Raw genomic sequence first — 72089 nt, forward strand, 5'->3', positions numbered from 1 at the left:
TCCCTATCCAGGCAGGAAACGTGTAAGGTTGAGGCTGTGAACACATAATCATGTCCTCATTAACTATCCTTTGGCTGACTTCAATGGACGAATCCGAAAGTTCCTGGCTGAGGAGCCGTGCACGGGTAATGTATGATATTATACTTTCTTCAAATGAAATTACATATTTAGGGTGAACATTAATATAATCAATATTAATATAAAGGTAGAAATTACATTCTTATTTCCACAAAGAGGACATTATTGCACCTTATACATTTGCATACGAACATTATTTTTTTACATTTTTTCCAACATTTTCGTAAAAAAAAAAAAAATCCATGAACAAAAACTTTAAAAATCTTGTGTAAAAACCTATGGGAAAAAAACAATTCTAATGGTTCTTCATGCACATTTTTACACGTATTTTTCCTATTTGTATTCAATATAGCCTTGGTATCGACGTTTGGGCAACACACTGCACCACGGCAGAAGAGATGTAAAAAGTGATAAAGGAAACCAACCACAACCAGATCATGGTTAACGGCAAATTTTGGAGAGCGTTTGGCGAATGGATAGAAGTGAGTTCCTGAAATTTTCCAACCTACTTTGTTATCCCATCCCTAACTAACCTTTAGCGTCAGTAAAATAGCATCAGACAAGACTAGATATTATTGCTAAATTGAAACAAATTTAAAGTGAAATAGGTCAAAACATCACAAAGTATAACAAAATGTGACGAAGTATGATGAAGTAAACGATAAACTGACCAGCTTGTATTGATTCAATTGGATTATTTCGATGATCGCAATATTATTTGTTTCTAATCCCACTTACTTAAGTCCCATTTTCTGTGTCTCATATTTCTTCAGGGAGTCATCAGGACCGAAGGAGAAGTCAACTATGTCAAATTCACCCTAATAGAACATGGAATGCGATGAAGTGAGGACGAGTTCAGCCATTTCAAGGAATTTATACTGCCACGTTGTCTTGATACCTTGAAGTGCACGCCGGAATCGACCTGACGATGACAGAGGGACGGATAATCTTAAATAGCGAGTAACGAAACACCCTTCATAAACAAGGAAGGGTGTTCCAACCGATTGCGTACATGCTAGGAGTTACTGCAATCCTGAAGGTGGCGGCAGATGGGTCCATCATTGACATAGTGAGTATAATATTCACATGTAATTATTGTTTCTAAAGTTGAAATAAAAAGCGCAGGTATTCATATATCATTTTGTTGAATAGCAGATGGAAGATATAAAAGATTTTTTTCATATATTTTTTGTAGAAAACGTTCCAAATTGTCCACAACGTGTAAAAACACGTCTAAGGAAATTTTTTCAAATAGGTTTTGTACACAATTTTTTCAAAGACAGCTGTAAACAAGACTAAAGGGATTTACACCTCGGAATTTACATATGTTGGAACTTCTACCCCATTAATTATTTTTTGAAAGTATGAGTGCATAACTGTCATTACTCTGCCTTCCAGCCGCTTTCAAATATTGTATGTATACTGTATAGAACAATTTTGAAGGCGGCTGGAGACAAGAATAAAAAAACTTTCGCTCTGAAAATCACATATCTCGAAACTTGGACAAGCCCAATTATTCTTATGAAATTTCCAGACGTTTTCATATATTTCTATGTACAAACATATGGTAACTTAAAAACGGCTGGAGTAAAGACTACTTGAAGTTAGACTTTGAAACTTATATATTTTGGACTTTGTTCATAACTTAAGTTTTTTCTCAAGTATGAGTGCTTAACTCAGTTTAGTCTTCCCTCCAGGCGCCTTCAAATATTGTATATATAGTATATAGGAAAATTTTCAAAGACACCTTGAGAGAAGACTAATTGGAGTTACAATTTCAAATTCCAATATCTTTGACCTGCCATCGGTCTTAACATATTTGTCAAGTATGAGTCCTTCAATACAATTAGTTCTCCTTCCAGACCCTTTCAAATATTTCTATGTACAAACATACGGTAATTTGAAAGACGGCTGGAGCAAAGACTACTTCAAGTTAGACTTTGAAACTTATATATTTTGGACTTTGTTCCCAACTTAAGTTTTTTTCTCAAGTATGAGTGCCTAACTTAGTTTAGTCTTCCCTCCAGGCGCTTTCAAATATTGTATATATAGTACTAAGGAAAATTTTCAAAGACGCCTGGAGAGAAGACTAATTGGACTTACAATTTCAAAGTCCGATATGTTTGACCTGCCACCGGAATCAACATATTTGTCAAGTATCAGTCCTTCAATACAATTAGTTCTCTTTCCAGACCCGTTCAAGTATTTCTATGTACAAACATACGGTAACTTAAAAAAACGGCTGGAGTAAAGACTACTTCAAGTTGGACTTTGAAAATTATATATTTTGGACTTTGTACCGAACTAAAGTTTTTTCTCAAGTATGAGTGCTTGACTAAGTTTAGTCTCCCTTACATGCCCTTTCAAATATTGTACATATTGTATATATCAAAAAATTCAAAGTCGCCTGGAGCAAAGACTAAATACACTTCATCTTTCAAAATTCAATATGTTAAACCTTCCACTAGACTTAACATTTTACTAAAGTATGAATCCTTAACTATAATTAGTTTTTCTTCCAGACGCTTTTGAATTTCTTTATGTACAAAACAAATGGTAAATTTAAAAACGGCTGGAGCAAAAACTACTGGGAGTTAAGATCTGAAATTTTTGAATTATGTTAGTCTGAATGAGACCTCTATACACTATTAATTTCAACTCTTAACTAAATACTTCGTATAGTGCGGAATACCTGTAACTCTAACCCTAACCCTAACCCTAACCCTAACCCTAACCCTAACCCTAACCCTAACCCTAACCCTAACCCTAACCCTAACCCTAACCCTAACCCTAAACCCTAACCCTAACCCTAACCCTAACCCCTAACCCTAACCCTAACCCTAACCCTAACCCTAACCCTAACCCTAACCCTAACCCTAACCCTAGACCTATCTACACTATTAATTTTAACTCTAAACTAAATACTTCGTATACTGCGGAATACCTGTAACTCTAACCCTAACCCTAACCCTAACCCTATCTCTAACCCTAACCCTAACCCTAACCCCCTAACCCTAAACCCTAACCCTAACCCTAACCCCCTAACCCTAACCCTAACCCTAACCCTAAACCCTAACCCCCTAACCCTAATCCTAACCCTAACCCTCACCCTAAACCCTAACCCTAACCCTAACCCTATCCCTAACCCTAACCCCTAACCCCTAACCCTAACCCTAACCCTAACCCTTACCCTAACCCAACCCTAACCCTAACCCTAACCCTAACCCCTAGCAAACCCTAACCCTAACCCTAACCATAACCCTAAACCCTAACCCTAACCAAACCCTAACCCTAACCAAACCCTAACCCTAACCCTAACCCTAACCCTAACCCTAAACCCTAACCCTATCCCTAACCCTAAACCCTAAACCCTAAACCCTAAACCCTAACCCTAACCCTAACCAACCCTAAACCCTAAACCCTAACCCTAACCCTAACCCTAACCCCTATCCCCTAAACCCTAACCCTAAACCCTAACCCTAACCCTAACCCCTAACCCTAACTCTAACCTTACACAGTAACCCCTAGTCCTTACCCTAACTCTAACCTTTAACAGTAACCCCTAGTCCTAACCCTAACCACTAACCCTAACTCGAGCCCCAACCAAAACCCCAACCCCAACCCCAACCCTAACCCTAACCTAGCTTCCCTTTTTAACAGTTATCACGAAATTCAAATTAATTCACAAGTCGTAGCTGTGCTACTTATACGTACACGTATTGAAATTTCCCAGCCAGACTCAGGATATGTATGGAAATTCCCTAGCCACAGTCAATCAATTTGGCGCGAAATTTAAATATCAACAGTTGGTGCTACATTCAAATTCAATCACAGCAATTCTTAGCTGTGCTGCTTACATGGCCAATATATACACGTATGGAAAGTCCCCAGCAACACTCAGCACATGTTTGGAAATTCCCCAGCCACAGTCAGCCAGTTTCCCGCCTTAACGGTTGGCGCGAAATTCAAATATTCAGAATTGGTGCTACATTCAAATTAAATCACAACAAGTCCTAGCTGTGTTTCTTACATAGCCAATATATACACGTATGGAAATTCCCCAGGCAGACTCAGCACATGTATAGAAATTCTCCAGCAACAGTCAGCCAGTCTAACCCTAAATCTCTTCCTGATTGAAAGTAGTTTAATTGGAATTCAAATTGTATTTCAGATTGTTTCAAACCAACATAGCGGGAATACACATCAACAGGGATGTCGATAATGCCATCCTGATTTGAAATCACAATGTTCTGCGTGCCGGGTTTAAGCAGAAGTATTTTTGTGGGACAGAGATCATCATCAGGGCATCCAACAAAGGAGTCACGGGCAATTTCGAGCATGGCCTCCCTATCCAGGCAGGAAACGTGTAAGGTTGAGGCTGTGAACACATAATCATGTCCTCATTAACTATCCTTTGGCTGACTTCAATGGACGAATCCGAAAGTTCCTGGCTGAGGAGCCGTGCACGGGTAATGTATGATATTATACTTTCTTCAAATGAAATTACATATTTAGGGTGAACATTAATATAATCAATATTAATATAAAGGTAGAAATTACATTCTTATTTCCACAAAGAGGACATTATTGCACCTTATACATTTGCATACGAACATTATTTTTTTACATTTTTTCCAACATTTTCGTAAAAAAAAAAAAATCCATGAACAAAAACTTTAAAAATCTTGTGTAAAAACCTATGGGAAAAAAACAATTCTAATGGTTCTTCATGCACATTTTTACACGTATTTTTCCTATTTGTATTCAATATAGCCTTGGTATCGACGTTTGGGCAACACACTGCACCACGGCAGAAGAGATGTAAAAAGTGATAAAGGAAACCAACCACAACCAGATCATGGTTAACGGCAAATTTTGGAGAGCGTTTGGCGAATGGATAGAAGTGAGTTCCTGAAATTTTCCAACCTACTTTGTTATCCCATCCCTAACTAACCTTTAGCGTCAGTAAAATAGCATCAGACAAGACTAGATATTATTGCTAAATTGAAACAAATTTAAAGTGAAATAGGTCAAAACATCACAAAGTATAACAAAATGTGACGAAGTATGATGAAGTAAACGATAAACTGACCAGCTTGTATTGATTCAATTGGATTATTTCGATGATCGCAATATTATTTGTTTCTAATCCCACTTACTTAAGTCCCATTTTCTGTGTCTCATATTTCTTCAGGGAGTCATCAGGACCGAAGGAGAAGTCAACTATGTCAAATTCACCCTAATAGAACATGGGATGCGATGAAGTGAGGACGAGTTCAGCCATTTCAAGGAATTTATACTGCCACGTTGTCTTGATACCTTGAAGTGCACGCCGGAATCGACCTGACGATGACAGAGGGACGGATAATCTTAAATAGCGAGTAACGAAACACCCTTCATAAACAAGGAAGGGTGTTCCAACCGATTGCGTACATGCTAGGAGTTACTGCAATCCTGAAGGTGGCGGCAGATGGGTCCATCATTGACATAGTGAGTATAATATTCACATGTAATTATTGTTTCTAAAGTTGAAATAAAAAGCGCAGGTATTCATATATCATTTTGTTGAATAGCAGATGGAAGATATAAAAGATTTTTTTCATATATTTTTTGTAGAAAACGTTCCAAATTGTCCACAACGTGTAAAAACACGTCTAAGGAAATTTTTTCAAATAGGTTTTGTACACAATTTTTTCAAAGACAGCTGTAAACAAGACTAAAGGGATTTACACCTCGGAATTTACATATGTTGGAACTTCTACCCCATTAATTATTTTTTGAAAGTATGAGTGCATAACTGTCATTACTCTGCCTTCCAGCCGCTTTCAAATATTGTATGTATACTGTATAGAACAATTTTGAAGGCGGCTGGAGACAAGAATAAAAAAACTTTCGCTCTGAAAATCACATATCTCGAAACTTGGACAAGCCCAATTATTCTTATGAAATTTCCAGACGTTTTCATATATTTCTATGTACAAACATATGGTAACTTAAAAACGGCTGGAGTAAAGACTACTTGAAGTTAGACTTTGAAACTTATATATTTTGGACTTTGTTCATAACTTAAGTTTTTTCTCAAGTATGAGTGCTTAACTCAGTTTAGTCTTCCCTCCAGGCGCCTTCAAATATTGTATATATAGTATATAGGAAAATTTTCAAAGACACCTTGAGAGAAGACTAATTGGAGTTACAATTTCAAATTCCAATATCTTTGACCTGCCATCGGTCTTAACATATTTGTCAAGTATGAGTCCTTCAATACAATTAGTTCTCCTTCCAGACCCTTTCAAATATTTCTATGTACAAACATACGGTAATTTGAAAGACGGCTGGAGCAAAGACTACTTCAAGTTAGACTTTGAAACTTATATATTTTGGACTTTGTTCCCAACTTAAGTTTTTTTCTCAAGTATGAGTGCCTAACTTAGTTTAGTCTTCCCTCCAGGCGCTTTCAAATATTGTATATATAGTACTAAGGAAAATTTTCAAAGACGCCTGGAGAGAAGACTAATTGGACTTACAATTTCAAAGTCCGATATGTTTGACCTGCCACCGGAATCAACATATTTGTCAAGTATCAGTCCTTCAATACAATTAGTTCTCTTTCCAGACCCGTTCAAGTATTTCTATGTACAAACATACGGTAACTTAAAAAAAACGGCTGGAGTAAAGACTACTTCAAGTTGGACTTTGAAAATTATAAATTTTGGACTTTGTACCGAACTAAAGTTTTTTCTCAAGTATGAGTGCTTGACTAAGTTTAGTCTCCCTTACATGCCCTTTCAAATATTGTACATATTGTATATATCAAAAAATTCAAAGTCGCCTGGAGCAAAGACTAAATACACTTCATCTTTCAAAATTCAATATGTTAAACCTTCCACTAGACTTAACATTTTACTAAAGTATGAATCCTTAACTATAATTAGTTTTTCTTCCAGACGCTTTTGAATTTCTTTATGTACAAAACAAATGGTAAATTTAAAAACGGCTGGAGCAAAAACTACTGGGAGTTAAGATCTGAAATTTTTGAATTATGTTAGTCTGAATGAGACCTCTATACACTATTAATTTCAACTCTTAACTAAATACTTCGTATAGTGCGGAATACCTGTAACTCTAACCCTAACCCTAACCCTAACCCTAACCCTAACCCTAACCCTAACCCTAACCCTAACCCTAACCCTAACCCTAACCCTAACCCTAAACCCTAAACCCTAAACCCTAACCCTAACCCTAACCCTAACCCTAACCCTAACCCTAACCCTAACCCTAACCCTAGCGTTCTTAACTAGCACTTTTCATCCTTGGCAAATGCCCTAACTCTAACCCTAACCCTAACCCTAACCCTAACCCTAACCCTAACCCTAACCCAAACCCTAACCCTAACCCTAACCCTAACCCTAACCCTAACCCTAACCCTAACCCTAACCCCTAACCCCTAACCCTAACCCTAACCCTAACCCTAACCCTAACCCCTAACCCTAACCCTAACCCTAACCCTAACCCTAACCCTAACCCTAGACCTATCTACACTATTAATTTTAACTCTAAACTAAATACTTCGTATACTGCGGAATACCTGTAACTCTAACCCTAACCCTAACCCTAACCCTATCTCTAACCCTAACCCTAACCCTAACCCCCTAACCCTAAACCCTAACCCTAACCCTAACCCCCTAACCCCCTAACCCTAACCCTAACCCTAAACCCTAACCCCCTAACCCTAATCCTAACCCTAACCCTCACCCTAAACCCTAACCCTAACCCTAACCCTATCCCTAACCCTAACCCCTAACCCCTAACCCTAACCCTAACCCTAACCCTTACCCTAACCCAACCCTAACCCTAACCCTAACCCTAACCCCTAGCAAACCCTAACCCTAACCCTAACCATAACCCTAAACCCTAACCCTAACCAAACCCTAACCCTAACCAAACCCTAACCCTAACCCTAACCCTAACCCTAACCCTAAACCCTAACCCTAACCCTAACCCTAAACCCTAAACCCTAAACCCTAAACCCTAACCCTAACCCTAACCAACCCTAAACCCTAAACCCTAACCCTAACCCTAACCCTAACCCCTATCCCCTAAACCCTAACCCTAAACCCTAACCCTAACCCTAACCCCTAACCCTAACTCTAACCTTACACAGTAACCCCTAGTCCTTACCCTAACTCTAACCTTTAACAGTAACCCCTAGTCCTAACCCTAACCACTAACCCTAACTCGAGCCCCAACCAAAACCCCAACCCCAACCCCAACCCTAACCCTAACCTAGCTTCCCTTTTTAACAGTTATCACGAAATTCAAATTAATTCACAAGTCGTAGCTGTGCTACTTATACGTACACGTATTGAAATTTCCCAGCCAGACTCAGGATATGTATGGAAATTCCCTAGCCACAGTCAATCAATTTGGCGCGAAATTTAAATATCAACAGTTGGTGCTACATTCAAATTCAATCACAGCAATTCTTAGCTGTGCTGCTTACATGGCCAATATATACACGTATGGAAAGTCCCCAGCAACACTCAGCACATGTTTGGAAATTCCCCAGCCACAGTCAGCCAGTTTCCCGCCTTAACGGTTGGCGCGAAATTCAAATATTCAGAATTGGTGCTACATTCAAATTAAATCACAACAAGTCCTAGCTGTGTTTCTTACATAGCCAATATATACACGTATGGAAATTCCCCAGGCAGACTCAGCACATGTATAGAAATTCTCCAGCAACAGTCAGCCAGTCTAACCCTAAATCTCTTCCTGATTGAAAGTAGTTTAATTGGAATTCAAATTGTATTTCAGATTGTTTCAAACCAACATAGCGGGAATACACATCAACAGGGATGTCGATAATGCCATCCTGATTTGAAATCACAATGTTCTGCGTGCCGGGTTTAAGCAGAAGTATTTTTGTGGGACAGAGATCATCATCAGGGCATCCAACAAAGGAGTCACGGGCAATTTCGAGCATGGCCTCCCTATCCAGGCAGGAAACGTGTAAGGTTGAGGCTGTGAACACATAATCATGTCCTCATTAACTATCCTTTGGCTGACTTCAATGGACGAATCCGAAAGTTCCTGGCTGAGGAGCCGTGCACGGGTAATGTATGATATTATACTTTCTTCAAATGAAATTACATATTTAGGGTGAACATTAATATAATCAATATTAATATAAAGGTAGAAATTACATTCTTATTTCCACAAAGAGGACATTATTGCACCTTATACATTTGCATACGAACATTATTTTTTTACATTTTTTCCAACATTTTCGTAAAAAAAAAAAAAATCCATGAACAAAAACTTTAAAAATCTTGTGTAAAAACCTATGGGAAAAAAACAATTCTAATGGTTCTTCATGCACATTTTTACACGTATTTTTCCTATTTGTATTCAATATAGCCTTGGTATCGACGTTTGGGCAACACACTGCACCACGGCAGAAGAGATGTAAAAAGTGATAAAGGAAACCAACCACAACCAGATCATGGTTAACGGCAAATTTTGGAGAGCGTTTGGCGAATGGATAGAAGTGAGTTCCTGAAATTTTCCAACCTACTTTGTTATCCCATCCCTAACTAACCTTTAGCGTCAGTAAAATAGCATCAGACAAGACTAGATATTATTGCTAAATTGAAACAAATTTAAAGTGAAATAGGTCAAAACATCACAAAGTATAACAAAATGTGACGAAGTATGATGAAGTAAACGATAAACTGACCAGCTTGTATTGATTCAATTGGATTATTTCGATGATCGCAATATTATTTGTTTCTAATCCCACTTACTTAAGTCCCATTTTCTGTGTCTCATATTTCTTCAGGGAGTCATCAGGACCGAAGGAGAAGTCAACTATGTCAAATTCACCCTAATAGAACATGGAATGCGATGAAGTGAGGACGAGTTCAGCCATTTCAAGGAATTTATACTGCCACGTTGTCTTGATACCTTGAAGTGCACGCCGGAATCGACCTGACGATGACAGAGGGACGGATAATCTTAAATAGCGAGTAACGAAACACCCTTCATAAACAAGGAAGGGTGTTCCAACCGATTGCGTACATGCTAGGAGTTACTGCAATCCTGAAGGTGGCGGCAGATGGGTCCATCATTGACATAGTGAGTATAATATTCACATGTAATTATTGTTTCTAAAGTTGAAATAAAAAGCGCAGGTATTCATATATCATTTTGTTGAATAGCAGATGGAAGATATAAAAGATTTTTTTCATATATTTTTTGTAGAAAACGTTCCAAATTGTCCACAACGTGTAAAAACACGTCTAAGGAAATTTTTTCAAATAGGTTTTGTACACAATTTTTTCAAAGACAGCTGTAAACAAGACTAAAGGGATTTACACCTCGGAATTTACATATGTTGGAACTTCTACCCCATTAATTATTTTTTGAAAGTATGAGTGCATAACTGTCATTACTCTGCCTTCCAGCCGCTTTCAAATATTGTATGTATACTGTATAGAACAATTTTGAAGGCGGCTGGAGACAAGAATAAAAAAACTTTCGCTCTGAAAATCACATATCTCGAAACTTGGACAAGCCCAATTATTCTTATGAAATTTCCAGACGTTTTCATATATTTCTATGTACAAACATATGGTAACTTAAAAACGGCTGGAGTAAAGACTACTTGAAGTTAGACTTTGAAACTTATATATTTTGGACTTTGTTCATAACTTAAGTTTTTTCTCAAGTATGAGTGCTTAACTCAGTTTAGTCTTCCCTCCAGGCGCCTTCAAATATTGTATATATAGTATATAGGAAAATTTTCAAAGACACCTTGAGAGAAGACTAATTGGAGTTACAATTTCAAATTCCAATATCTTTGACCTGCCATCGGTCTTAACATATTTGTCAAGTATGAGTCCTTCAATACAATTAGTTCTCCTTCCAGACCCTTTCAAATATTTCTATGTACAAACATACGGTAATTTGAAAGACGGCTGGAGCAAAGACTACTTCAAGTTAGACTTTGAAACTTATATATTTTGGACTTTGTTCCCAACTTAAGTTTTTTTCTCAAGTATGAGTGCCTAACTTAGTTTAGTCTTCCCTCCAGGCGCTTTCAAATATTGTATATATAGTACTAAGGAAAATTTTCAAAGACGCCTGGAGAGAAGACTAATTGGACTTACAATTTCAAAGTCCGATATGTTTGACCTGCCACCGGAATCAACATATTTGTCAAGTATCAGTCCTTCAATACAATTAGTTCTCTTTCCAGACCCGTTCAAGTATTTCTATGTACAAACATACGGTAACTTAAAAAAACGGCTGGAGTAAAGACTACTTCAAGTTGGACTTTGAAAATTATATATTTTGGACTTTGTACCGAACTAAAGTTTTTTCTCAAGTATGAGTGCTTGACTAAGTTTAGTCTCCCTTACATGCCCTTTCAAATATTGTACATATTGTATATATCAAAAAATTCAAAGTCGCCTGGAGCAAAGACTAAATACACTTCATCTTTCAAAATTGAAATATGTTAAACCTTCCACTAGACTTAACATTTTACTAAAGTATGAATCCTTAACTATAATTAGTTTTTCTTCCAGACGCTTTTGAATTTCTTTATGTACAAAACAAATGGTAAATTTAAAAACGGCTGGAGCAAAAACTACTGGGAGTTAAGATCTGAAATTTTTGAATTATGTTAGTCTGAATGAGACCTCTATACACTATTAATTTCAACTCTTAACTAAATACTTCGTATAGTGCGGAATACCTGTAACTCTAACCCTAACCCTAACCCTAACCCTAACCCTAACCCTAACCCTAACCCTAACCCTAACCCTAAACCCTAACCCTAACCCTAACCCTAACCCTAACCCTAACCCCTAACCCTAACCCTAACCCTAACCCTAACCCTAACCCTAACCCTAACCCTAACCCTAACCCTAGACCTATCTACACTATTAATTTTAACTCTAAACTAAATACTTCGTATACTGCGGAATACCTGTAACTCTAACCCTAACCCTAACCCTAACCCTATCTCTAACCCTAACCCTAACCCTAACCCCCTAACCCTAAACCCTAACCCTAACCCTAACCCTAACCCCCTAACCCTAACCCTAACCCTAACCCTAAACCCTAACCCCCTAACCCTAATCCTAACCCTAACCCTCACCCTAAACCCTAACCCTAACCCTAACCCTATCCCTAACCCTAACCCCTAACCCCTAACCCTAACCCTAACCCTAACCCTTACCCTAACCCAACCCTAACCCTAACCCTAACCCTAACCCCTAGCAAACCCTAACCCTAACCCTAACCATAACCCTAAACCCTAACCCTAACCAAACCCTAACCCTAACCAAACCCTAACCCTAACCCTAACCCTAACCCTAAACCCTAACCCTAACCCTAACCCTAAACCCTAAACCCTAAACCCTAAACCCTAACCCTAACCCTAACCAACCCTAAACCCTAAACCCTAACCCTAACCCTAACCCTAACCCCTATCCCCTAAACCCTAACCCTAAACCCTAACCCTAACCCTAACCCCTAACCCTAACTCTAACCTTACACAGTAACCCCTAGTCCTTACCCTAACTCTAACCTTTAACAGTAACCCCTAGTCCTAACCCTAACCACTAACCCTAACTCGAGCCCCAACCAAAACCCCAACCCCAACCCCAACCCTAACCCTAACCTAGCTTCCCTTTTTAACAGTTATCACGAAATTCAAATTAATTCACAAGTCGTAGCTGTGCTACTTATACGTACACGTATTGAAATTTCCCAGCCAGACTCAGGATATGTATGGAAATTCCCTAGCCACAGTCAATCAATTTGGCGCGAAATTTAAATATCAACAGTTGGTGCTACATTCAAATTCAATCACAGCAATTCTTAGCTGTGCTGCTTACATGGCCAATATATACACGTATGGAAAGTCCCCAGCAACACTCAGCACATGTTTGGAAATTCCCCAGCCACAGTCAGCCAGTTTCCCGCCTTAACGGTTGGCGCGAAATTCAAATATTCAGAATTGGTGCTACATTCAAATTAAATCACAACAAGTCCTAGCTGTGTTTCTTACATAGCCAATATATACACGTATGGAAATTCCCCAGGCAGACTCAGCACATGTATAGAAATTCTCCAGCAACAGTCAGCCAGTCTAACCCTAAATCTCTTCCTGATTGAAAGTAGTTTAATTGGAATTCAAATTGTATTTCAGATTGTTTCAAACCAACATAGCGGGAATACACATCAACAGGGATGTCGATAATGCCATCCTGATTTGAAATCACAATGTTCTGCGTGCCGGGTTTAAGCAGAAGTATTTTTGTGGGACAGAGATCATCATCAGGGCATCCAACAAAGGAGTCACGGGCAATTTCGAGCATGGCCTCCCTATCCAGGCAGGAAACGTGTAAGGTTGAGGCTGTGAACACATAATCATGTCCTCATTAACTATCCTTTGGCTGACTTCAATGGACGAATCCGAAAGTTCCTGGCTGAGGAGCCGTGCACGGGTAATGTATGATATTATACTTTCTTCAAATGAAATTACATATTTAGGGTGAACATTAATATAATCAATATTAATATAAAGGTAGAAATTACATTCTTATTTCCACAAAGAGGACATTATTGCACCTTATACATTTGCATACGAACATTATTTTTTTACATTTTTTCCAACATTTTCGTAAAAAAAAAAAAAATCCATGAACAAAAACTTTAAAAATCTTGTGTAAAAACCTATGGGAAAAAAACAATTCTAATGGTTCTTCATGCACATTTTTACACGTATTTTTCCTATTTGTATTCAATATAGCCTTGGTATCGACGTTTGGGCAACACACTGCACCACGGCAGAAGAGATGTAAAAAGTGATAAAGGAAACCAACCACAACCAGATCATGGTTAACGGCAAATTTTGGAGAGCGTTTGGCGAATGGATAGAAGTGAGTTCCTGAAATTTTCCAACCTACTTTGTTATCCCATCCCTAACTAACCTTTAGCGTCAGTAAAATAGCATCAGACAAGACTAGATATTATTGCTAAATTGAAACAAATTTAAAGTGAAATAGGTCAAAACATCACAAAGTATAACAAAATGTGACGAAGTATGATGAAGTAAACGATAAACTGACCAGCTTGTATTGATTCAATTGGATTATTTCGATGATCGCAATATTATTTGTTTCTAATCCCACTTACTTAAGTCCCATTTTCTGTGTCTCATATTTCTTCAGGGAGTCATCAGGACCGAAGGAGAAGTCAACTATGTCAAATTCACCCTAATAGAACATGGGATGCGATGAAGTGAGGACGAGTTCAGCCATTTCAAGGAATTTATACTGCCACGTTGTCTTGATACCTTGAAGTGCACGCCGGAATCGACCTGACGATGACAGAGGGACGGATAATCTTAAATAGCGAGTAACGAAACACCCTTCATAAACAAGGAAGGGTGTTCCAACCGATTGCGTACATGCTAGGAGTTACTGCAATCCTGAAGGTGGCGGCAGATGGGTCCATCATTGACATAGTGAGTATAATATTCACATGTAATTATTGTTTCTAAAGTTGAAATAAAAAGCGCAGGTATTCATATATCATTTTGTTGAATAGCAGATGGAAGATATAAAAGATTTTTTTCATATATTTTTTGTAGAAAACGTTCCAAATTGTCCACAACGTGTAAAAACACGTCTAAGGAAATTTTTTCAAATAGGTTTTGTACACAATTTTTTCAAAGACAGCTGTAAACAAGACTAAAGGGATTTACACCTCGGAATTTACATATGTTGGAACTTCTACCCCATTAATTATTTTTTGAAAGTATGAGTGCATAACTGTCATTACTCTGCCTTCCAGCCGCTTTCAAATATTGTATGTATACTGTATAGAACAATTTTGAAGGCGGCTGGAGACAAGAATAAAAAAACTTTCGCTCTGAAAATCACATATCTCGAAACTTGGACAAGCCCAATTATTCTTATGAAATTTCCAGACGTTTTCATATATTTCTATGTACAAACATATGGTAACTTAAAAACGGCTGGAGTAAAGACTACTTGAAGTTAGACTTTGAAACTTACATATTTTGGACTTTGTTCATAACTTAAGTTTTTTCTCAAGTATGAGTGCTTAACTCAGTTTAGTCTTCCCTCCAGGCGCCTTCAAATATTGTATATATAGTATATAGGAAAATTTTCAAAGACACCTTGAGAGAAGACTAATTGGAGTTACAATTTCAAATTCCAATATCTTTGACCTGCCATCGGTCTTAACATATTTGTCAAGTATGAGTCCTTCAATACAATTAGTTCTCCTTCCAGACCCTTTCAAATATTTCTATGTACAAACATACGGTAATTTGAAAGACGGCTGGAGCAAAGACTACTTCAAGTTAGACTTTGAAACTTATATATTTTGGACTTTGTTCCCAACTTAAGTTTTTTTCTCAAGTATGAGTGCCTAACTTAGTTTAGTCTTCCCTCCAGGCGCTTTCAAATATTGTATATATAGTACTAAGGAAAATTTTCAAAGACGCCTGGAGAGAAGACTAATTGGACTTACAATTTCAAAGTCCGATATGTTTGACCTGCCACCGGAATCAACATATTTGTCAAGTATCAGTCCTTCAATACAATTAGTTCTCTTTCCAGACCCGTTCAAGTATTTCTATGTACAAACATACGGTAACTTAAAAAAACGGCTGGAGTAAAGACTACTTCAAGTTGGACTTTGAAAATTATAAATTTTGGACTTTGTACCGAACTAAAGTTTTTTCTCAAGTATGAGTGCTTGACTAAGTTTAGTCTCCCTTACATGCCCTTTCAAATATTGTACATATTGTATATATCAAAAAATTCAAAGTCGCCTGGAGCAAAGACTAAATACACTTCATCTTTCAAAATTCAATATGTTAAACCTTCCACTAGACTTAACATTTTACTAAAGTATGAATCCTTAACTATAATTAGTTTTTCTTCCAGACGCTTTTGAATTTCTTTATGTACAAAACAAATGGTAAATTTAAAAACGGCTGGAGCAAAAACTACTGGGAGTTAAGATCTGAAATTTTTGAATTATGTTAGTCTGAATGAGACCTCTATACACTATTAATTTCAACTCTTAACTAAATACTTCGTATAGTGCGGAATACCTGTAACTCTAACCCTAACCCTAACCCTAACCCTAACCCTAACCCTAACCCTAACCCTAACCCTAACCCCTAACCCTAACCCTAACCCTAACCCTAACCCTAACCCTAGACCTATCTACTATATAAATTTCAACTCTTAACTATATACTTCGTATACTGCGGAATACCTGTAACCCTAACCCTAACCCTAACCCTAAACCTTAACCATAAACCCTAACCCTAAACCCTAACCCTAACCCTAAACCCTAAACCCTTAACCCTAACCCTAACCCTAACCCTAACCCAACCCTAACCCTAACCCTAACCCCCCTAACCCTAACCCTAACCCTAACCTAATCCTAACCCTAACCCTAACCCAAACCCTAACCCTAACCCCCCAACCCTAACCCTAACCCCTAACCCTTACCCTAAATCCTAAACCCTAACCCTAACCCTAAACCCTAACCCTAACCCCTAACCCTAACCCTAACCCAACCCTAAACCCTAACCCTAGCAAACCCTAACCCTAACCCTAACCCCAACCCTAACCCTAGTAAACCCTAACCCTTAACCCTAACCCGAACCCCTAACCCAAACCATAACCTTAACCCTCACCCTTATCCTTACCCTAATCATAATCCTAATCCTAACCCTAATCATAATCCTAACCCTACTCCTAATCCTAATCATAACCCCAACCCATCCCCTAACCCTAACCATAACCCAACCCAAACCCTAACCCTAACCTAACCCTAGCCCTTAACCCTAACCCTTATCCTAACCCTAATCCTAATCCTAACCCCAACCAAACCCTAACCCTGACCTAACCCTAATCCTAACCCTAACCCTATCCTTAACCCAAACCCTAACCCTAATCCTAAACCCTAACCCCCTAACCCCTCTTGTACCTTCTTATATATTTAAGGGATCGACTTACTTTGAGGTCTAACCATACAGTGAATATGGGACCTTTACTCAAAGGATTCATTCTTGATATTTTCTCTAACCCAAAACCCTAACCCTTCTTGTACCTTGATATATTTTAGGGATCTACTTACTTGGAGGTCTACTGTACATACACCAAATATGGGACCTTAACTCAAAAGATCCATTCTTGACATTTTCCCTAACCCTAACTCTTAACCCTAAACCCTAACCCTAACCTTAACCCTAACCCTATGGGGGTAGAAGTGAAATTTGGAGAATTTGACTTTGACCTTTGACCTTAAGTATGTGCACCAAAAAGTTGATAAGAACGACTTTGTCTACTCTATACATACGCCTAAGTTTTAACACTGTCTACAAAATTGATTAACGGAATGACAACCCGGTGGCGGTGACGCCTTGTGGCGGAGGAAGAAAAACGAAAGGATATAGATTATTTCACAATATTCTTGAATGATTTTCATTCAAAACATGCTACTATGGCAACACATTGTTTGACAATGAAGGAAGATGAAGTTTGCATACCTGCATATTACAGTGGTCACATGTACCAAATTTTAAGTCAAAGGCTTCACGAAACTGAGGTAATTAGATCAATCCACTTTTTTAATGATTTGTGTAAAAACTACTGCTGCATGGCAACAGATTTGTTAACATTCACGAAAAAGATGTCTTGCACAACTACCAAGCTGAGGGTAGGTCCTACCAAGGAGGTTCAAGAGAATGGAGTCACAACTGTCTTATTTCCTTTGCTAGATGTTTGATGCCGCCGCTCAAACATATTTGAAGCATGCGCCAAACAGGATCTGCCACGCAGACAGGAAGACAATTGACTTGTGTCTCATTGCATAATCACCAGCCACTTTCTATGGAAGATATGTCTTTGTGATGTAATTACTTTTTGCTATCCCTTCTTATAAAAGGTAGGTGGCAGAGACACAAGGATGTGCGAACAGAAATTGCACAAAAAATGCTGAAATAAAGATGAAAATTACTCAACTGGGCATACCTGGGCATTAATCTGATATATCTATCAATAAAGAATTATATTTCAAGATTATTCCATGTTAGTTTTATTTGTCGGAATCAAGCGGAAAAGTGATAAAACCGGCTTTCCAGGATGGTACAGTTATACACATTTTCACATGATACAGCTATGATTTACACTTTTGCACAAATTTCTGCACGGGATTGACTTTTGTTTTACATGCTTTATCATTAAGTGAAATTTCGTTTCATTTGATAAATAAATAAGCAAAATATGGCCAATATTATGTTAACGTTCAAAATGAATCTTCAGATTGCTCAGCAAAGACGGCAAATTCGAACATCAATCATCAAAGGTACAAACGCACCTGTGAAATTCTTTTGTACATCAATAGAAATCTGACAACTGTTTGAATAATTACAGCCAGTTGGAACTCCAACTCTTAACCCGTTGAGGACGATTTGATTTTGCTACAACACGCATTTCTCATAGACACCTGCCCGAGTATACTCGGGACTCGTCCTCAACGGGTGAACCTCCTTGGTCCTACACACTGATTGATAACATGGGCTAAAGTCCAACCACATTGCTTTAAAACTAAGTATCTCGACATAAATTTTGTGTAATTCTTGTGAAAATTTGCTGTTTCCATGCTAGTGTTAAACTCGATACTGAAGGAAAAGGTGTCTTGCATGTCCAATAAGTGGTCATTCATGCCAAATTTTTGGTCAATGGCTTCAAAAATGAGAAGTTTTATCCACAAGATTTTGCAGCAGACCACCAAACAACTGCCCTATCACCCCCACAAATAGGCCCTACAAATAGGCCCTAGTATCACCCAAGCACAGAGTGCTACACACATGCACTCCATACACCGTAGGGCCTATTTGTGGGGGTATAATAACACATCACTATTGCACTTTCACGACCATGATGATCACACTAGGAGATATTTTATAAATTATTTTCACGGCAATTTTCATGTTTCTCACAAATGTTGTAAACAGCACAGCAAACACTTTTTGCACATTCCAGGCAGTATGATTTTATTCCAAAAATATGACACCTAATAGTAACTAACATGCAAGACAAATCCAAGCAAGATAAAAGCTTATACATCAACAGTAACCCATACAATCAGCTTCCCAAAACAAACTCTGACAGAGTTATCTGTTAAAATGATCAAACAGTCACTTGTTAAAACATAAGTCAAAAGCTTGTTTTAAAAATACAAGAATCAAACATCACAGAGTGGCAGTTCCTCTTGTTACTCTACAGTATTACAGGCAGTTGATTTACATAATATCATGACAAAGTGACAAGGAGAGCTCTGAGATTTGTATTTTGCAATTTGCACAATGCAGTTCAAAGATTTTGCTGATTCGAGACTAAAGCTTGCCACTTCAATCTTAAAAAAAAAAAAAAAAATGTAGTACATGATATCTGTGCTTTATGGTATTAAACTGTACCAAAAAGACCAGAGAAACACAGCTGCATTGGGTAGCAAGTGATGAAGAGTAGTTTTATTACCTTTATTTCACAAATTCATGTTATACTCATGGTGTAATTTCTTCAATTCACAAGTATATACAACAGCCATAGCACATTCCAGATGAAACGTAAAGAAGCACATGCTGCGACATCAAACACACACCCGTACATACACGCAGACACACATACCTACTAATACACTAAATCTTCATCTGAACAACATTGAGAATACTTCTTCTTCACATAGTGACTTCTCAATAAAACTGAATTTTACAGCCTGACACAAAATACTAACATTTTTGAGAAATGCAATGTATACTGAAGAATTAAAATCACACATTATTCTCAACCGACAGCCTCAATGTGTCTGTCAAAATCCTGCCATTGGTTAAATTCAAATGTAAAACTTTTGTTGACAGTTTTACTAGCAGCCTCATATTACATTTGACAGAGAAAATGCAGAAACACTTAATTCTAGCATTACATATTGTAACGGGTTCACTCTCGCTCACAACCACTCCTCCAAATAGGCCCGGTACAGTAACTCACTCTCTCAACATGACAGCTGATCTCACAATTTCCTTTAAAATTACAAAATGACCGAAGCCTTTATTGAAAGGTGAAACTGACTTACTTCAACAATTGGCGTTCACAATATTATACGCCGGACTGCATTTGGCTACTTCTATAAACTGCGCCTAGCCACGCCTTCTTCAAATCTCCTGACCCCCCGCTTCTCCCCCAAACAATCTGCCCTGCTCACTTGCCCCCCTCCCTTTTATACACAGAGCCCATGCTGTGCTCGTGCCCTACGGGCGTGCGTCAATTGTGGCGCACGCACATTTACATTAACTTCTATTTGAATGATTCTCGAATAGTCTTATATCCCATTCCATGACAATATGCAAGAATTTTTTTTTTTTAATCAAAAAAAGAGAACTAGCTTTAATTCCACCCTAGTTATGATATGCATCCATCACCCTGAAGAGACAACATGGCACAAGATTTACCCACTGGTCTATTATGTCAACTGTAAAAGTAAAAAAAAAAAAACAACCAACAACTGACATACATACAAGCACATGCATACAGAAAAGCCTATGGCTTGTAGAACCAAATAGGGAGAGTTTGTGCATGATGTATTGTCTACTGCTTCAGTGAACACATTGATTTTCTGGCATTAGACATTCCTGATATTGGAGTAAATCTGAAAGATTACATAATGTAATCAGTAATTGCCTCTTTGCAATAGGGCCAGGTAAATTGTACATCGATGGAAATTATTCTATACAATTTGTTAAAAAGTGTTGGCCGAGGAGTTCTGCAAATAGTCAGTCTGAAAGAGAGGTGGTATTCACTTGAAAATTAATGTCACTGAACAAACATCTCACCAAACAGTTACAGCATCTGCTTATTTTCTGATCCCAAGACTGGTGCACGATCACTGGAGTTCATCTTCTTGATACATGGTAGCAAACTTCATCAGTGTGCCAAACCTCAGGAAAACCACTGAAAAACGTCTTACAACAAATCTTGGGCTGAGACTCTCACTGGAGCACTCCCTGACATTCAGTGGCAAACTCTACATCCTAAACACTGGGGTGGGGGAGTGTCACTTTTGATGGCTTACCTCATGCCAAAATATCAAATCAAAAGGCTGTCAACTGGTGCAGCTATGAAGTATTACTTTTTCCTTCTTTACTGTAATTTCAGGGAGAGAACCAACATGGGTAATGTTACTCTCCAGGTGGGAGTTTCATTCAGACACAACTCCGTCACCAAGACATAATATTCCTGACTGTGGATCAAAGAAGAAAGTGTGATTTCATGCATACTAAACTTAACCAAATGGTAATACTGGAATGGCTGCCAAATTCAATTCTTATCAAACAAGTACTGCAGACTGAATTAAAATTCTCCTACGAGAAAGAATTGGTTCATCTCATTACTACATGCACAACGTATATGCACACCTATTTACACTTCTGCTTCATTTCTGCATGAAACAAATGCTTCAGTTGCAATATCTATTCAAAGGTAATTATGAATCCCTTTACAACTGTGCATAGCAAGACTGGGCAGATGGGAAGAACACATGTTTAAAGCATATTTCACATTGTTGTACATACATTGACTTCATGACACTGACTACCACTAATAAGATTACAGAAAGTTACCGAGGTCAAATTTGATATTGTGATTCCTTATACATGATGCTGGATGAAAAGACTATCAGAACTGAGAAAAATCTATCATGCCAGATAAAACTAGACACTATGTCACAATTCTGACAAGCAAACATCAGCCTCCTCAAAATTGCAGCACTATCATTTCCATCAGTAAAATCTTGAACAATTAGCTGGAGGGTGATAATTTTCAAAGGTTTCAAGAAACTTCCTTAACTATTGTGACTCTTGTTGTTAAAGGGCAGGCAGTCCTTATAAGAAAAAGAAAGTAAATATCAATGGGGCTAAATACTTTCCCCATGCAGTATTACATTGTGAAAGTTACCAGGACAATGAAACACAAAAAGTACCTACACTATGAGGTGTCTCTCTCATATTGGTGTCATATTGTATCATCCTGTTGTTATCATCATGATGCAAATTCTGCAACTCTCAAGAATGGATCTGTACATCAAGCCATAAGAATACCTTCAGCTGTACTGTATCTCTTACTGCTGTGATGATGTGAAACAGTATAACAATCCACAAGATTTATAATTTAACCTTGGAGACAAAAAAGGGAAAACCCCTAACATGCACACACTTGAGAAAACTGAAATTTACATGATTTTGAAGAATTAGTGCTCCATGTCCAAAACCTTGACTACATATGAATTGTCTGCAACCTTGTTACAGGAAATCATGAAAATAGGCTCAACTTCAGAATATATGTATATATTTTATATGCTCATTTCTAACACACATGCAGTTTGTAAACCAGAGCCAGTTGTTTACTACTAAAGTGGATATTTTTGCATGTTTTCAATTCTATGGAATCGAGACATTGACTACAGTGACATACATGTATTAATAAGCAATGTTTTTAATTCTGCAGGATTGAGACATCAACTACTGGGACATATTAACAAGCAAAAATATTTGTGTTTTTATTTTTGCATTAGTTTCTGCTTGCGCAAAATGCACAAAAATTTCAACTTTAACAGTATATGAGAACACAAGATGAACTCAGGACATCTGCAAGACACAGTAAAATCCACATCACATCTTTTCCTACTTTTCAAGAAGAGAGCATGAATGACATCTCCATTCACCTACTAAGCACACAAGTACAGTGTATAAAGCATTGTATCTCTGACGTTCATGAAAATTTCAAATGTCATCCAGTAGTTGTGTGTACTATGTGTCTGTGTTATAGACTACGTATACTACAGATTTGAGTCTTTTAGTTTTCATGACTGTTTTCATGATTAAGCACTGTGTAATATGTTATACACACATGTTTTTCAGTTTAAGAATCATAATTAAGCAATGCTAGGGTCTTAGAACATATCATGCTGCAAACTTATTCTTAATAAGACAGGTGTGCTACATTAATTAAAAGGGTCTTCACATTTGCGTTATTTAGAAGAAATTCTATATTATTTTGTATAATTATTCTAATAGACAAAGAGAACAGAAACAACACCACTTTGTTACAATGACTAATTTGCGCTCAGGATTGCTGTATTCTATTAGGAGTAGGTTTGTCACCATCTGTAATGAGTATGATCAGTTTGCTTTACCTCTCAATCAAAGAGAGGCATATGGCAATAAAATAATGGAAAGTTTGTTGTTGATAACAAAAATAAGTCATCTTTGCATGTTCCAATTCTGCAGATATATAGTGCTGAAAGCATTAATTACAAATTGAATTTGGGATTTAATTCTGTATACTGAATGAAAGAATGCACAAATATGACACACAGTAACTCCAGTTGTATCATACTCCTGGTTAGAGAAATGAAGAGCATCAGCTTGTGTTCCTCAGGTGCACAGTAACACAATGCCATAATGGTGGCCAAATGTTGGCAATTGGCAATAACAATCCCAATGCCAATTCATCCCTGTTATGATTTACATGTCAACAGTAATTACAATGATGATAATTATCTTTTACAATTCTTTTCAAAGCATTTTTATGATTTTGTACAATTACGAAAGAAATCAAAATAATCCACAAACTCGGCCCATGATAACTGATTTTTATTTGTGGACTGGTAATGCAGCAGTGCAGTAGTACTGGTGCTAAGCTACACATGCATGCACAACATAGATATTCCGCCATGACAGCAGCTGCAGGGCATTAGCGTTACCTTGTTTGGTTTAAAAAAAAAAAAAAAATCTAAACAAATCAAATGAAAGGATTTTCTTTCTCTCTCTCTGTATCAGGAGTCATTTTTTTTTTTTTGTATTTATATCATTAATATGAAAAAAATTTCTACATAAGGGGTAAGAATTATTTTCACCCATTTTGGGAAATAGAGGTTGCGGCACTACAAAATAAGAACAACAATGATAATAATAATGATAATAATAATAATAATGATAGTGAGGATTCACCAAAATGGTTAATTTTTAGTTGGTACCCAAAAGTACCAAATACTCCATCACATTCGCTTTTGAATCAGTTATTTAAAAAAAGAAGTCAAAGAAATTGTACAGATGGGGTAATCTCCCAGAGAAGTACATTAATTCACACAACCAGAATAAATACCTGCATGGATAAATAGTTACTGTTTCATACTTACATAGACAGAGAGACATATATACAAACACAAAAAATGTCATGATAAGAAATGAAGTTAACGGGCTATTTACAAACACTTCACACAATTCATCATAGTGATAACACACAAGATAGAACATGAACAGTACCACTCATGTACTGTAAAAGTGGTTTCTTTTGCGTACAGAAACTTTTGCGGTTTCCATCGGTGCCGACTTTTTCGCGTGTGTTTAAATTCGCGGTCCGTAATGATAGCATTGTCACAACCGACGAGTTCAAAACATTTTCACGTGATGTTAAATTCGCGGTTCAACCACAAAGCGCGAAAATAAAACCATTGCGAAAGAAACCACTTTTACAGTATTCAGTTACCTATCAAAGCACTTCCTTAATTGTGCATCTTTCAGTATATATTGTTAGAGTTCGAATGCGTAGTACAATTGAGTGTAAAGTTTCTGTCAAACAGCCAACATATTTCCTTGCATTGAGCAGCTCTTGTGCCAGTGAGCCTGTAGCGTAACAGTCCATTAGTCCAGTAGTCACATTTTAATTCAAATCTGCTTTAAGTACAAACACCAGGAGAGTGGTGAAGCCTTGATGTTGGATGTTTGCAACCTTTGCTCATATCAATGTGGTATTGCTGGAAACCGTTTTCCACAACCATACACAATCCCATTCACACCGAAGATGTCACCAGTCTTTCTATGTCACAGCTACTACTATGCAGTACAAGGTGTTTGATGCTCCTGCAGTTAGTTTCTCATTCATTTTTTAATGCTGAAACAAAGTGAGGCTCATTACAATGTCATTATCATCCTAAGATATTCTCCATCAACGTCATCATAAAATTAGTCGAGGCTGACAATGTAAGGGCGTTATCTCCATTAATGTCATCCTAAGAAGATTAGTAAAGGCCAACAGTGTGAGGGTGTCCTCTCCATCATTGTCATCCTCAAAGAACTTGTCAAGGCTCACAGTGTGAGGGCATCCTTTCCATCAATGTCATCCTAACAAGATTGGTCAAGGCTGACAGTGTGAGGGCCTCCGTTACACCAATGTCCATGACTTTCTCTCATCCTTTGAAATCACTTAACACTGGTTGTGGCCAACACTGCTCATCTCTTCTTGGCCAAATCCACACAATTAAGAGCCATGGACTTAATAAAAATGTGGAGGAAAGAATCTCAAGATGGCAATAATGAAGTTAGACTTACAAATAATAATGATAAAACACAAATGCCACAGATGGATTTGTATATTAAATTAAAGCCACTAAATCAATCAAAAATTGACTGCAGAATGGCTTTGGAAGGACATAAATCCTTCCTACTTTGTGGCACAAAGACAATTACATTGTATAACATGTGCACAGTTTGCGCTTGTGATAAAAGGACTAGAAAAGAACTTCTTCTCAGACAGATTCTCCAATGGGTGCATTCATGAGTCCTCTGGCTGGTATTTGGTTAGGATTCATGCCATTTGCAAGATGCATGTGTAAACCATTGGCTGCAGGGTCAGGTGGTCTGCGAGGCATCATAGCTACTCCATTGGGCAGGTGACCATTGGGAATATGTCCATTGACCATGGGGGAACTAGGAGTGCTCAATGTGCGTGGGGAGCCTGGAATCTCACTTTTTGGTCCTGAGTTTAATGAGAAATGTTGAAAAATTTTATCATACAGTGCTAACATGGAAGACATACTGTCATTATATAGTACTGTTCCAACATTTAGATTACCAAAGTCTTTATGAATTGCAAACACTGAAATATGAAAAAACAAGAGACCCGGGGGTCACACTCTCACCTGAGTATCGCAATTTCATCTTCCATGCATTCTCGCACACTCTTACCTGAGAACATTGGAAACTTAGGTCTGCATATACAGATGTAGGCAGCCCTGGATCTGCAATGAACAAACTTGGAACTAAACTCATCAATGTACAAACTCATGGTATTAACTTTGCTTTATCATTTCTGGTTCTAGAGTAGAAGATTTTAAATATTCCTTAATGTGGGGGGAGTGGTGGGCCCCCTAGGGGCCCCCCAAGAGGGACATGGTGCCCATTTAAAGGAATTGAGATTCTATCCCCCTAGGGATGATACCTGCTAAGTTTGGTCAAAATTCACCATGAGGTTTTCAAAAAGAAGATGAACATGTACAATTCAGGCCCATTAGGACCCATCCCCATCCCCTCTCCTGGGTCCCAAGGGGGGGGGGGGGGGGGCACCCCTGATTCCGCCAATTCCATGAACAAACTCATGTACCAACTCATAGTATTATCTTTATAGCCCTATCACTTCTGGTTGTAGAGAAGATTTTAAAGATTCCTTAATTTTAGGGGGTTTGGGCCCTCTTGGGGGCCCCCAGGTGGGCTATGGTGCCTATTTGAACAAATTGAGATCCTATCCCCTTCAGGATGCTAGCTACCAAGTTTGGTGAAAATCAGACATGGGGATCTCAAAGTGAAGATGAAAATGTACAATTTAGGCCCCATTACGACCCCTCCCCACCCCCCTCCCCTGGGTACCAAGGGGGGCACCCCTGATTCCCCCATGAACAAACTTGAAACTACAGTCATCAATGTACTAACTCATAGTATTAGAGCCCTATCACTTCTGGTTCTAGAGAAGAAGATTTTTAAAGATTCATTAATCTTAGGGGGTTTGGGCCCCCCTGGGCCCCCCAGGTGGGCCATGGTGCCCATTTGAACAAATTGAAATCCAATCCCCCTAGGGATGCTACCTGCCAAGTTTGGTGAAAGTCGGTCACTGGGTTCTCAAGAAGAAGATGAAAATGTAAAAAGATTACACACGACGCACGACGCACAACGCACAACGGACGCCGCAAGAAGAGCGATCGCAATAGCTCACTAGAGCCTTCAGCTAAGGTGAGCTAAAAAAATGAAATCCTAAAAAGGGTAACTCATTTGGGAAAGGGATTGGAACTAGTTAGATTATTGAGTGAATTCATGATGTTCAAATTTTGTGCATAAATTAATGCAAGAGTTGTGAAGTGATGGCACCAAACTTCACGAATGTGGTTGCAGTCAATACCACTGTTTGTGAAAACATGACAAACTTAAATGGGTCACTAGTCACCTCTTTAAGAAGCAAGACTGGCCTTCAAGATTTTGTATTCCTCTACTGGTGTTTGGATATTATGCTGATGTGTGATAAGGAAAGCATTTGGTGAAAAAAAAAAACAATTAAAAAAAGGTACTCAAGTTTAGGGGTAAAAATGTTGCTCATAATGTCAAAGCTTGATTAAAGATATCATTCAACCTTGGTAAAATTGCCATGTTTCATCAAACTAATGCTATGAACAGATTTTTTCAAGAGTACGACTAGAATATGAAATTCCCCTGCGCAGACTTCCACAAACTAGATGTGTAAGTGGAAAAGGTAATCTGCAAAGCTCTCAAGATATTCATACTTTTATCTGGGTTTTACGCACATAATATTGACATATAAAGGAAAAACAAGACACTCCATACATTAACCCTATTAAACTAGGCTGGGCTATTATAGGTAGATCATAGAGCCGGGGGGGGGGCCTCCCAGGCCCCCCCCCCCCCCCCCTCCAGATCTCGGCCGTCGACCTAATTGCTAATTAATGCATAATGATGTATGAAATCAGACAATTTGGTATAAATCACTAAATAAAGCTCAAAATGGGCACATTTTTTGTGTAAATATTCTTTTGAGTGTCCTGAGCAAATATAAGACAAAAAAATTGCGGCATCAGAAAAAATTTCGGAAGTATTTTATTGTTTTTTTGAATTTCTTATGTATTTCTTTGTTTTTTCGACTTTATGTTTTTCATTGTTTTTTCGATAAAACTTGTCAGCAACATTGTTCCAAACAAGAAAATATGCTATTAATTGATTTTAATCAATAAAACCCCCAAATAATCATGCTTTTATGAAATTTGCCTGTAAGCACAGTTTGCATTGAAATTGTACACAAATTCACGTTTTTGAGCAATTTTTGGTCTGACATGCACGTACATATTTATGTGAAACTTTGGAACAGCGCGCCCGGGCATCGCAAATTTGGTGTCAAAAGATGCGGGAGACTCAAAAGAAAAAAGTCGTGAAACGTCGCGGCAATAGCTTTTCGCGTTAGCGATACATCGCGCGGAACGTCGAGGAGGAGGCCCCCCCCCCCCCGCCTAGTTAGGGTTAACTTGGAAAGGTAGACTCAGATATACAAATCTTAACCCTAAGTAAAAAAGAATGGGTTATTTTGGAGGTTTTCGGCATGCACCTAGTTTATGACATTCCCTACTAGAATGCATAGTTAATTTTACAAAAATTACCATGATTTCTTAATTAAAGCTAGTCAATTATGCATAAATTTGTATGTATTTTTTATTTTATTTTGTGCCAATATGCTTGTCTAGTGATCCCTTAATTGTGAAATATGTGAAGTTGTTTAATATCTATTTGTAAGAAAACTGATTGTCTAAGACCAAAAATTAGGAAATTAATTAACCCTAACAAGGCCGTGGGGGGGGGGGGGGGGGGTTTGAATCAACCCCCCCTTGACATTCTTCACAACTATTCCGCCGCGCGAAATTATTTGACTGTGCCGTTCGCTGACTTTTTACTTTCAAGTCTTGCACATGTTTTGACATTATTTTTGTGAAAATCGTGTATACCCCTACGACGCTGCAAGACCTTTTATACATTCTTGTCAGACCGAAAATGGCTCAAAAACGTGATTTTGTGTATAAAGTCTATGTAAATGGAGTTTTCTCACCTTATTCATAAAGACATGAATATTTTCACTTTCATTGGCTGAAATCAATTAATTTCAGCATAATTATGCTTGAAATAGATTGTCATAAATTTTGTGAAAAAAATGATACAACAAAAGGTCGAAAAACAAAGAAATACATAAGAATTCATAAAACAATAAAATACAAAAAAATAATTTTTATACCAGAATTTGTTTTCGAGTATATTATTAGGAATGCTACAAAGAATGTTAGAACCAAAAATTAGGATTCTAGAAGCTTTACTTTCTGATTTAGAGCAAAATGTATGATTTTATGCATATATTAGCATAATTAATCAATATAATGAACATTTCTATTTCTTTTTGTGTAGCTTGGTAGATTACACCACAGGTAATACATGTGCCAATTTTCATGGCGATTGTAACATCGACGGCTGAGATCTCGGGAGGGGTTGAATCAACCCTCCCCTGGCCACAGGGTTAGGGTTAAACAATTATATCAAACTCGGGTATCCCGGTATTTTTTACATTAATTATTGTCTTTATTTCTCATGTTTTCTCCTGTTTGATGTTTTTTTATATTCAGAACAATCAATTTCAACTTCATATCAGATTTAAACCCTAACCAGGCCGGGCCTTATGGGCTGTTCTGTGGCCGGGGAGGGTTGAATCAAATCCCGCCCCCCGAGATCTTGGCTGTCGATCGTGCAATCGCCATGAAAATATACCAATAATATACCAATAATATACCAAACTACAAAACAAGAAATTGAAATGTTCATTATATTAATCAATTATGCTAATATATGCATAAAATCATACATCTTGCTCTAAATCATAAAAAAAAGCTCCTAGAATCCTAATTTTTGGTGAGAAAATTCTTTGTAGCATTCTCAACAATGTACTTGAAAAAAAAAATCTTGTTTTCAGAATGTCATACTTAAAAATACAATTTGTACATTAACATCTGAATTTCTTTACCATATCCATATACTTTTTTGGGAGGGGAATGGCGTTCTCAGGGACCCACAGTGATAATCTATGACCTTTTAATGGCTGATTCGAATTAAAGCCTGAGAGAACCGTGAAAATCTGAAAATCTATACTGTTGTTTACAAAGCATTCCATGTGTACCATACATCAACCTACCTGTATGAGTGTGAATGAACCAGAGACAAGCCGTCAGGAGGACTCCCATAGTGAAAGCTGCAAAGGCAATGGCAGCAGCAGATCCTGCTCCAAGACCTGAGACTGGTGGGGGAAGCAATGAGGTCATACCCAAATATAGTGACAATCAAGGAAACCAGCACTGCTACAAGATATATTTATATCAAATGCATCAGTACTGCCGTTTGACTCTCTACAGACTATGACAACCATATAACTGTTTCACAGATACATGTATGGCATTTCACAGCACAGATATATCATGACAGATACATGTGTAAATGTCATTGACTGCTCAGGTTCTCCTGCACATGTAATTATGAACTGAGAGGTGTTGTGCCCGAGTGGACAACAGCACTTGTCTATGAATCACATGAGCATGGTTTGGGTTCGAGGGTTCAAGGCCCACAAAGCCGACATGTTTGCCCTTCAGCAAGGTGCTTTGTCCACATTGCTGCTCTCCAGCCAGGAGTACTGTAAAACATGTTATATTCGCGGCAGTATATTTTCGCGAATTGGAGCCGATGGCCTTTTTCATGGCATGAAATTTTCGCAAATTGCCTCTGGCGTTCAATGCATATAGTGTAGACAAGAACTTTCGCGGGCATTTTAATTTCGCGAATCTTGGCGCTCGCGAAATTCGCGAAATTAAAATGCACGTGAACATTCCTCGTTTTACAGTATTCATGCCGTGAAAAAGGCCGTAGGCTCCAATTTGGAAAAATTTCATACTGCAAAAATATCTTGCTTTACAGTAATTGACTGCATGTCAGGATTTTAACATGGATATCCTGGGGGGTGTTTCATCAACGTTTGTCAGCGCTGACAATTTCAGCAAAATCCTTGGTTTTGATTGGATGAGATGCTCTGGTCACTGACTGTTACTATGGTGATTCAAGTTGTCAGCGCTGACAAACGTTGATAAAACACCCCCCAGGTGTCTCCACTGATAAATACTGCAATATCAGGGACACTTGCTACATGAAACCTTTGCGAATTCGAGCCGACGGCCTTTTCTGTGGCATGGAACTTTTGCAAATTTGGCATGCAATGCAATGTGTAGAAGAAAACTTTCACATGCATTTTACTTTCGCAAATCTTGGCTCCTTGCAAAATTTGTGAAAGTTTCATGCACACAAAAATTTCTTGTTCCACAGAAATTGCTTGTGAAAAATCTGCATACTGATATACAGTATGTGGGACTATGTTGGCATGGGACTCCTCCAGTGCTCACAACAGACCAAGATTTGTGACATCGCATCACAACATTATTAGACTAAAAGCTGCCATACCAGATTACTTGTTGAGAACAAACTCCAAAAAAGGAGATGCTCAGCTTTAAATGATATGCAGTGTACTCATATTATAAAACATGGTTATAACAAAATTCTCATTACAACAAAGAACACATACAGGTCCAACAATTATCATCTTAGTGTACCCCTTTACATACTATACCATTTGGCTATAATGAAATTTCGCTATAACGAAAGAAAACTGTCCATACCAAGGACTTTGCTATATCGCCTGTGTGTATATCTCATCAAATTGAGCATCCCCAACCCCATTAAAAATGACTGAAAATTAAACAGACATGTATGTCAATACTACTGTGAGGAAAAGGACCTTAAAATCTTTCAGGTTCAGTGAGTCACCTTTTATTTTAGTAGTGTGGATCAAACTTGGGATTTAAAATCTACCTTTGAAGGGATTAACCTGAGATTTGGCATACTAATTAGCAATTTAACGGTCAATTCATGGCTTAAGTCAAAATAGTGCAACTCCTCATGACTGCATTTGCAGTTCCAGTCATTTTTTTTTTTTTCTAATCATACTTTTCAAATATCAAATAAAACACACAGAAAATCAAGTTGGGACCAATACAATGGGTCTTTGGAAACTCTAACAACAATTTTTCACTGAATTTCATGCTTCGAAACTATAAACTGAACAAAGAGGAACAACATTAAACTCTGTGAAAAATGAGACAAACCAGAGAAGCCAGGCAAGAAATCATTCAAGGTAATCTCATCAAACTGTTTACAGACAATAAATGCTACAATCATTCTAGGTAATCTCATCAAACTGTGTACAGACAAAAAAAAATGCTACTAGGCAATTTATAGATCTCAGATCTTGAGCAATCTACCATGTCATGATAACTACAGGACAAAAATGAAGCACAAGACAATCCAGCTTTTTTTTTTCTTTCTTTTTTGTGGGCTTTATTTTTGTGTACTTAATTTTTTTGGGTTAAAGGGCCTTAGTGTGAAAAATATATAGAGATATATTTCAATTTGATAGATTTCAAGACAGAAAATTTCAGCTTGCTAGTAAATAACAATTATTTATGAAGCTTTTGCTTTCTAGATAATTATGTCTATCTATCTGGCTTTTTTTCCCCTCCTGATTTTGAATAAAGGAATATCTGTATACATCCCAAAATTTACTCAGATAAAGGTGTTAAAAATAATTGGCAGGAAAGCATTTCTCCAGATGCACCCTTGTGCCAAATTAATTAATATACAGGAGGGTGCTTAAAAACTACACAGGACGTATCTCAAGATATACAAATCTGTGAAATTAATCAATTCACAGGCAGAGTGCTTGAAAACTGGGCATGTGGCCATATCTATGTATCAACCATCTGTCAAATTAATGTCGTATCAAACAAATCAAAAATACTAAAAATAAATGTCAAAAATTTGAGTCAAGAAACATTTTGGATAATAAGATAGGGAATATACAGAACTTTCTAGAAGAAACCTGACTGCTAAGCAATAGTTTTATGACTCCTACAGTCAAGGAAAATACCAAAGCTTCAGGGCCAATTTCCTCTGCTTTTTAGATATTATAGTAAAGCAGAGATAGGCCCTTTTTCCAAAACATGGTTGCATTTCAGGATGTACAAGGCCAACATCGGGATGTCAAAATTTGTTTTCTGTTTTTTTCTTTGAAAACACTCACCTGTCCGAACATGGTCCCCTCTGTCACAGTCTGGGTCTTCTATCGCTACTGAAAATAAGCACAATCACAGTCTTGTACTTCATAAATAGACTGCTTTTTTGCTACCAGTACAATGTAACCTATCAGGACAATATCCTGGAGATAATGTCTTTTTGTGTGCATGAAAGTTTGCTGTTACCATTCATACTATAAACTGTTACCATTTAACCCTAAAAAGACTGGGGGGGGGGGGGGGGGGCTAAAAGGCCCCCCCCCTCGACATTTCGCGCAATTACTCTGCAACACGCAATGCTCTCGCCGCGATGCTCTATGACTTTTTTCTTTCGAGTTTCCCGCACATTTTGACACCAAATTTGTGACGCCCGGGGATACGGTTCTGAAGTTACATAACTTTTTGTACATGCACGTGAGGCCGAAAATGGCTCAAAAATGTGATTTTGTGTACAAAGTCAATGCAAATTTAGTTTTTTCACATGGTTCATATAAATATGCTTATTTTTACTCTAAATGGCTAAAATTAATTTGTTTTAGGAGTATTATGCTTCAAAAAGTGTCTGCCACAAATTTTGTAAAAATAACCAAAAAAAACAAAAGGTCGAAAAAACAAAGAAATACATAAGAAATTCATAAAACAATAAAATGAATAAGAAATTAATTTTGATACCAAATTTTTTTTCAAGTACATTTGCTAAGAATGCCACAAAGAATAATTAGACCAAAAATGAGCACTTTTGGAGCTTTATTTACTGATTTAGGTTAAAAGAGTCTGATTTCTCGCATAAATTAGCATAATTAATCAAAATAAAATAATAAAAAGACTATTTTGGAAAATTTGAATGTGCGATCGTGTAGATTACATCGCACACTACCATTGTGCAAATTTCCACGGCGATCGCGCGATCCATGGCCGAGATCTTAAGGGGGGGGGGGGCCCTTTAGGCCCCCCCCCCCCAGTCTTTCGAGCTACCAAAATAGCCCAGTCTATTTAGGGTTAAACTATACACTGTTACCATTTATACTATACACTGTTACCATCTATACTATAATCTGATACCATTTATATTATAAGCTGTTACCATTTATAATATAAACTGTTACCACTATACTAACTGCTCCAATCTATATATGAATAAAGGCATTCCAACTGGATAACTAGAAATATCACTGAAGGTGATTAATACCCCCGCCCCGTGACGACAGTCTTACCCAAGGAATGATCTTTCCTTGATCTTCTGCCATTTAAATGCCGTTACCATGGCAACGCAGCTTCCGACACGTCCGAAAAATATGTCTTGCACATCTTCCCACCAAGACTATTGTGTGTGCCACATTTCATAAGCTTTTGTCAAAAACTGAGGAAGTAGTTCAATCCACAAGATCTTTCCTTGATCTTCCGCCATTAATATGCCGTTACCATGGCAACGCAGCTTCCGACACGTCCAAAAAATATGTCTTGCACATCTTCCCACCAAGACCAATGTGTGTGCCACATTTCATGAGCTTCAGTCGAATACAGAGGAAGTAGTTCAATCCGCAAGATCTTTCCTTGATCTTCTGCCATTTATATGCTGTTACCATGGCAACGCAGCTTCCGACACGTCCGAAAAATATGTCTTCCACATCTTCCCACCAAGATCAAGGTGTGTGCCACATTTCATAAGCTTTGGTCAAAAAACTGAGGAAGTAGTTAAATCCGCAAGATCTTTCCTTGATCTTCTGCCATTAATATGCCGTTACCATGGCAACGTACTTTCGGGTACTGTCAAAAAATGCGTCTTGCACATCTACAACCAAAGGCACACATCTGTACCAAGTTTCATGGAAATTGGGCAAAAACTGAGGAAGTAGTTTGCAACACAAAATTTTCCATCATTTTGGCTCATAATATGTGAGCTGTTACCATGGCAACATACTTTTTGTCACTGTCAAGAAATGTGTCATGCTGACCTATATCCTAAGACAAACATTCAATATGAATTCCATGAGAATTGGAAGAACACTGATGAAGCAGTTTTGCCATGAAGCATTTTGCCCTATATTTTACCAATAACATGCCGTTACCATGGCAACGCACTTTTTGCCACTGCGGAAATATGTGTCTTGCACATTAACATATTCAGATGAACATCTGTACCTAATTTCATAAAAATTGATCAAAAACTGTGGGAGGAGTTCGCAACGCAAGATTTGAACCCATTTTTGCCCATAATATGCCGTTACCATGGCAACATACTTTTGGGTACTGTCAAAAAATACGTCTTGCACATCTACAACCCAAGGCACACATCTGTGCCAAGTTTTATGGGAATCGGTTGAAAACTGAGGAAGTAGTTCGCGACGCAAGATTTGCAACGGACCGACCGCCCGACCGCCCGCCCGACCGACCGCCCGACCGACCGCCCGACCGACCGCCCGACCGTCCGCTGATTCCTATATACCCCCTTCAAACTTCGTTTGGCGGGGGTATAATTACAACAACAACAAAAGAAGCACCTAACTTTTTGCTTTTCGGACACTGTACTGCTGGGTGTCATTTTGATTCCTTTGGCCCGATACCCTACAATACATTACAGGTTGAGAAGCAATTGGTCAGACTACTGACTTTAGTGGGTGAACCCTACACAAATATATTCTATCCTGCTTCAACTTCCCAATCTTTTTTTAAAAGTCAGGTTTTAAATGGTCTGCCCTCTTATGCCAGACGTTGTGACAATTGATTTTGCTGGATCACATGGCTCAACATATCACAATGCTTTAATAGGGCAAGACTGGGATGTGTTACCTTGACACATAAGTTGCAAACTGGCACATAGATAATTTGGCAAAACAGCATAAGTCCACATAGATCATTTTGCCAAATCATTTGGATGAAATGGGGCTATTGCTAAAAATCACATGCATTTTTCTTCCAATTAGTCAGTTTGCAAAGTGGAATTTTGACAGATGAAAAAGAATGCCACAATGTATCCAAAAAGCTAACGAGGTAAACATCAAGCAATGTCTAGCCTGCATATTGCAATTTGAGATTAGTGTTTTTCATTGTAAGTTCATTGACCTTTTGGCATTTGATCTTGTATTAAAGACTTCATCAATATTCAAACTTGATCAGCCTCTTTAGGTGATGTACCTCTAGTGTGAGTTGTTTGGTCATAACTCAAAGCCATGGAGAGCTATTGAGAGCAAACAACAATGAATGGTGCTTATCAGGGAAAGTTAATTGACATTTTGACCTTTGAACTTGTCGGACTTCATCAAATGTTCAAACTTAACCAACATCTTTAGGAGATGTACCAATAGTGTGAATGTGGTCATAGCTCAAACCTGTGGAAAGTTATTGAGGGTACACTATAATATTGTGAGTATAGTGCTTATCAGGGAAAGTTCATCAACCTTTTGACCTTTGACTTTGCTGGACTTCACCTACGTGTACATTCACACTTACAATTGTAACCAGCATCTTTAGGTTTAATTTGGGTGTGAGTTTGGTGGTCATAGCTGTGGAAAGTTATAGAGGTTACATCAAATTGTTGACGACACCAATGACAGAAAGTGATGCCCTGAGTGTTTCCACTACGCAGGCTTGACAAAGACCTTGTATAAGGTTGGGTCAGAGAATGGCATAATGTATTGTTTGGTGAAATTAAGGCTTGCTGACTTCTGCCTAAACGCATGTCATTCAGTCACAAGTGATTTCTAAAGACACGGAAGTGTTGAAAAGAATGGCTAACATATAATACATGTATGGCAACATGACATTATGTGGTACATACTAACGTTTACCTAGTATAAATCTGATTTCCACCCATACTGTTGACCTCCATTTTGCTAAATTTCTAACGGTACTATCTTCAACTCTGCCATTTCCTCTTTACCTAGTTATCACTGCAGGATCTTCATGTAATACTTTACCTGCATTATCAATATCTTGGTTGGCTGCAGGGACTGAGACTGTACTGTCCTGTAGAGGGCCCACTTCTACTGTCTTACTTGGACCTGTTGTAGGAGGCTGGCCCACTCTGACTCCAGGGTTCCCTGAACATGCTTGCTGCTGATCTTCCAAGTATGAACACTATTTAGAGGGAATAAAACAATGCTGTGTATTGCATCTTACATCATGACTTCATTTTTTTCTATTGGATATAGGGCCACATGATAAAAATTGGCAAATATAGCTTTTATGACATTAACTCAATCTTTATGTAAATAATACTATCTATACATTTTTTTTTTCATTTTTTTTTCTACCTGTACACTTGTCCAAGGGCTAAATGACAACAGCGTTACGTAAACCATCTCAGTTCATCAAGGGTATAGTATACACAAATGGGTTGAGGGTTTAGTAAAGGGAACCTCCGGGATAAGAGAGATTATATGTAAACCCCTCAAAAAAGTCCTGCAATTCCAATTTGATGTATCATATTTCTCTTAAAACTACATCATTCCATTCAAATGTGACATCATAAGAAAGCCTGATTAATATTCTTTACAATGACAACTCACTTGTTTACATTATGCATTCCTGAAATGCACAGCATGACTGAGTATGAGGAAAGGTCAAATGTGAAATGTTGCAAAATAGAGCAAATGTGTTATGCCAAACAGTATAATTCATATTTGCTTTGTTGTTTCAGGGAAGGAATGTGCTTGAAAAGAATGCATTGTGAGTTTATCATTAGATTCCAGGCTTCATCCATGAATTAAAAACTGCAGTTAGAATCTGCAGATTAAAATTAAACGTAAAGGTTGACCAAACAGTCATCTTAATGTCCAGGAAATGGGAGTATTTTGAAAGTGCTCTCATTTCAGCATTGCTTATTCCAGTGGTCATTTTTCATCCAAACTGAACATTATCAATAGCAAAATTGTTGCAACTTTTCACTTTTGATCTGTCCCTATACTCAGTTGTTTTGCACATTCCAAGAACACCTAATCATAGCAAGTGAGGTGTCATTCTAAAGATAATTAATCAGGCTTTCTCATGATGTCATATTTAATGAAGATAATGTGGGTATTTGATTGCAGAACTTATTTTGAGGAGTTTAGTTCATCCGTTTTTGCTCTAAAAACACATGGCATATAGTTGTATCTACAGCTTGACTTTATTTCTGCACAGAGAAAAACCCAGAAATAATTGATCATGCTTTTAGAATTCACTGAGTATCTGTAAGTTCTTAGTGTTGGTCTATCGGTGTGTATAAAATGGTACTCATATATTCAATGCTAATTGCTTCTGAATTATTGGGCCCTCTGTATCAGTAGTGTTTAGAAGGCTTTCTCTTCAGGACTGAGGCACTGCAGGATAAAGAGTTTCGCAGCCACGTTCATACAACCTACTAGCTCATCTCCTAGTGCTACGTTCATACAACCTACTAGCTCATCTCCTAGTGCTACGTTCATACAACCTACTAGCTCATCTCCTAGTGCTACGTTCATACAATCTACTAGCTCATCTCCTAGTGCTACGTTCATACAACCTACTAGCTCATCTCCTAGTGCTTCACACTGACGCCAGACATGAAACGTAGAAAAACTGTTTGATCTTATTCCCCTGACCTCGCACTTATTATCTTTTCAATTGTACATATTGTGGTTATATGCGAACTGATAAGAGAGGTAAGCCATTTTTGCAGGTCATGTACCATGTAACTTGTTGATTTAGATGATTAAGTAATTGTGTCACTTGTGAAAAACAGAAATAGAATACATGCAGACAAAAAGAAATTCCATGGCCACACACAGTTGACTGGGATGCCTAGGTTTCCTTTTCTTTCAATTACTACACTCCAACAAAATGATAGCCTTTTGCCTGTACAGCAATGTATCTAGACAAATTTCATTGATCTCAAAGACAGTGAGAATCAACCTTTTAACTGTTTCTCCATGAACCAGACACTTCTATTTTACAAACCAACTTACAATCCCATTGGATTTCCCTAGCTTGAGTTTTAGCTAAAAATTACATTTTTACTTAAGGAACAGTGCAGAGTGACATCACATTTCACTCCACCGTTTCATGTCAATGATAATGCCTATACTTTACCAAATACTGCATCACATTTCTTGCTGAAGCTACATGTAAATGTATACCTGGATGGGTTTTAACCTACAACGCTTTTGAACAGTTTGGACTAAGGCTCCAGAAAAGAGCAATATCCAACCAACACCATTTCACATTTTAAGGACAACATTCCAATACAGCACTTGTGCAATAATTGGGAACCACTTTGCAGGTACACTGCTTAATATGCAACAAAATCAAATGTAACAAACTGTTAGCATGTTACTTTCACTGCTTAATCTGAACCACAAACCACTTTATAAGGACATATTTTGGCTATAATCTGCCCCCTAATTTGCAATGTCCGCGCGTACCATGACTAAGCCACGCCCATTTTCATAACGGCATGTCACCCTAAAACAGGCACAATTATGTGATTTTGTGTAGTAATATACATTTCCAGTGGAAAACAGTGCTCTGTCATGAACTCATAAAAACACGACTATTTTTACTATTCATCGATCAGTTTGATTCATCAGTTTTTAAGCTAATTATGGTAAAAAAGTGGTCCATGAAAATTACTACTGATAAAAAACAAATGTAAAAAACAAGGAAATACATAGGAAATTCCACAAACAATAAAACACAAAATGACTTTTGGAAGTTTTTATGATTTAGAAGTTCTACAATATTATTGTTAAATGTGTTAAAACAGAAACCAAAAAATAGACTCTCATTGCTTTTGATTAGTGTTCAACAGGCTAAAATAAGATGTTGAGTTTAATTTGCATAATCAATTAATCAAAACAAGAAATTGATAATCAAAAAAAAATCTTTTAGGATTCTAATAGGGTTAAGAGGAAGCAAAACATCTACTTTAATAAGAAATGCTTGTCCCCTGACACTTACAATTATACTGGGACCACAGTATCTACCCTGCGCACTCATGTACCACATGGTCCATTTACAATTTTGTAGAACCAAAACAGTCATGATAAATAAAACCAATGTAATCAGAAATGAGCATGGTATAATGGGTCACATAAATTGCAGTATACTGCAGAAGATGGTTATTATGAAAGAAAAAGAAACTTACAACTGGGATGCCTTTTTCATCGTCAGTAGCGCTGTACTCATTTGCACACAAACTCAGCTTACAGCTGACCATAGTAGGCATGCTGAAAGTTTCCTGTGTCCAAAAAACCTCAAAGCTGAAACGCTTTACATTCCCCTCTGCATGAGGGTCCAAGCTGACATAGTTTGGGTTGATTTCATGGAAGATCAGAGTTTTGTCAACTGGACAACTGATGGAAGAAAAACAAAGTAATACTCACATGTCAATAACTGAATGCTTTCAATACTCTTATTATGGACATATCTATGGGAGTCTGGACATGTTTGGACTCATTTAGTCTCTACTGAAAGCTGAGGAAGACATTAACAGTGCATGTGCGCAATATACTGTAAAACTAGAAATATTCACGACTAAAATTTTCTAAAATTGGAGCTGACTGCATTTTTCACAGCATGAAATTTTCATGATTTTCCACTGGCATTTAATGCATCGTGTAGACAAGAACTTTCGCATGCATCTTAATTTCACAAATCTTGGCTCCTCACAAGCCAAAAATTCTGGTTTTACGGTAACTTAAATAACTAATATACATTCTTGACATACTGGACGAACTAAATATATTAACTGTGACTGAAACATGGTGATAACAACTGGTATCATGATAACTAAATAGAGAAGTAATCATGCAACATCTAAAGGCAATCTAGGTATCTGATTGGTCTATTTCTCATCACATGACATGCAGTTAAGAGTACCATTGCATGCTATCACTGGTGAGCAATGCAATTTTGTTGTTACAGAAAAAATAGGTACCACAAGGCTAATAACACCAAATTACATTGACCCCGTTATCAACTTGTAGTTTTTTTTTTCCATTGCACGCCTCTGATGTCACAATAAATAAATTTTTGTAGCATGCACTAAACAGTTACAAGCCCATTCAGTCACTGCATTCACTTTACTATCAACAACTTCAAGTGATTGCTTTCACATATGACCTATTGTACTAAGGGGTAGACCCAGGAATTGCGTAAAGGGGAGGCGCCTTTATAGAAATTAAAGGGGGCACACGCGTTCCCCCTTCCCCATTTTTTCTTTTTCTTTTTGTTTTGATAAAAAATACATAGGGGGAGCACGCCCGGTGCCCCCCGCCCCGATCCACCACTGGTACTAGCCCACTCATGCGCCTTAACAAAAAAAAAAAAAATGGTTGCCATTTCTGTTCTTCATTTTTAAATTTTTGTGTTTCCTTTATATTTTGGGCCACTACATTTCTTTGGGGAACCAAAATTTCAGATGAAGTTGTTCGGAACAGGCCAACACAGAAAAACAAGGCAAGTGCAAATAGTGTCTCGCCCATTCGCGTAAAAGAAATTAATATTTTTATTGACCTGCTTACGACCTTTGACCTTGTGGTGACCTTCAACACCCCAAGATATTCACCATCCAAGTTTAGTCACAAACGGACAAAGGGGACAAAAGTTATGAGCCATAATCGAAACGCGCCATAAAAAAAAGACAAGTCCACCTTCATATACATAAGGATTGAGAGAATGCAGCAATATTAGTAGAACACATCAGTGAAAGTTTGAGGAAAATTGGACAATCTGTCAAAAGTTACGAAAATTTTAAGTATCTGCGCAGTCATTGCTGGAAGAGAAGACTACTGCAGTGTATGATGTCACATGCGTACAACTATATAAAGAGAATAAAAAGAGAATTTCACAAAACTTCACTTTTTGAATAAAGTGCACATTTCTTCGACTTGCTACTGACATATTATGTTAAGGGTAATATTATTCCCCCTGCCTTCTGAAAGAGAGAAGTCGAGTGTTCTTTTGTCATGCGAGAAAAATGGAAATATGTTGAATTTTCTTTATTCTTCCTTTATATCGTTGTACTCATGTGACATCACAAGCTATAGTAGTCTTTTCATCCAGCCGTGACTGAGCAGAAACTTCAAAAATTCATAACTTTTTAACAGATTGTCCGATTTTGCGCAAACTCTCACTGATGTGTTCTACTAATATTGCTGCATTCACTCAACCCACATGTCTATGAAGGTGAACTTGTCCCTTAACATTGGGCAATAAAAATTTGTTGACCACTTTCTGTGACCTTTGACCTTGTGATGACCTTTAAATCCCCAAGGGATATCTACCATCCAAGTTTGGTCACAAACAGACATAGGGATCAAAAAGTTATGAGCCACAATGGAAACGCGCCCTTAAAACATAACATTGGGCCCTAAGTTTGTTGACCCCTGTCTGTGACCTTTGACCTTGTGATAGCCTTCACCTCCCCAAGGGACATCTACCGTCCAAGTTTGGTCACAAACGAACATAGGGATCAAAAGTTATGAGCCACAATCGAAACGCGCCCTAAAAACACAACATTGGGCCCTAAAAGTTTGTTGACCCCTGTCTGTGACCTTTGACCTTGTGATGACCTTCACCTCCCCAAGGGACATGTTCCATCTAAGTTTGGTCACAAACGGACAAAGGGATCAAAAGTTATGAGCCACAAACGAAACGCGCCCTAAAAACTTAACATCGGGCCCTAAGATTTCGTTGACCCCTGTCTGTGACCTTTGACCTTGTGGTAACCTTCAACTTTCCAAGAGACATCTACTGACTAAGTTTGGTCACAAACGGACAGATACATCAAAAGTTATGAGCCATAAATGAAACGCGTCCTAAAAACTTAACATTGGGCCCTAAAGTTCATTGACCTCTGCCTGTGACCTTTGACCTCGAGGTGCCCTTCATGTTTAGTAAAATGTGTAACTTTGTATAACCACTCTTCCCTCCAAGTTTGATTGAAATTGAAATCCTGAGTAGAGAGTTATTCAAGTTTTTGTAGCGTTACGGACAGACTACGGACGGACAGACGCTGCAGGCGATCCCTTAGTCTCCCCACACCTCCGGTGGGCTCGACAAAAAAGTGAGTTTCGAGCCCTGCTCTATCGTTCACCTATAACAAAATCTGAAAACTTTGCAAAGTTTGTCATGTGACCACATCCACCACCTGTTTGTGGCATCAATAGATGGTTTGAGGGCAGTACAGCTTGTACCTTATTGGGATGTACATATGTGCATTGTTACATCACAATCATTAGCTGGCAGATGGCACACTCTTTCTTCTTTGTTGCGCATGTGGACCAGTAATGCTAACTTCAAGAAGTTAAGCTGCAAGCGGGGACAAACTTTGCAAAGACTTTTTGAAGATGAACTTTTAAGATGTTTTGCCAGTGTAACTGCAGCTACTGATTTATATCCATCCATCTTTGCATCTATACACATAATGTGGACATCAATCTGAAGTACTTGGGTGTAACCATCACTTCTGATTTGAAGTGGACCCAACACATCAACAATACTGTAAATAAAGCCAATAACGTGCTTGCATTTCTAAAACGCAATCTTCGCATAAAATCTTCTGATGTTAAAGCCACCGCTTACAAAACGTTGGTTCGACCAATTGTTGAGTATGCTTCCACAGTTTGGGACCCATCTACCAAGAACCTAATCCACCAAGTGGAAATGGTCCAGAGAAGAGCTTTTTAAAGATTCACTTTAAATCGCTACCATAACACCTCGAGTGTCACCAAAATGCTACAAGAACTTAATTGGACCACTCTGGAACAGCGCAGAGAAAATGACAGGCTAATTATGATGTACAAAATACACAATAATCTCACTCCTCTTTCAGCACAGGACTATATCATCAAACAGGCTACTCAGTTAACGAGAGCCTCGCAACCTCACTCCCATCAGGTACCATATTCGAGAACTGAGTCGCATCGCCATTCGTTCTTCCCAAGAACTGTAAGGAACTGGAATTCCCTGTCGTCAGAAATTGTTTCAGCGCCATCTGTGGGATCATTTCGAAACCGTCTAACGGTTGATCACAGTGGCTAGTATTTTCGTCAAATTTTCTATGTGCTTGTAAATATCTGTAAATAAATTGTATTATAATGTAAATAGCACCAGTCTGCAAGAATCTTCAGTCTATTGAAGGAGGCAGACTTAATCAGAAGAAGAAGAATCTGATCAGTAGATGTAAGATCTCGATATAAATGACACTTCCTCATCAATGCATACCTGAAGTCAATGAGATGTCGTAGAATGACCCCTGCCACCTGAATCCAACACTGATTGATAACCACGTCATATCGCTGCTGGCCCCCACTCACCCCAACCTGAAAGTACAGTCTTGAGTGGTCTTCTAGTGGGGCAGGAAAATCTACAACCTTTTTCTGGTAGACTGGTGTCTCAAACATATCAAGATGTAGAGTAACATGTGTGTCTGTTGGATCCAGTTGGTTTCTTGATCCATGATTATATGGTAGAGTACATTCAACAGCCCAGGCTGCAAAGGGATCTGAAGAATCTGCTTCATCGTCTGATGGTATCATCCCTGAGCCGTTTTCTGGCTCCATCCCACTTTCACTTTCCCTAACACCTGGAGAGCCACTGAAAAAAAGGACCTGTATTGAAAGAAATTAAATGAACAGATGAGGATGTATGACAAACTGAACCAAAATTCTTCATAATAATAATCATACAAAAGATTCATAGTTATCATTATGTAAGTTTCTCAAATACAATTTGTTGGTTTACTGTAAGTTTTGAAGGACTTCATATTAGAAGCATTGTAGGTATGGATAGATAATCTGTTCTGCAGTTTTGTGCTGAATTGAATGTGAACACACTCAGTGAGTTTTTCTCCGGTTTCCTCTCTCTCTCTCTCTCTCTTTCTCTTGTCCTCTTCCTACTTTGATAATGCACTCCCTATTTCTTTCTTTTTATTTGTCTCTCTACATTTACGTATCAACGTGTAGACATATTGTGTCTGTGTTATGATCACATGCATAAAATCTCAAAGTTTTGGGGGACTCAAATAACCACAGGTCTCACTTTTGCATTTCATCAAATGAATAGGGTTTTTTCATACTGGATGATCTAATGAATATTTTTTCACAACTTTTTCTCACCCTATTGTGATAAATCATCTTATTTTGTCTCTGCTCTGCAGTAGTTCCACACTCATCTAACTGTGTGTGTAACATGAATCCAAGATCCTGGTAGTCTACAGACGTGCAGGCACGGTCCTCTAAAGTTACATCCTCTGGACTTAGATTGTAGTGTTCTGCAACATTGGTAGGAACCAGTGCCCGAATCCCTTGATCAAGGCATTCCACAAGGACATGTGGTCCATCAATAGGAGCATAGACAGGCTGGTCCTCATCCTGTAATGGTTGCTGTCTTGAGATGTCTGGGATGAGAAAAATATCAAAGAGAAGAGGGTCATTTCCAACAAAAAACCAGAATCAGCAAAGAAACCTTTCACAGAAAATCAGCTTGCATTGAACATTCCCGATCCAGGTAAAAACCTTGAAATGGGTTGATACAAAATTAAAACAGGAAGAAACACAATAACAATCAAAAGCCACAAAAGATAAGACATACATAAATTAATGCCATACCTTTAAGTTTAGATGCTGCACATTTTAGTGGACTTTCGCCTTCTGTTTCATGAAATTTGCCCTGCTCTTTCTTTTTACTTCCCCCTTGCTGTGACATTTAAAAAAAAAAAAATTAATTTCTTCCCCCCTAAAATGTCACAATTGCTTGGAATGATTGATGATATCATTACAGAAATATCCAAATAATCAGGAAGTGTCAGGCAAAGTATTTCTTCCCTTTTTAGATAAAGAGGTCTCTAGACACATCCAAAAGTTGTATTTACCTGTGACAGTTTCAACATTTGAGAAAGATGACCGCCCTAGTCGAAATTGTCACAGGTAAATACAACTTTTGGATGTGTCTAGAGAACACTTCAGCTATATTTATCAACCATCCTTTTTACAAACTTATTTCGCTATTTCCTCCCTTCTTCAGCAGTGTACCTAATTTACTTGATGACATTTTTCAGTCACGTCTTAGATATCTTAGATACCACACTAATAACACAACTATCTGTATCACATCCACAGCACAAAGTAATATACAGCCACAGCTTGTCAGTCTGACACAATTAAAGACTGAAGTCACAACTAATAGCCTTCACAGAAATACCAATTTCCCACGCACAAGAGTTATTGTCTGCGGCATTTTGTAAACAATCTGCATATCACTCTAACACTGTGTAAACCAAGCCTTCATCAAACCACATGCCTGCACTACAAAACATGTGTAATGTGAGAACATTCTTTTTAAATCACTGGTCCCAATGGTGAACAATACCTTTATAGTCTATGTATGACCATGCATCACAAAACCAACAAAAAAATCACATGCACTGATTTCTAGTGGGGACTCCATATAGGTGAAACGATTCAACCTAATCAATCTTGAGTTTTTGATATTTTCGGAAAGGGCAATTTTTCTTCTTCATTATTCTAAAGTCTGGGATCATACAGCAAAGGGGAAGTTGGATTTTTAACAGTTTTTCTACAAAACTTTTTGAGTAGAATAGTGTGCTGAGAGTCCACTTTTATTTCTTTAAAACCCTTTCAATAGACACTCTTCACTTTCAACTCTAATACTTTCGGAAAAGATTATGCTACTACTTTGAAAGTTGGCATTAGCCATGGATAAAATGTGTTAACAGACCTTGATCAATTTCAGCTTTATCTGATAATCCCTTTTAATGTTGCTATGAAGTTTTATATCTTGTTTTTTTTGTCCCACTTACTTGCACAGAGCACGGCTCCATCAGATTAAGAGCTTGAATAGGGCCTGGCCTTCTGCTTTAAAGCCTCTTTTCTCAAAACACACTTTTCTAGAGTGTGTGCTTTCTTTCCAGTATTTAGATAGGTTGGGATAGTCTCTTTAAATGGAGTTATACATTGTACATCATTTTGAATATCTAACCCACTGAAGACTAGTCCTGAGTACGTGTATAGCGGTCACAAACCCAAATGGACAGTAGCTGAGCTGATAATTCAGCGTGTTTTCCTGCTTTGTAGCTGTGCCAGTCAATGCACTAGTGTAAAGCTTTCTTTATGACTGTACACATGTTACTGAGCAACAACTTGATAAACATTGTTAAATGCACGAAACATATGTGTGCATACGTATACACAGTACATGTAAGTACTTACAGATGTATACAATGATGATACATGTACATACAGGTAATGCACACACAAGTCGGATAACCTGTCAAGAACAGCCACCTGTCTATAATGGCCACTCTTTTTGTTTCCCTTGGGTGGCTGCTATAGACAGGTTTGACTATGGATATCATTCATTTGACTTCTAAAACTGACTCTCACTAGCAAATGACCAAGAAAAATCACAAACTTTTGTCTTGAAGAGTGAAATAGACAACTACAGTCACGTGTCTTCACAATTTGTACAATGCTGTACGTACAATGTTATGAAAATCAAAGTGACAGGTACAAAGATTTTTAATCACATGAATTTCTTTGACTTACTTGCTTTTCCAATGGTGATGTCAAACCTGTTGACAAGGATGGCTTCTGTGAATGAGACGACTGCACCATACTTCTCTTGAGCCCATCTAAGAAGAGAGTCACCTGTTGCTGGGATGTTTTCTCTCACAATTGAATATCTGGGAAAAGTTACCCCATCTGTATTGACATCATGAGGACTCTACAGGGAAAACAATGCCACAAATCTCAGCATAAAGAACACATTTTGTGACAAGCGCTCTATGAAAGTACATTAAAAAAAGTTGATTGAGATAATGCACAATAAAAGTGTGACACTCTACAGGGAGCAAACACACAGACAAACTGAAAGTAGACTGAAACTAGAGAAGCACTCTGAGAGCGCAGACCTCCGCCAAGCATGAAGCTCACTTCCACCATTGATCTTGTTCTTCCATAGAGATACATGTATCATTGATTTCCACCCATAAAATATTATAAACTGTTATAGCACTGTGTGCTGAAAGTCGCCCGATTTCCCAATATAGAAGCTTTTGTTACGTCATAAACCCTCAGCTACACAGAGCGCCTCGCCCTAGCAGAAACTAGAGCACGCACTTTTGTGCACGCATGTAAACCTCAGTACGCGCAGCCTGAACTCCCAAGTTCATTGACCCTACCTGCCAAAATGTAAAAAAATCCTTCATAAATTCTCCCAAAATTCTCGGATCACTACCAAAAGTTAATCGTTTGTTATTTGTGTCATTCTCATCCTTTCCTGCAAGTTTCATCACATTCCGTTATCTACTTTTTGAGTTATTTTGCCCACGGACAAACGAACTAACGAACAAACCAACGGTAACGAAAACATAACCTCCTCCCATGGCAGAGGTAAACTAGGGTGCTCTTTACAGGCAGCCTACACACATCACTCTACAACCCCCCCCCCCCCCCCAAAAAAAAAAAAAAAAAAATCTTAAATTTTGCCCTTACATAATACCAGCAGATGGGTAATACCTAAAGATTTTATTTCTTTGTTTGCTTTTTTGAGTGGGGACATATTTCTTGTACCTGCCTGACAATCAACTGTTGCATAACTTTGGTGATCCCTCATCAGTGCTAGTACAAATACTTTCACAGAAGTTCAATAACCCTTTTCTTTTGACCCTTGCCAGATTTGACTGATAATGACACTTGACCTACACTTTGAACATGGAAACCTAATAAAACAAGCTGCTTGCAACAACTGATATGTCCTCACTATATCAAGGATAAAAAGAAGAGAATTTAAAAGAAATAGGACATCAACATTTATCTCGTTACATTATGGATCTCTCTATTGTCGACCATTTATAATGAGGTTCCATTGTACATGTATGAGTTGTGAGTTGGTTGTTCTTTCAACATTGCAAGAATTATAAGTTTAGTACTTTCCATTAACCCTTAGACAGGTCACTTTGGTATGAATAAACCCACATTTGAACCTGACCTACAGTGTGTATGTCATCAGGAGGTGCACATCTAGTAAGTTTCACCTAAGGAAGAATTTATTGCAAAGTACTGTCACAGTGTGAGATTTTTCTTGCTGCTGTTGTGTTGTTTTTATTTTGTTGTTGTTTTTTTTAATTAAATGCCTTTGGATCTTTACCCCTTTATCTCAACTAACTCATATTTAGGGTTAGGCCTGACCTGCACCTTGCCATTTATGATTAAACTTGGCAAGGAAAACTGACAAGAACCCAGAACAAAGTAAATGTACCTTAATATGACATCATCACTGTCACTGTCATCTTATCACAGTTCGTGAAACCTTTCAGGCTTTACATTACTGTATGCAATATATATTTGGCGAGTCTAAATTTTTGTGAATCGGATTTCCCAACGATTTCGCGAGTGGTTAAATTCACGATCGTGGAGTACTGTACTGAACGGAGTAATGTTACACGTGCGTCACATTCATATCGGGATCACAGTCATTATTTTCATGTGTCTTTAATTTCGCTAATAGCACCTGATGCGAAATTCACGAAAATAAAAACCTTGCAGAATATTTGGCATATACTGTAATACACTGTGCTAAGAGCAAGACATGTTAACAGAATGAAAAAAAAACCTCTTGTTTTCATTCCCATATTTGAAATGACAAAGAGTACCATGATTGTGAGATGTCCAATATCAGCTTCACTGACAACATTCCATGGGACCGCTGCAGCCGCTTGCAGTATGATGACAACCTCCCGCCTCGCTGCTGAACGTCTCGATGACGCTTTGAGATTTACTTCCACGTTGGATCTCTGCTTGGATGTCTTCGCTCTTGCTGAGAGAAGCCAAACAACATGAACTTCATACCTTGCTTGGCTGGAGTCAAAGGTGCAAAAGCCAATCTGTTGTGCCTCCACCTGACTTGCACTCACATGGGGCTGCCTGAAGTTTGGAGCCAAGATGCACTCTTCAGGGGCACTGGGGTCTTGGGGAAGGTGTGTGGAATGAATAGACAAGACAAAAGTGCGTGCATTGTTATCTCAAAGACATACAAAGAACATGACATGTCTCATTCACTGCCAAGGTTAAAAGGGATACCTCACCTAATGTACCACTACCCTGGAAATAAATAGGTACTGTCCGGTGCTGGCTATCTGCAAGGACCTCGGGGTAGCAAAAATTGTTCCCCGCAGGCCACAAGCACTGCTTGCCCGGAACGGTGTGACAGGACCTTGAGCATGCTCAAAACTTGTTCCGGGTGAGTCTCTGAGGATTGTCCGCAGAGGTCCATGCAGAACACCAGTAGGAGGCCCGTAGCGGCCGCACCACACAAGCAGCTAGCATGCAGGTACAATATAAAACACATATGTAACACAGGAACTTTGATTTTGTGTATGTCGCCCATATCACAGATCAGTTTTGAAGCTCTAACGCACCACCCGTGCACATGACACGCAGGTCACATAGAATACATGCAAGTATGTAGTACACGTTCAGCTTGTACACACACTCGGAACTTGCAAAAATCCTTGTCCGCTGCAGAAAATTATCCTGCATGCTGGAAAGTCTCTACATGCAACAAAACCATGTACACTTGTAGCTCGCCCAGAAAGGTGTGATAGGGCCATAAAGAGCATATTATTTTCCTAATGAAACCGCAGCAAATTTCCCTGTTTGAAAGAATTGACAGAGAAATGTAAAAGTAGGTCTACACGTTCATGGGTTGAACCTTCATAAGATGCAGTTATTATGTGTTTGTCACATTCCGAACGCAAAGCATAATATATGTACATCTCCATTCCCCACCTTCATTACAAAATGATTTTTATTAGAAAATGTCTTTCAATACATTACACTGTGGCATATGAGGGAAATGATGACTCCAAAGGATTTAGCTCTGACAGTCTACTATACAGTCACTGCACTAAGATGATAGAAATAGACCTTTACCATCACCAACTTGAAGACGGATGACATTAGCAGACTCAATGCTAGTGAATGTCCAGACCTTGGAATGCTGAGTTTCTACCCATTCTAGGAGCAGCTGGTCCTCTACTGGCATATCTTCCTCTGTGACTTGCTGAACTACCATGCTGGCTGGCTGGATCACAGAAGAGTTGGCTGGGATCTACATGTATGAAGGATGGGGAACAAATATGAGTTTGAAAAACACACATCAGTACAGGTACTCTATTGCATTTCCATGTGAATTAAGCCTAGCTTTTCAACATAATGAGACAAGGTGGGATGATTTGAATTTTTTGTTTTTAAAGCATGGTAAAATAAAGACAAGGAAATCTTAATAAAAGGTGGGACCCACCTTTTGACAATTTTTTTTTTATATTTTGGTCATTTCAAAACCAATTTTCATCAAACAACTTTTGATTCCTCTTAGATTTGTATGCTCTTCATATTTTGTAAGAGGTTCCTCATTATCTCACAAAGAAGTTAAAATATGAATTCCCATCTCAACCAAAAACTACATGTACAGGTACCATCTCTTTCAGTCTAGATACATTCTTTTGGCAAACTGATGTACGTATCTCTAGAGGGTTAAACTTGTGTGACACAAGATAAGATACTTCCTTTTGGCAAACTAGAATTACTCCTCCAGAGAGTGCTCTGATTTTTTACAAAGTTTGTATCCACTTTAAAAGAACTTGGTATTTACTTTAAAATGACATTCATTTGGCTGCAAATTTTGTGAAAAATTTACTATGACTAAGCTGCTTTTCAAATGTTACACTAAAAGGAAGGAAAAACTAGAAATGTCACTATGGTGACTGGTATGCCTCTGCCAAAATGCATGGTTCTCCTAATCGGCCTACAGTATATTACAATGTCTTGACAATGTGTGATGACAGTTTCACATGATTGACAAAATATTAAAATGACAGGTTTGTCACAAATGTGTTGAATGTTCATTCCCCTTGAACTAGCTTTAATTTGATGAATGGCTCCTGTACACGTATATCGAGTGAAGGTATTTGGGGATTTGAGGATTTTTAATTGAGTTTTGACCCTTTTGTAAGTTTAAGGAAGAAGTGAAATTTAGCACTTTCACTTGACCTTTGACCTTTTGGCAAAAAAAAAAAAAAAAATCCAAGAGAATGTCTTTGGGATAATACATGCATACACTATGTTCCTTTAAAATTCTGAAGGCACTGCATAGATAAGAGGGAAATAGTGAAATTTAGAGAAAATGACCTTGACCTTTGACCCATGACCTTTGACCCCATGACCCCTAAATCATCTACATGTAGATAATCACTGCCAGTCAGTACACCCGTATGTACATGTACTACATTGTCAGTTCCATGAAGATACCTCGAACCATTTGTGAGATATGGAGAAAAAAAGGGAATTTCAACACTTTCACTTGACCTTTGACCTCACGACTCGAAACTCTCTGGAGAATCTTTTGTTGGTAGTTCATGTACAATATGTATGCAATGAGTTTCAAGAAAATACCTTCAGGCAATGCATAGATATGGGGAAAATAGTGAAATTTTGAGCATTTGATCTTGACCTTTTGACCTTTGACCTTGCGCATGTGCACCCAAAAGTTGACAGGCACAACTTCACCCACTCTTACATGCCAAGTTTCATTAGGATACCTCAAACAGTTTTTTAGTTACGCTGTCCACAAAATCGATTATGAACGGATGGACGGACAACCCGAAAACATAATGCCTGCGGCGACACTTCCTGGCGGTGGCATAAAAAGGGAAAGACTTTCCCCAAAACATACTTTCAATTACATTCTTCTGCTTTATTATAAAGTCTGACAGACAGGTTGCTAAATTACCAAAGTACTATAAGTACCAGGTACATAAAAAGTGATGAAGCAATTTTATGCATTGTAAAGATACCCTTTCAACCATGTCCCATATTATCAAGCCATAAAGTGTCAGAATCTTGGATGGATGACAAATCCACATCCACGTATCCATCACTTTGTAGTACAGTGTATATCTTGATAAGACTGTACATTTTTTTATGTAATAATTTCAAGGCTAATACTACATGTCATGCCTACAGTATACTGATAATCCGCGAACTCCTCAAGCCCGAATTCACAAAGGTGGTACACTCGTACAATTGAAACCATGGTTTAAACCATGGAAAAAGCCTGTACTTTTGTATGGGGCGCCAAGTGTCGCATGGCCTATTTTGTTATGAAATCAGTCATTTCGTTAAGAAATGTCAACATTACATTGTACATTGACAAAATGATCATTTCCTTAACAAAATTGTCATTTCGTCGACGAAATGACTGATTTCGTTACGAAATAGGCCATGCGACACTTGGCGCCCCATAAAAAACTATGGTCTTTGTCCATGGTTTAAACCATGATTTCAATTGTACCACCTCCGTGATAGGCCCTATAGTTTGATAGCCTTGACTTCAACAGTTACACACAAACATGCAGTTCTAAGGCAGTTGGTCTATGAGTATCAAACTTCAAAGACATGCTGCATTTACAATATCTATCACCTTGTTTTTTGCTACTGAGCATTAACCTCGAAGCAGACACAGATATACATGTAACGTACAGTATATTTGATTCTGGATATAATATTCAATCTGTCTTGCTTATGAAAAATGCCACATGCTCTTTTGTTTACACGCCTTGACCTCCGTAAACCTTTGTGCTATAATTGACAAGAACAGATTGATGGGTGTCAAAGATCACGTCGGCTGAATGGATAATCAACAGTTCTTCCCTCAAGATTTCCTTACAGCTTAAAGATAGCCCTTCCCTTTTGCATTCCTTCCCAAACAGCACAGAACATGATATATTCTACCAGAATGACAAGACTATTGTAAATCTATAACATCTATGTGATATTAGAAGGTTGTTAGCCGTTAGAATTCAAATAATGCACCAAACGCTCATCGTAATGTATTCTGTGTACTACAGGAGTAGGCACAGCTGCATACATTAATCCTCCTGTGGTTGTAATAATCATACTTATCCTTCGAACAAAAGATATGCATATTAAAGCTGTCAGCTAGAAATGAAGAATTCACTAGCTTCTTACTTTGTTGTCGATAGCAAATAACAACACACCACTTACATGAACTACAACTGTACACGTGCAACTATCACACAGGTCTGTAAAACTAGTAGTTTAGATTTGTAATTTTTTCGTAGTACGAGAAAAATATTCAAATCTTAACGGTCAATTTTCTAAACAAATAAAGACCCTCTTGAGTTCAAAATTTACAGGAGGTTTCCAAATAATGTTTTCTTCAATACCTAAGTGTTCTCACCAATTTTTCAAAAATTTGCATGTAAAAGGGATTGGCTGTCTTTAATACAGAAACATCATGATGAATCTGTGTTGGAAGGTGCCCGAGTTACTTTGAGTGTGAAATGCATTCAGTTGCCACTAGCATGCCTGCTTCTCACACACCTAGTGTACATCGTACACGTGTAGTACAGCTGTATTAGTCTCAACCGCATGGCCCTACAGTATGTGCATACATGTAAGACTCATTGATATTGACCCTAACCAATGATTGTTATTTATATCAAAATTATTTTCCAGTTCATTTCTATCAAGTACAACAAAGGGAATAATTATATTACATTCTGTATTAAAACATAGTAGAATTTATGGTCAGAAAATGACAATAGTAGAACTTGACTATACATCTTTAGGTGATGCATCAGTCAGAACATCACGTTATACTCACCAGGAACTGGAAAGGCAAGGGCCCTAAACGGTCAGTCACAATATGCCACTCCACTGGATGGAGAGAGTTAAGGACCACCATTGTCATTCTCATCCTGGCTCCATACCCTGCCCTGGGACCAATGTGTAATGTGATGTCATGACCAGTGTGGAGGAGGTCTTGGTAGGAGGAGTGTAGGTTAATGACATGAATCTCATGAGATGAACTTTCTACTCTTCTTGTGCAGCCAGTCATCATAGAGTCATGAGAATAAAAGGCCTCCACAAAGGGTGAAATGTATGATGTCTCCTTGTCACATGTCTGCTGTTTGGTAGCTGCAGAAACTGTATTCCAAAAAAGAGGATATTTGTAGGAAGAGAAGCACAAAGATTACAGAACTTGGAGAAAATGACATAAGAAATGACATCATATCCTACATGTACATGTATACAGTATGAAAAACAAGTTCACTTTAATAAACTAACATTTTCTACGAACTACGCACATACAAAAAAGAGTAAAGTTCACTTAGTATTGAGTATGAAAAGGTTGTTGATTCACACTGTGCTTAAAAATAATTGTTTTCAGTATAAAGGTGAACTGTGTTAATTGCACACCTTGAAGCTTGTCGTAATATGACAAATGTGACCCACGACAAGTCTTTCAGACAAAAGTTGCAAGAGCAAATTCCCTCCTAGGCGGGTTACAAAGATTTTGACCATCATTTTTGTCATTTTTTTTTTTTTTTGCAGAAATAGAATCTTTGATATGTTTTCTACATCTAGTGTACACTAAATTTCATGGTATTGTGTGGACAACACTATAAAGAAAATATAAAGGGAATTCCATAAAAATATAATTTTTCATGAAAATTACACATACCATCAACTTGATGCTGACATACAAGGTGTATATTAAGGGTAGCAATTATTTCCCCTGCTTTCTGAAAGCAGTTTACAGTTAAGTGCTCTTTCATTATGCTAGAAAAGTGAATTGTCGTGGAATTGTTTACATACAATATTGTTGTCCATGTACGTCATATCCTCTAGTAGTCTCCTCATCCAGGAGTTCCAACACCAAAACTTTAAAAATTCATAACTTTTGCATCAATTGTCTGATTTTCCTCAAACTTTCACTGATCAATGCGATCTAGTGTTGCTACAGTTACTGTACCTTTACTCAATCCACATTTCTCTTTGGGTTTCCTTTAATTTGGGGTTTTGTGTCCCCCCCCCCCCCCCCCCCCCACACACACACACGTCACAATTTGAGATCCTCTCCCCAAGGGTTGCTACCTCCTACAATACATGTACTAGGTTTGGTGAAAATCTCAATGGGGTTTTCAAGAAGAAAATATAAAAAGCTCATGCACGACACATCCTGGACGCAGGACATGGACACCGGATGCTGAATGATTGCAATAACTCACCTGAGCCTGGTGAGCTAAAAATGAGAGTCAAATTTATACCGTCAACTAGAGGGGGGCCGTCAAAGGCGGCAGACCCACGCCTAAGTACAATGTCGGGGTAAACATAATGTGCATTTGGTCATCTACCAGAATTCGGCCACTTAATTGCCAGTGTGCTTTATCACCAGCCAGTGAGTTCTACCAAAGATCGTACACTGAAGTGTACGATCTTTGGTTCTACAGTCACATCACACGCAAATCACATCATTACACATACGGTATTAACACTCATTCACGTACAGGAAAGTCCTTAAGTCTCCTCCAAAAATCCATCGAAAATCCCAAATTCCACCGTCAAAAGTGCAGAATCGGAACTTTTCCAAGCGCGCGCGAATTAAGTCCAGTTTTAAGAGTATTGTCTACGCGACGGGTCGCGGAAAAAGCGCTAAAAATCGAGAAATACGCCGTTTTCTTGCGGGATATTTTGATTATAGCAAGCCGAGAGTGTGATGATATCAAAGGTCGTATGAGTGTACGATCTTTGATGGTATCCACAAAAGCGCAAAAGAAAAACAAAATTTACGTACCCCCTAGGCAATTACCCCTATGATTAGTGTCTACGGGAATTATTCAATGCAAGGGTTGAATGCAAATATCTACTGCACCAGTATTCGGCCACCAACGAGCGCGGCAACGTCCCCGATGCAATTTTGCACCAACAGTGTAGAGCGCGATGCATTTTCAGCGGCCTTGCACACGCATTGACATTGAGCACGCATATCGTGCAGTGTGACTGCGACCGAGCAAATGCTCCTCCAACGAAAAAAACAATCAATGTTAATTTGAAAAATCATCAAAATACGGGCCAGTTTGTGATGACGGAGAACGAACTTTCATAAATCTAGAAGGACATAGTCCCTCAAATAGGCCTAAACGTAAATTTCGGAATTCTTACGAACATTTGAGCAGCAAAGTCGGATCGTTTGGGAGTTTATGTTTTCGTATGGTAGCGGAAAATCGCAAAGTGAGAAACGGGAAATTTTCGGAGTGGTCACTATACCATGGGGTCAAAACTTCAAGGTCACACAGAATTTGCAAGGGTCAACCGATTATCACCAAAATCTAATCGATTCTTTCCTGCCATTATCCAAACATCCCCATAACATTTCGTGCAAATCCGTTTACCCGTTCTCTTGTTATCTTGTACACAAACAAACAAACAAACAAACAAACAAACAAACAAACAAAAAAACAAACAAACAAACAAACAAACAAACATACGGAACCCTTTACATAACCCCCTGCCAATTTTCATCGGCGTGGGTAACAATACTGAATCACATTTTCCTATTCAAAGGAACTTTTGTTCATACATACCATGACTGACAAAGATGATTACTGTAATGATGATTGCATTCATCTTGTAATCAAGCCGATACTGCAAGCAGTGATGATGAGGCCGACCTGTTGAATGCGATCCCTTGGAGTCTCCTCAAGGCTCCCTTCACTCCCCCTCTAATGTGTCATGCCAGAAAGTGGGCTTAGGACAGTGCGCAGCACTACATGTACGTGGACAGAATGTTGGGTTGAATGACCTGTGGCCGTGTCTTTATCAAGGTTCACCAGATGCCTGTGATGTTGGAGGAGCATAAAACTAATGAAGACAAAATCTGAACAAAAGTTAGGACTGGGTTCAGTTTTTGCAGCCCACCATCATAGAGAGAGAGAGGGAGAGAGAGAGAGAAATGCAACATGATGAGAGCTGTTCATTACAGGTGGTTTGTACACTGTATGTCCTAGTGAGTGACCTGTGCTTTGTAAATATACAATTGTACAGCAACCAAGTCATGGCATCACTAGGATTTATAATCTCCTATTTATGATTTCTTACACTTATATTCAAGAATCAGTGCATAAATGATATATACAATATGCATTTGATAAATTGCAATCGAACATTCTCCTGGTGAATTCAAACATATCCTTCGATTGAAGTAGAGCTCACTTGTCTGCTGAAATTGGTTACTAGCTAGCTAGATTACTACAGTAGTTACATTGTACCTTTAGAACATCTGTCCAGTTAACTCCTGCACATGCAAACATCCTCAATTAGGTTCATTTACACGTATGCATATTCAAAGTGAGGAATTTGTATTTTTGATACCTGTGACAAAGATCGAATCATGGCCTCGAAATTTTGTAGAACTGTACTGGAATCAATTGGTCCTGCACTGTACCATCAGTAACAAGTTTTTAAAAAAATGTTATTTGTAATAAAATGCTAAATATCCTGACTACCATGGTATTTGTGACTGCAGGAACACAAGATAGATAACGTTATGCATACACATAATTGATGTCATCAAGATTAAATATATCTAAAGGGTACTTTAGTAGGCAAGATCATATTTACAAATTGTACATCCCCTTATACCACTTTTAGTTGCCAGTTTGTTTGTTAGTTTTTTATATCTATGTAAATCATTAAATTCAAGTTTCGTTTCACATTTTCATTTACTTAAATTTATCTATTTACAAGTGCATTACCTGTTCAAATATATTGCACTACCCTGTCTGTCTATGACGCAATGCCCTTTACTGTATGTGTTGGGACATCTTATGTACATGTATCTACAACCTTTGTAGCTCACTTGGGGATGTACAAGTACAGTTCTTACAATGTGTATACATGTCCTTTAAACATTCATTTTTATCAGCTATTGTAACGCTAAATCAGCTTCTGGTTGGGAGTGGATGGTATATGATGTGATTTCAAGTTTACATCTCTTTAATTCAATTTGGAGTTTGACTGTTCTCCATTATGTATTATACAATTGTATACATGTCCATATGCACAACCCCTAAAACTTGACTTGTCATACTTTGGTATAGCAGATTGAGATGCACAAAAGAATGACCCTTATAGAATTGAGAAGGGGAGTTGTAAAAGTATCTTACTGCTCATAGCCCTCTCCCAGTTATTAGTACTCACACTCTAGTTTCATACATCTTTAATAATATCCCAGTTCAACTGCGCAGTGCACTATTAAGGTGGAACTTCATGGGGGGGGGGGGGGGAGGATACAGTAGTTGACTAAGGGTAACTTGTCTGGATACATTGCAGTTACATTTCCAGATCACGTGATTATTCCTTAACAAAAATGTTTATTAATGGGGTGCAGTTTATCTAAAATCAGGATTGACCCTACTCATACACTGTACAAGTAGGGAGAGAAATCTGACATTTTGATTTTCACAGTATTCTCAGTACTACAGTTTGTGTGTTTACAGACGTTGATGTAACAAAATATCAATGAATTATTAATGAAACTGATTCAATATTCACAGCACTTTAGCATGACACTAATTTAATAACATACAGTCTACATTGTACATGTACTGCTGCAGCACACTTATGAGTCGCTGTGCAATGTATTGTACAGAAATATAACATGTGAATGTCCAATGAGAACATTAAATTATGCAATATCCATGTCCATACATGAATCAAATATTCTTGACAAATAAAGGTGAAAAAGAAAGAAAAATAAGTAATGGTAAGTTCATTTTTTCCCAAATAGTTTGCCTTGCATTGGTATCTCAATGAAACTGACTAAAAACACAAATGGATGTGAGCAAAATTGTATAGAATTCAAGTAAAATGTAATGTTAACACTAATGTGTCACATCCGAAACAGTGTTTACTATAATGCAAACATCTGTTGCTTTTCAAACTACCAAGAATTTAAATAAACTGTAGAGAGACTATGTAAGAGATATCAAATATGAGTTACATACTGAAGATATTACACATATTTTGAAACCCTACTCCCCATTTTCCCTCTGTGGATGAGGAAATGAAAGACACTCAGTTATCCCAATCCTAGGTTAAAATTAGGCATACTTGTGTCTCTGGGCAAGTATAAGGTACCATTAAATAATGTCAGTTGTAGTTCATTCTACATCTTGTACCCTGTAAATGATAATGATACAAGAAGAATGAGTGAACAAATGTATATTGCTGTGTCTGGTCCATTTGTCTAAATAGGTTGTTAACACGTCACGTCCGAAACACCCTTTGCTTACATTTATTACTCCAAAATGTACAAATGAACCCGAGTTGACATATTTCATGCATACATTTAACCAGTGTGTTGTTATGAAAGTCAGACAAGCAACTATTTACCTGGAAAGTCTGTTAGTGGAGAACCTGACTTGAAAGTTATCATGTGCATGTTTCGGACGTGACATGTGTTAACGGAAAACGTAAAATTCCCAGAAATTTTTTATTAAAAAACGAATACTTTTCTAATATTCACAGACTCTTATGAGAGTAGCAGTGGTGATTTAGAAATGGTGAAAACTGTTTAGTTATATTTTTTTGTATTGATTATCTCAATTTGAAATTTGTTTCGGACGTGACAAAAAGTTAACGGAAAATTGTTAACAAAAATGTATTTTTGAATATTTTCTATTCAAGCATGGGTGATGCCTTCATACTGCTACATGTAAATCTACACATCATTGGCCATGCCTTAAATAATGATTTGATGCTCTCTTTTTGAATTTACTTATTCCAAGCACTAATTCTACTAGACCCTAATTCGTTAACGGAAAATGTCACGCCCGATTAAACACACATATGAGATGTTGTAGTGTTCCAATTGTAGGTATTTAGTATGACTCCTCTTCTTCTACAACAGCAATAATAAGATTTTAATTTTGGAAAGCTTCATAACATAGTATTGATTAAGTACTAGTAACCTAAAACCTTGTAAAATTTGTCACTGAAGCATGGCACTTTTGGACCACGTACAATGTATGCTTCCCTGGCAAGGAGATGAATTGACCACATAAGTTTGTTATGCTATGGGAGGTAGCACTTTTAGTGCCCTTTCAAACCACCAAAGGAAAAGGGAACACGACTTTGTACTTATTTTTTAGAGTTCATAAAGTAACCATTTTCAAAGTTACACCATTGATCTGAAACAAGACCTTAGACCTACCAGGAACTATAGTACTAGTAGGAGAGTTGATCGTATCACCGGACGCTTTTTTTTCGTGGCTCTGAATTCCGTACTCAGAGGAAAATATCAGGAGTTATTCACAAAGTCCCGAAAATTACAAATTCAGCAAAATTTTGAAAATTATTCACTCTGATTTTCGGAAAATAAACTTTAAATAAAAACATTTATACCCTCTCCAAAAAGTTGTCTTTTTGCGCGGTGTAAAATCGCATTATAATTGCGGACACGATTTTCATAATGGAATAATCAAGGTCTTTCGCACCTTGTCCTTGCACCAGAATCACAATTCATCCGACGAATCACCGTACACATTCTTACCGAGCAGACGATAAAGAAAAAATTGGAAAATGACGCTCAAATTTCGTATTTTACGGTAAAAAATGTCTATCTTGAACATTTCAAACAGTTCACGCAATAAAACCTTGTGAGAAATCGACTTCTATTTAACGTGTTTTGTCTATACTATGGGAGCTGCATACGCAGGTGACGAGCTGTGGGCCCCTTCCTTAACGCACAACTACAGTATTCCGCATCGTTCGCGTTTGAGGACGATAGCTGCAAATTTCCGATATCGCTCAGTGGGCTTTTGTGGTTCTAACCGTTACTGGAATTTTAAGCATTTTTCCTGTATGTGAGTGGGATTTCATAGAATTTCAGTCATGAAATAAATGTGATTCAAACATGCATTATACACTTGTAAATATTAACTATGAGATGACGAGGTGCAGGTGCAGGTCACTCAACTATAAATTTGAGGTATTAAAAATGTGAATTTCTTCGTGTTTTTACATTTTTATGTCGCACTTTTTGCGATTTCGGTCCACACAAATTAAAGTTCTGTGAGGCTAATCTACAAAGTCTCGCGAGTACAGAATGTCATTAGTACGCAAAAGTGTGTATGTCCGGTACCATGGCTGTCTGGTGTGGTAATACTAAATACCATAATAAGTAAATTTAGATCTATCTTAGGCCTAATGGACTATCATCTAAATTATAATAAATTAGGCCTAGTTTCACGGTTTCACGGTATCACGGTTGAAAAGCTCCATCCGGAACATCACTCAACGTTGATAGCGGTCTGTGAGGGAACGGTACATGTACTGTATCTAGCGCTGATCGAGCTGTGTGCTCTTTAGCTTTTGTTTGAATATCATTGAGTCCTTGATGGAAATTAATGAGTGGGGGAGGGAGTTCCAATCTTTGGCAGATTTCTAGGCCTATCTAACAGTTATAGCGCCTCACGTTAAATTTAGGTCGAGGCCTAACGGAAATTGTCACATTCATTGACACAAAATTAAAAATGTTGAAAAGGCAGTTGGATTACTTGGGGGTTAAATTTATTCAAATCACACGATAATTCCACTACGTTTAAATAGGCTTAGCACTTAATAGCTATCAGTTGTTAGCAGTCAGTCCACCAGAGTGGCCCTAGTGGATCGAGTTATTAACGCAGCACAGTAAACGCATTGCATGGTTTATGGTTCTCAGACATAGGCCTACATGTACGAATGTACACAATGCTGGTTTCTACGCTGACGTTCATATAAAAAGGTATACAATGTAGCTACAGGTACAGTACACACAGATTCAATATCCAGGTTATAATGTACAAACCTTAGTCAGTAAATTTGGACGGATCCTAATTTTCTCTTCGAGGGTGCGACCAGAAAATCAACTTCATGGTAGAGTAGCACTATTCCAGGATATCTAATATCTGGCGTGAACAGGGTATAATCTCATCTCAAACGTCTCGTATAGCGCAGTATTTCCGATCATATGGCCTGACGCTAAAAGCGCTATCATCGTCCATGTACAGATCCAGTATACGTACCAGTACCAAAGATCGTACACTCCATAAGATGGCCAACTCTCGGTCAAAAAGTGAAACGCTGGCGAGGAGTGCGCCAACTAGCGTTCAGCGGGGATAAATTTCAGCGGGGTTTAAAGGAGACCTCCAGATGATTTTCAGACTTTTACATTTGAACAACTATAAATTAGTCAAACTGAGTACAGAGTTTCAGAATTTATAGTGATTGGGATAAGTAATGAGAATGTTTTCAAAATTTATTGTGAATTGCAATGAACAAGGATGATGACATGATAGCCTCACCATAAGAATGCATGAGTTGGGGCTCAAGGAAGCAGAACAAAAGAAGACGGTATGCATGGATTTTGCACAGGTGAACTTGTTGAGCAAGCAGTATTAAATGGAATTACACTGCTACATTTCTGAAATATATGAGGCTCTGATGTCATCATCACTGTTCAGTGTAATTTGTTTAAGATTTTCAATTTATTGGTTTCTCTGCTCAAGGACCACAATAAATTCCACGAATCTATACATGGAGCTATTGATTTATGCACTACATGATGTGAAATTACGAAAATCGTCCGGAATGCCCCTTTAATTTCAGCGGGTGAAGTTTCCAGGCCATGTAGTCCATGGGCCGGTACCACCTGAGGTGGCAAAACCTTTTTGGTGTCATTTTGTTTGTCGGGCATAGATATGCTCATCAAGCTATGATAGCATTTCCAAATGAGTAGCTTAGTTATAATAAATGAATTTTTAACCAATTTGGTCTCGTTGTTATACTGTATCCCTGTACTTCTGAATCGAGACTAACCGCTATACAAAGAAGAGCCTGTCTTCTGTATGTTCACAGGTGTTCTGTTGTTGTTGTTGTTGTTGTTGTTGTTATTTTGTGGGTTTTTTGGCGTGTATCATTCATTTATGAATATTTACGCCTAATGCCTGTTAAAATCTATACAAATATCTTTTTGATTATTATTATTCAGCACAAATTCAAAAATTTGCCGCTGCATTATTGCTGCAATTGTGGAGATTTTATAAACAGACTGTCACCCACCCATCATTGGCCGTTTTTGTGTATTTTCTGGCCAGCCCGGTTCGTCGTGAACAGGCTTCTCAGCTTGCGCATGCGCGCGTGCAAGCCTAGGCCCCTCCAATACCGGCCAAGACTGGGATGATGTCTGTTAATGTAAATGTCTCCTTTTCCGATTGAATCACTGAAACCAAAAAACAAAATATAATAATTTTGAAACCATTATAACATAAAATCAAAGCAGACATTCTGGGCTTCTGGTGAGGTGCAGATGTTCATAATATACTTCTTACGTAAATTTTTGTTTTACATACATACATACACACACATACGTGCACTTACATAAATACATACGTACGTAATGTTGTCTTCAACAATTTATTGTATAATAATTATAAGAAGGAGAATCTCTGTGTCCTTCGTTGTAAACGCGGTGCTCTTGGTCTTTATTCATGGCAGCGAAGGGAATATCCAAAGGTTATGATGTCCACAGCGCTTAGTCTTTTATTCAAGACGGCGAAGGGAATATCCAAAGGTTATGATACAGTGTATATCCTTTCTCTAAAAACAACAACAACAACAAAGCAATTCCTCGTGAATTTTACCGCATTTTTCAATTATTTATCATTTTCCGGTGAAAACGCTACGGTGAAAACGCTAATGCCACGCCAATGTCGCTTTATTTCCATCTAACAATGAGAGATAATGCAAAAACAATGTACCGGTACACTACAATACATTATGATAAATACTATTGTAAATGGCAGAGTGATTTTTGTTTAAAAACTGGTGTATTTGTTGAGAGGGTAGTATAAAAACAGTATAGACAATCCCTTTTATTAGGAACTTTAGATATGATAACGGTACATTGGTCTAGATAAAGACTAAGCGCACCGCGTGACAGCTATGGACATCATAACCCTTTGGATATTCCCTTCGCTGCCTTGAATAAAGACCAAGATCACCGCGTTTACAACAGAACACCTGTGGACATACAGAAGACAGTGCTCTTCTTTGCATAGCGGTTAGTTTCGATTCAGAAGTATAGGGATATAAAAACGAGACCAAATTGGTTAAAATCTCATTTATTATGACTAAGCTACTCATTTGGAAATGCTATCATACCTTGATAAGCATATCTATGCCCGACAAACAAAATGACACCAAAAAGGTTTTGCCACCTCAGGTGGTGCCAATAACCTATTTTTCGGGTCTTGGCCCATGGACTAATGTATACTGTGGTGCCTGAGCATGCACTTTCGCGATATGTTTGCGTGATACCAAAAGTACAACACAGGCTATAAAGACAAGAAAGAATAAATTTTCTGTAAATCTAGAGAATCCTGAGTAAATATAGGAATCGGTGCAGTGCATTAATCTGCACCAATTAGCTACACCAAACCATCAACGGGTTCATCATTATTTCAATTTCCAAGTTTCCAAGTTGGGTTGAATGTAGGTTCCGCTACTCTTATTACTATAGTATACAGTATTAGCAGCCTATCATAGCACCGACGTATAGCCATCAGGATTTGATCGGGGGGGGGGGGGGGGGGGGGTGGTATTGGAGGAGGGTTCCCCCCCCCCCGTGAGAACTTTTTGCACTTTGATGTTGTAAACTGTGCAATTTGATGCATTTTTGCGTGCTTTATCAACTTAAAACGGTTCCATGAGTTTAAGTAAGGTAGCAGTATTTTGATATAGATTATTATTGAACAATTTGTCCCCAAAATGTTATCATTTAAATAAATTTCTTGCATTACGATGAATATCAGGAACGCTGTCTGTTCAGCAGACAGAAAAAGCATGAAAACGAGGGTGTAGGAAAGGGGTATATCTCCTCAAACAGGAGAATGATTTTGCATTTTCAGACCTGAAATTTTTCCGCAAAAAAAAAGAAATAAATAGATAGATAGATGATGCAAGTAAATATTTTTTTCAAGGGTAATATTAAAAGCTGAATCACGAAATTTGGCTCTTATTCCGCGTGTGCATAATCACTGTGTATGTACAAAGTCTATTGGGGAGAGTGTGGGAAGGAGTGCCCCCTCCCACATCTGACGGAGATTTTGCGTTTTTATAGAATTGAAATAAAACGATCTGAGGCACACTTTTTTTGTGTGAAAAATTCGAAAATTGCCATGGAGGGGCCCAAGCAGTGGGAAGGTGGCAAGATAGGACTACGTCTCCCACATTCGAGGGAGCCTTTTCATTTTTAAAACTGAAATTCAACGATCTGGCGCTCGCTTTTGCTGGAATATCTGGCAATTGTCAACCAGAGAAGTGTAGCAAGTATGTGGAAGAATACAAAGAAGAAGGATGTGGAGGGGATAAGCCCTAATCCCCCTCCTATCAACACGAGGGAGACTAATTGCAGTTAAACGTTCTTGTGCACACAGATTGTTGCATATTAATTTTGGAAAACTCTCAATGTTCAAAGTGTGGCCATGGTCATAATGCAACGGCGTAAATCCGTGCAGAGGAGGGGGGGGGGGGTGATTATAGTCACCATCACATACAATAACGATTGCAAGCCCATTACCGGACTGACGCAACATTTAGGGGGGGGGGGAGCTTAGTGGGCAGCTTGGTGGGGAGCTTGATGGGGGATGCCCCCTTTTTTTATTGCAGAAGACAAAGGGATTGATGTTTGCATCCCCGACATTTTTTTTTTTTTTGCATGAAATAAGATGGGAGGAAAGTGGCAGCAAAAATGTGTGAAGACTCTTTGTTCTTTTTTCTTTTCTTTTTTTAGCTTGTCAGCCGACTTTCGGCCGAAAATTGCACGTCAAAAATGTAAATACCTTTTTGTTGCTGATAAGGTTTTCTTTTGTTTTCGTTTTGAAAGACGATTTTGACACCCTCACTTTTAAAAACATATTCTCGTCCTGCATAATACAAAAATGAAATCAAGATAACCATTTCTTTGTATGTAATAATGTAGTAGATATTTCCTTATACCTACTGCGTTTCTAAATTTTCTTGACTTTAGTCAATTAAAGCAGTCATCTGCCCCCATCGCCCTCCCCCCTCCCCCCCGCCCCTTTTGCTACGCCAATGCCTATAGTCAAATAATTCACTCTTCTTGTCAAGTATTCAGTTGAATAAAGAACCTAATGTATAACTCTGAATTAATATTGTGTATTGCCATAATTTTGTGGTTGTTTCAATCATGAAAATCCAAGTAAGGAGAAGTCCAGTTTATATCTAAGCCATCTCTATTCTGTAATACAGTGTTGAATATCAGTCCATATTGTGCATGTGTAGCCTGAATGATCCGGGAAAGTTGTGAAAGCTCTCTATAGAACTTTTGATTGAATTGAATAAATAATTGAGTAAATTATAGAGACTGTTGTCATTTAATGAGATACCAAAACTGAACCAGAGTCTCAGAATAATCTACTTTGGTGGCGTTACCCATGTAGAGATGTATAGATTCACATAACTGAACCGCTCCCATTAAAAAAAAAAATAAAGAGCAGATGAAATTCACTGAAATGAGATTATATCTTGAAAAATGTCATAGAAAGACAAACGTTATAGTCATGACGATAAGTTCTGATATCATTAGCTGCTAAAGGTCTGTTCATTTTGTTCCTAAACATAAAAAATTTTCTTTTAAAGAAAATGGCACAAAAAAAAGATAAAGTGAACGTGTATTGGGTCTAAGAAACTTATATGTAGCGAGATTATAGCATTATTACAAAAATCTAACATTTCAGCGAACATGCGAAGTTGACAAAAAATTCTTGTCATTTTCTTAAGGAGAAAAAAAATACCTTCATATTTTTAGAAAAATTTATGATATAACAGCGGATTCTTTGACTAGTTTTCACTCCAGAAATGTATACTTTCATTCACATAAAGAAGTAACAATTTGAAGTAAGAGCGCTGAAAAGGCCTATAATTCAAAAATTCTTATATGTTGACACAAGCCTGCCAGACGTCTTCTGCATGGCCACTGTACTGAGTAAGTACCGTACATCGATTTCAGTGCTTCCGACCCAGGTTCGGCTATCCCCGCTCATCGCTAGAGGGCGGCTGCCACTAGCGTTTCACCAGCGGCCGTGTAAAATCGGGAGAGTTGATCATCTTGATGAGTGTAAGATCTTTGGTAGTACACACTACACCTGCTGCTGGGTATGTGTACGACTGATCTGACTTCGCTGAGCGTGCACACAAAGTACATACTGTACCCTATGCTATTGTTGAGTACACGGTAACTCTGGCGCACTCGCTACACCCCTCACATTCACTTCAGGCCTCACGCTCCTAATTCAACTCGCGCATTGCCTACCGGGAAGGCAGTACAAAGATGAGGTAATGTTATTTTTTACCAAGAAAATCATTAAAAATCAGTCAAGTGGAAAATTGCCACTTTTGGTAGTGTTTGACATTGCTTGAGGACAGGAGCTTCTGCAGGTTATAAAGAAATTGAATGAATCAGGGTTTTTGTATTTTTAATGATTTTTTATTGATGTATGAGGTAATTTGCTATTTTTATCATTTTTGAGAGTGACTGGATGACTAGTCTCGTATGGAGGCTCTTAACTTTTTTTAGAGCTGGACAACATCCCAAAATATGTTGTTTGCTTGAAAGCAGAGAAAATTTCCCTTCATCTACTTCAATTTTAAAAAAATCTATGATTCGATTGATTTTTCATGATTCATGGAATATGCTGCATTTAACACAGGTTTATATGGAAGTCCGGAAAAGGAGCGTGAGGCCTATACTGTGAGACTGGTATAGGCAGTGGGCATGAGAGTCGTCTGCTAGAATGCGATGTTCTCGCCAGCAAACGGCGTGCAGAGTGTACGGGAAGGTTCCCGGGGTTACTGCCATGGTACCTGCTAGCTTAAATTCGGAAATATTCTTTAAGGGGTAAGTCAGACCACTAGTAAACAAGTGTAGTCCTATTTCTAAGGTAGCCCTTGCCCTCAACTGTTACCATAGAACTAAAATTGAATCCATTGCCGACCCAAAGTTAGATTTCAGCCCCAAATCAGATTCTAACCCCAAATTTAACCCTAACATTAGCTTTTAAAACCCCTACCCTAACCCTAACCGAAACCCAAACCCTAACCCAACTCTAACCATAGCCCTAAAGTTGAATCCATTGCCGACCCAAAGTTAGATTTCAGCCCCAAATCAGATTCTAACCCCAAATTTAACCCTAGCTGTTAAAACCCTAACCCTAAAACCCTATTAACCCTAACCCTGTACTAACCCTAACCCTAACCTAACCCTAACCCTAACTAACCCTAACCCTAACTAACCCTAACTAGCCCTAACTAGCCCTAACCCAAACCCTAACCCTAACCTAACCCTAACCCTAACCCTAATCCAAACCATAGCCCTAAATGCCAACCCAAAGTAAGATTTCAGCCCAAAATCAGATTCTAACCCCAAATTTAACCCTAGCTGCCTAGTAATATGAACAAGGCTCAAATTTAACCCAGTCTAAGCTAGTGTAGAACTCTAACGTTAGTCTAAAGTTAGACCGAGTACCGGGTATGGCAACTTACGCCCTAGCCCTCACCCTGCCTAGCTTCCCCTCGTCCTAACTGTGGGCCTATAAATATATCCTTAAGTTTACTTGTACACCTCAAAACTAGCACCCAGTGACAGTGTAACTGTATTATTTTCACTTTTACTGTGAAAATGGAGAGCTATGTGTGTAAAAACTGTGATGGACGTGCTTGGTCCCATGCAGACAGTGGTTTTTTGTGTTGGAAGTTTCCTTGCTGTACGAATTCATGTTCACGCACCAGCCATGCATGTGCCATTTATTCACCACTCATGGTCTACACATTCACTCCATTGCATTTCATTCTAACAACGAACTCAGCATCATTCTCTCAGAAAAAATGTAGCAGGACTATCAGTTTTCAAAGTGTCATAGTCATTTACTGACATTTAATGAATAATATATCTGTGTTGCAGGTTGTCATACACAATATTCTGGTCCTGGATCTGAGGGAGCCAGCAGGTTTGTTCATGAACGTTTTTATACAACAGTGTTTGTTTCTTTCTTTATTTCTTTCTTTCTTTCTTTCTTTCTTTCTCTGTTGTTGTTTTTTGAGGGGGGGGGGGGGGGTGTTTTATGGCGACAAGCAAGAAGATTTGGATATGAATGCGGAAGAGTGGAGCAAACATTATTCCAAACAGTTAGAAATTAAGATGGACAAGAGTGCGGGTGATGATCCAGTGGTATGCTGGCTTTTTACAGGCCGAGTCAATAAGGCTGTGACCATGTAAATGTGTTGGAATAATAATACTGGAGAACAGTGAATAAAGAACACTTGCATTCTGACTCCAGATCAAAGCAGTCAAGCATCTCACTAACCGCACAAAACATAAAATGTATAAACCTGTACTCATGCTCTCTGTTGTTGCCCTTATGTAGGGCCATTCTGTAGGCATGTCCTGGAACCCCCCCCCCCCCCCCCCCACATTTCCCATCCTATCTTATTCTATCCTTCATATTCTAACCTCTGTGAACTCTAATCCCTACCTTTATATCGAGTTTTACAGTGATATATATTTTAAAAGTACATCATAGTATATTTATGGCCTGGTGGTGGGCTCAAATGCTCCATGGAACAGTGAAATTGAACTTCCCTTTCTTGCTCTTTGAACTTAAATATTTACCTTGATATAATATGAATAATTATTTTGATATTTTGGGAGGTTTTCAGGGTATCCAGCATTTAAACCTTCAAACTGGACTGAATGAATGTCATTGAATTATTGTCTATTTGGGCCCTACATCCAATTTCACCGAACCCAAGGTATAATGCCAGCAAGGGTGCATTGATTGGATTTCAGTACATGGTGCATTGTAGCTTGATGGGGTCCACTCTGCTGAAAACAAGCATGAAATGTAAAAAGTTTTATATCGTTGTAGTCGGAATTAATATCTCTACAAGATGAAAGCGTTCAAAAAGTGTTTGGAAGCACTTGACTGCTCTATAGGCCTCACGCTCCTAATTCAACTCGCGCATTGCCTACCGGGAAGGCAGTACAAAGATGAGGTAATGTTATTTTTTACCAAGAAAATCATTAAAAATCAGTCAAGTGGAAAATTGCCACTTTTGGTAGTGTTTGACATTGCTTGAGGACAGGAGCTTCTGCAGGTTATAAAGAAATTGAATGAATCAGGGTTTTTGTATTTTTAATGATTTTTTATTGATGTATGAGGTAATTTGCTATTTTTATCATTTTTGAGAGTGACTGGATGACTAGTCTCGTATGGAGGCTCTTAACTTTTTTTAGAGCTGGACAACATCCCAAAATATGTTGTTTGCTTGAAAGCAGAGAAAATTTCCCTTCATCTACTTCAATTTTAAAAAAATCTATGATTCGATTGATTTTTCATGATTCATGGAATATGCTGCATTTAACACAGGTTTATATGGAAGTCCGGAAAAGGAGCGTGAGGCCTATACTGTGAGACTGGTATAGGCAGTGGGCATGAGAGTCGTCTGCTAGAATGCGATGTTCTCGCCAGCAAACGGCGTGCAGAGTGTACGGGAAGGTTCCCGGGGTTACTGCCATGGTACCTGCTAGCTTAAATTCGGAAATATTCTTTAAGGGGTAAGTCAGACCACTAGTAAACAAGTGTAGTCCTATTTCTAAGGTAGCCCTTGCCCTCAACTGTTACCATAGAACTAAAATTGAATCCATTGCCGACCCAAAGTTAGATTTCAGCCCCAAATCAGATTCTAACCCCAAATTTAACCCTAACATTAGCTTTTAAAACCCCTACCCTAACCCTAACCGAAACCCAAACCCTAACCCAACTCTAACCATAGCCCTAAAGTTGAATCCATTGCCGACCCAAAGTTAGATTTCAGCCCCAAATCAGATTCTAACCCCAAATTTAACCCTAGCTGTTAAAACCCTAACCCTAAAACCCTATTAAC

At 38.1% G+C, this 72089-nt stretch overlaps 1 protein-coding gene across 1 annotated transcript; it reads right to left on the reverse strand.

Annotated features, from left to right (window-relative positions):
- Positions 1-25764: 25764 nt before the first annotated feature.
- Positions 25765-57811, reverse strand: LOC139707961 (transforming growth factor beta receptor type 3-like). Its single transcript, XM_071619952.1, has 12 exons — positions 57671-57811; positions 54907-55229; positions 51153-51330; positions 49874-50187; positions 47766-47943; positions 45318-45598; positions 44425-44810; positions 40343-40550; positions 37158-37317; positions 33249-33296; positions 30264-30365; positions 25765-26015 (listed from the first exon to the last, which is right to left on the reverse strand). The coding sequence occupies exons 1-12, from the start codon at positions 57711-57713 to the stop codon at positions 25786-25788; spliced, it is 2451 nt and encodes an 816-aa protein (XP_071476053.1). The 5' UTR covers positions 57714-57811; the 3' UTR covers positions 25765-25785.
- Positions 57812-72089: the final 14278 nt, after the last annotated feature.

Source organism: Diadema antillarum, unplaced genomic scaffold (assembly GCF_040938485.1).
Source record: "Diadema antillarum isolate AM-2024a unplaced genomic scaffold, OU_Dant_1.0 seq00001290_RagTag, whole genome shotgun sequence".
Classification (NCBI taxonomy): Eukaryota; Metazoa; Echinodermata; class Echinoidea; order Diadematoida; family Diadematidae; genus Diadema; species Diadema antillarum.

What these genes read in the sequence shown, in the direction of transcription:
- LOC139707961 (XM_071619952.1), bottom strand. Translation starts at nt 57,713, where the DNA reads ATGAATGCAATCATCATTACAGTAATCATCTTTGTCAGTCATG. An exon ending in AATCATCTTTGTCAGTCATG is followed by an intron (nt 55,230 to 57,670) that starts GTATGTATGAAC and finishes TTTGGAATACAG; the next exon opens with TTTCTGCAGCTACCAAACAG. An exon ending in TTGGACATCTCACAATCATG is followed by an intron (nt 47,944 to 49,873) that starts GTACTCTTTGTC and finishes TTTTCCCTGTAG; the next exon opens with AGTCCTCATGATGTCAATAC.